This window comes from Amphiura filiformis, unplaced genomic scaffold (genome assembly GCF_039555335.1).
Source record: "Amphiura filiformis unplaced genomic scaffold, Afil_fr2py scaffold_134, whole genome shotgun sequence".
Lineage (NCBI taxonomy): Eukaryota > Metazoa > Echinodermata > Ophiuroidea > Amphilepidida > Amphiuridae > Amphiura > Amphiura filiformis.
The window spans coordinates 55089-108376 of record NW_027305598.1 but is presented as its reverse complement, the minus strand read 5'-3'; the positions used below and the strand labels follow the sequence as shown (position 1 = coordinate 108376).

Sequence of the window (53288 nt, the reverse complement as noted above, 5' to 3'; positions counted from 1 at the left end):
TAGTTCAAGCAGTAAGGAAATCTTAGAAGGCCTTGAACAAGGATGTGTTCCACTGAAATCGTTCGTAACTTGGTAAAATTCAATGTTTCGTTCAGATGATATGAACAAAAACGTAGTGAATTGGGCTTTTCCAGTTGAAAATCACACTACCCATGTGAAATATTTTGGAAATTAATATCTTCCACAGGGACAGGGGGAGTATGTTTTCCAAATTCAATTGGTTAGATTTTATAATTTTGAAACACACATTCCCCATGTATTATGGCTTTACCTATATCTCCCACAGCAAGTGTGTATTTCAAATGGAAGTTACCCATCTGTCTCTTCTATTCAAAACTTATATTCCCTCTGTGGAAGACTTTAGCTAAATCTTCCACAGGGAAGTGTGGATTTAAATGGAATAGCCCATTATAACCACATCTGAAATGTATGTACTATCCTATGGTGCATTATTATACATGTTATACATGTATAGGCTACGTTTTGCACTGCGTTTTGACATACATATAATTGCTCACATATACCGTATTCGTGCTGTCTATATACTCAGGAAACTACACTAGTGTACATTTGAATTTGTAATTATTACTTCATTTTGATATTAAAACAGTGCTATAAAGTCGTCTTAACAAGGAATGAGTTTGTATTGAAAGAAATAATTGTTATACAACTTGGATGAACTAGAATTACTTGTATGCAAATCCGAAAAATTGCAACAGATCTATTCATTTCTTTAAGATTTAGCGGTATTGCCAGATTTTACGTACAGTTGGGCTACATTAATAGCCCGCCTTATTATAGTTTTATTTATACTGGCAAAGTGGCAAAATACTTGCTTGTATGTGCTTGCTGTTTTATCTGGAGCGTATATAATAGAGACCTTGCGGAATGAAGTTACTTTAACTTTAACTTTAACGTCTAGAGGATTATAGAGGATTATGTATTCAAAACCACTCTGCCATTAAAGCCGCTTGAAGTTAAAGTTAACGCGAGAATCTATAGTGTGCCGTAAATTATGATGAAATACGTCATACTTTAGAACAATAGTTTGCCTATTTCCTCATAGACTACATAATTACCACTTATGTATTATCTAGTTAATAGACCAATTATTGGAAATCTAATTTGGTTTGGGTAAAAAACATGCTACATGTTGCTGAAAATTACTGATTGAATTAAATCAAAATAAATTTTGTTCCAAACGTCACACTTGATATATAATTTTGTGTGTGCTCATGACGTACACCAAATCAGCTTGCGGAACCAAGTTTTTGGCTTGACTTCAACGCCAAGGGGATTAAGTTCCCGTAAAATGGTCTGGTTTTACTTGAGCCAGCAGTGTACGATACTTCTGGAAGAGTAAAGCAGGTGCATAACATTTTTATATATAACATGTCATAGGTTGTGCCTGGTAAGAGAGAGAGAGAGAGAGAGAGGGTAGGGAGGAGGAGAGGGAGGGCATTGGAAGTGGACAGGGAGGTGCTTTGCTGGTAGCCAAGGGGGGGGGCTCCCCCGTGGGACATCTTCTCTTCCTTCTTGACCCTTCCCTTTTGGATGCTGGCCGCCGTGATATTTTACGCTTTTAGGCCTTTTTCTGCCATTTTAAGCCCATTTTTGTAAAAACGTTTCCCTTTGAGAATCGGCCCACGCCCTCCTAACAGAAAAACCCTGACAAAATCACTGGGGAGGGGGAAACAGGAGTGCGAGTGGGGAATTATAGGAGGGTCAAGTTTGAGAGAGCGAGTACAGATAGAGGGGAGAAGGAGGGGAAAATAATGAGAATGTAGGGAAGGGGAAACAGGAGGGGAAGGGGGAGAGAGATTCAGAAGGAGGGGAAAGAAATAAAGAATATGTATTAGGCTTTGCGAAGTAAATTGGAATATGGAATTGACAAAGCTGACGAGCCTTTATTAAATAATATTATATATATATAGGCCTATAACTATCGTAAGAATATTAATTGAAACGTATAGGGCCTAGCTAGTTTCAAAATAATATGATAAGGAGATTAACGCTGGGTCCCGACATAATCCATGTTGAGTGGTATCGCGAGTTCATTCATGTTTACTCAAACGAAGCTCTTAAGGTAGAGTCTTTTGTTCTTGAAGTGGGACTAATAACCATTTGACTAAACAAAAGAGAGACATTTGGATGTAGTTGGTAACAAGCTCTTACACATGCCCTTCTTTTGAACGCACATTGATACACATGTCCCGAGTTTAAGCAACACGACGCTGTTGGTACAGAAACCAATCTGACGTTCGCGTTGAAGTGAATTTGAGCAAGAAATCCAATCAATATTTTTGAAGTTGCCGTTAAAGTTCCAGTAACTTCATTCCGCAAACTCTCTATTATGTTAATGATACGATACGCCATAGCCTCGTAATGGTTTTATGAATACTGGCAAATTACTTGCCTCAATATGTTTATTTGCTTTGTTTAGCGTATATAATTTGGTAACGATACGAGACGCCCTCCATGGACGAAAAAGAAAAAAATATTAGTCTGTGACGCCCTCACTCAGGTTTGCTGGTTTAACGAGAATCCATTAATTGGTGTAATGAATAACTGGCTACCATTCGGAAGTAAATTGTGACATGATCAAGGGGAATGAGTCGGATGTCGCTAATATTGTTTTTGAGATACTGGCAAAAACAGTGTTCAAATTCTTTTGTTTTATATTGTTTTCAGCCATTGGCAAATTGCTCATAACTCGGTAATCAGATATCCGATTTTGATGGGGTTTGCATCAAAATGTAGCATTTGAAACCTGCCAGAAAATGATATAAAAAACGTCTAATTGAAAAGTGCCGACATGTGATTCATCCCCCTTGATAATGTCACAATTGATGTACCGTGCCAATTCGACTTTCTGATGGGGTGTAATGAGCTGTGAGTCTGTGTATATACTAGATTGAGGGATCCGATACTGATAAGGAAATATTCCTAGTAGGCCTATAATATATGGGTAAACGTGGAAGTTAACTTATAAAGAAGTTAATAACGTCATTTGTAATATGAAACACTTAAGGCTAAAAATAAAAATTACATCATGTGAAAATGTTATTCGGGTCAAATTTATTATGTCAGAACACGGAGATAAAATAGCATTGAAATAGAAATACGGTCGATGTATCAAGGACGTTATGAACATTAAGAAATAGATGTAAAGAGGATGTTACGTTTATGAGCATTAAGAAATAGATGTAAAGAGGATGTTACGTTTATGAGCATTAAGAAATAGATGTAAAGAGGATGTTACGTTTATGAGCATTAAGAAATAGATGTAAAGAGGATGTTACGTTTATGAGCATTAAGAAATAGATGTAAAGAGGATGTTACGTTTATGAGCATTAAGAAATAGATGTAAAGAGGATGTTACGTTTATGAACATTAAGAAATAGATGTAAAGAGGATGTTACATTTATGAGCATTAAGAAATAGATGTAAAGAGGATGTTACATTTATGAGCATTAAGAAATAGATGTAAAGAGGATGTTACGTTTATGATCATTAAGAAATAGATGTAAAGAGGATGTTACGTTTATGAGCATTAAGAAATAGATGTAAAGAGGATGTTACGTTTATGAACATTAAGAAATAGATGTAAAGAGGATGTTACGTTTATGAGCATTAAGAAATAGATGTAAAGAGGATGTTACGTTTATGAGCATTAAGAAATAGATGTAAAGAGGATGTTACGTTTATGAGCATTAAGAAATAGATATAAAGAGGATGTTACGTTTATGAGCATTAAGAAATAGATGTAAAGAGGATGTTACGTTTATGAACATTAAGAAATAGATGTAAAGAGGATGTTACATTTATGAGCATTAAGAAATAGATGTAAAGAGGATGTTACATTTATGAGCATTACGAAATAGATGTAAAGAGGATGTTACGTTTATGAGCATTAAGAAATAGATGTAAAGAGGATGTTACGTTTATGAGCATTAAGAAATAGATGCAAAGAGGATGTTACGTTTATGAGCATTAAGAAATAGATGTAAAGAGGATGTTACGTTTATGAGCATTAAGAAATAGATATAAAGAGGATGTTACGTTTATGAGCATTAAGAAATAGATGTAAAGAGGATGTTACGTTTATGAGCATTAAGAAATAGATGTAAAGAGGATGTTACATTTATGAGCATTAAGAAATAGATATAAAGAGGATGTTACGTTTATGAGCATTAAGAAATAGATGTAAAGAGGATGTTACGTTTATGAGCATTAAGAGATAGATATAAAGAGGATGTTACGTTTATGAGCATTAAGAAATAGATGTAAAGAGGATGTTACGTTTATGAGCATTAAGAAATAGATGTAAAGAGGATGTTACATTTATGAGCATTAAGAAATAGATGTAAAGAGGATGTTACGTTTATGAGCATTAAGAAATAGATGTAAAGAGGATGTTACGTTTATGAGCATTAAGAAATAGATGTAAAGAGGATGTTACGTTTATGAGCATTAAGAAATAGATGTAAAGAGGATGTTACGTTTATGAGCATTAAGAAATAGATATAAAGAGGATGTTACGTTTATGAGCATTAAGAAATAGATGTAAAGAGGATGTTACGTTTATGAGCATTAAGAAATAGATGTAAAGAGGATGTTACATTTATGAGCATTAAGAAATAGATATAAAGAGGATGTTACGTTTATGAGCATTAAGAAATAGATGTAAAGAGGATGTTACGTTTATGAGCATTAAGAGATAGATATAAAGAGGATGTTACGTTTATGAGCATTAAGAAATAGATGTAAAGAGGATGTTACGTTTATGAGCATTAAGAAATAGATGTAAAGAGGATGTTACATTTATGAGCATTAAGAAATAGATGTAAAGAGGATGTTACGTTTATGAGCATTAAGAAATAGATGTAAAGAGGATGTTACGTTTAAGAGCATTAAGAAATAGATGTAAAGAGGATGTTACGTTTATGAGCATTAAGAAATAGATGTAAAGAGGATGTTACGTTTATGAGCATTAAGAAATAGATGTAAAGAGGATGTTACGTTTATGAGCATTAAGAAATAGATGTAAAGAGGATGTTACGTTTATGAGCATTAAGAAATAGATGTAAAGAGGATGTTACGTTTATGAGCATTAAGAAATAGATGTAAAGAGGATGTTACGTTTATGAGCATTAAGAAATAGATGTAAAGAGGATGTTACGTTTATGAGCATTAAGAAATAGATGTAAAGAGGATGTTACGTTTATGAGCATTAAGAAATAGATGTAAAGAGGATGTTACGTTTATGAGCATTAAGAAATAGATGTAAAGAGGATGTTACGTTTATGAGCATTAAGAAATAGATATAAAGAGGATGTTACGTTTATGAGCATTTATAAAGAGGATGTTACGTTTATGAACATTAAGAAATAGATGTAAAGAGGATGTTACGTTTATGAGCATTAAGAAATAGATGTAAAGAGGATGTTACGTTTATGAGCATTAAGAAATAGATATAAAGAGGATGTTACGTTTATGAGCATTAAGAAATAGATGTAAAGAGGATGTTACGTTTATGAACATTAAGAAATAAAGAGGATGTTACGTTTATGAACATTAAGAAATAGATGTAAAGAGGATGTTACGTTTATGAACATTAAGAAATAGATGTAAAGAGGATGTTACGTTTATGAGCATTAAGAAATAGATATAAAGAGGATGTTACGTTTATGAGCATTAAGAAATAGATGTAAAGAGGATGTTACGTTTATGAGCATTAAGAAATAGATGTAAAGAGGATGTTACGTTTATGAGCATTAAGAAATAGATGTAAAGAGGATGTTACGTTTATGAGCATTAAGAAATAGATGTAAAGAGGATGTTACGTTTATGAGCATTAAGAAATAGATGTAAAGAGGATGTTACGTTTATGAGCATTAAGAAATAGATGTAAAGAGGATGTTACGTTTATGAGCATTAAGAAATAGATGTAAAGAGGATGTTACGTTTATGAACATTAAGAAATAGATGTAAAGAGGATGTTACATTTATGAGCATTAAGAAATAGATGTAAAGAGGATGTTACATTTATGAGCATTAAGAAATAGATGTAAAGAGGATGTTACGTTTATGATCATTAAGAAATAGATGTAAAGAGGATGTTACGTTTATGAGCATTAAGAAATAGATGTAAAGAGGATGTTACGTTTATGAACATTAAGAAATAGATGTAAAGAGGATGTTACGTTTATGAGCATTAAGAAATAGATGTAAAGAGGATGTTACGTTTATGAGCATTAAGAAATAGATGTAAAGAGGATGTTACGTTTATGAGCATTAAGAAATAGATATAAAGAGGATGTTACGTTTATGAGCATTAAGAAATAGATGTAAAGAGGATGTTACGTTTATGAACATTAAGAAATAGATGTAAAGAGGATGTTACATTTATGAGCATTAAGAAATAGATGTAAAGAGGATGTTACATTTATGAGCATTACGAAATAGATGTAAAGAGGATGTTACGTTTATGAGCATTAAGAAATAGATGTAAAGAGGATGTTACGTTTATGAGCATTAAGAAATAGATGCAAAGAGGATGTTACGTTTATGAGCATTAAGAAATAGATGTAAAGAGGATGTTACGTTTATGAGCATTAAGAAATAGATATAAAGAGGATGTTACGTTTATGAGCATTAAGAAATAGATGTAAAGAGGATGTTACGTTTATGAGCATTAAGAAATAGATGTAAAGAGGATGTTACATTTATGAGCATTAAGAAATAGATATAAAGAGGATGTTACGTTTATGAGCATTAAGAAATAGATGTAAAGAGGATGTTACGTTTATGAGCATTAAGAGATAGATATAAAGAGGATGTTACGTTTATGAGCATTAAGAAATAGATGTAAAGAGGATGTTAAGTTTATGAGCATTAAGAAATAGATGTAAAGAGGATGTTACGTTTATGAGCATTAAGAAATAGATGTAAAGAGGATGTTACATTTATGAGCATTAAGAAATAGATGTAAAGAGGATGTTACGTTTATGAGCATTAAGAAATAGATGTAAAGAGGATGTTACGTTTATGAGCATTAAGAAATAGATGTAAAGAGGATGTTACGTTTATGAGCATTAAGAAATAGATGTAAAGAGGATGTTACGTTTATGAGCATTAAGAAATAGATGTAAAGAGGATGTTACGTTTATGAGCATTAAGAAATAGATGTAAAGAGGATGTTACGTTTATGAGCATTAAGAAATAGATGTAAAGAGGATGTTACGTTTATGAGCATTAAGAAATAGATGTAAAGAGGATGTTACGTTTATGAGCATTAAGAAATAGATGTAAAGAGGATGTTACGTTTATGAACATTAAGAAATAGATGTAAAGAGGATGTTACGTTTATGAGCATTAAGAAATAGATGTAAAGAGGATGTTACGTTTATGAGCATTAAGAAATAGATATAAAGAGGATGTTACGTTTATGAGCATTAAGAAATAGATGTAAAGAGGATGTTACGTTTATGAACATTAAGAAATAGATGTAAAGAGGATGTTACGTTTATGAACATTAAGAAATAGATGTAAAGAGGATGTTACGTTTATGAACATTAAGAAATAGATGTAAAGAGGATGTTACGTTTATGAGCATTAAGAAATAGATATAAAGAGGATGTTACGTTTATGAGCATTAAGAAATAGATGTAAAGAGGATGTTACGTTTATGAGCATTAAGAAATAGATGTAAAGAGGATGTTACGTTTATGAGCATTAAGAAATAGATGTAAAGAGGATGTTACGTTTATGAGCATTAAGAAATAGATGTAAAGAGGATGTTACGTTTATGAGCATTAAGAAATAGATGTAAAGAGGATGTTACGTTTATGAGCATTAAGAAATAGATGTAAAGAGGATGTTACGTTTATGAGCATTAAGAAATAGATGTAAAGAGGATGTTACGTTTATGAACATTAAGAAATAGATGTAAAGAGGATGTTACATTTATGAGCATTAAGAAATAGATGTAAAGAGGATGTTACATTTATGAGCATTAAGAAATAGATGTAAAGAGGATGTTACGTTTATGATCATTAAGAAATAGATGTAAAGAGGATGTTACGTTTATGAGCATTAAGAAATAGATGTAAAGAGGATGTTACGTTTATGAACATTAAGAAATAGATGTAAAGAGGATGTTACGTTTATGAGCATTAAGAAATAGATGTAAAGAGGATGTTACGTTTATGAGCATTAAGAAATAGATGTAAAGAGGATGTTACGTTTATGAGCATTAAGAAATAGATATAAAGAGGATGTTACGTTTATGAGCATTAAGAAATAGATGTAAAGAGGATGTTACGTTTATGAACATTAAGAAATAGATGTAAAGAGGATGTTACATTTATGAGCATTAAGAAATAGATGTAAAGAGGATGTTACATTTATGAGCATTACGAAATAGATGTAAAGAGGATGTTACGTTTATGAGCATTAAGAAATAGATGTAAAGAGGATGTTACGTTTATGAGCATTAAGAAATAGATGCAAAGAGGATGTTACGTTTATGAGCATTAAGAAATAGATGTAAAGAGGATGTTACGTTTATGAGCATTAAGAAATAGATATAAAGAGGATGTTACGTTTATGAGCATTAAGAAATAGATGTAAAGAGGATGTTACGTTTATGAGCATTAAGAAATAGATGTAAAGAGGATGTTACATTTATGAGCATTAAGAAATAGATATAAAGAGGATGTTACGTTTATGAGCATTAAGAAATAGATGTAAAGAGGATGTTACGTTTATGAGCATTAAGAGATAGATATAAAGAGGATGTTACGTTTATGAGCATTAAGAAATAGATGTAAAGAGGATGTTAAGTTTATGAGCATTAAGAAATAGATGTAAAGAGGATGTTACGTTTATGAGCATTAAGAAATAGATGTAAAGAGGATGTTACATTTATGAGCATTAAGAAATAGATGTAAAGAGGATGTTACGTTTATGAGCATTAAGAAATAGATGTAAAGAGGATGTTACGTTTATGAGCATTAAGAAATAGATGTAAAGAGGATGTTACGTTTATGAGCATTAAGAAATAGATGTAAAGAGGATGTTACGTTTATGAGCATTAAGAAATAGATGTAAAGAGGATGTTACATTTATGAGCATTAAGAAATAGATGTAAAGAGGATGTTACGTTTATGAGCATTAAGAAATAGATGTAAAGAGGATGTTACGTTTATGAGCATTAAGAAATAGATGTAAAGAGGATGTTACGTTTATGAGCATTAAGAAATAGATGTAAAGAGGATGTTACGTTTATGAGCATTAAGAAATAGATGTAAAGAGGATGTTACGTTTATGAGCATTAAGAAATAGATGTAAAGAGGATGTTACGTTTATGAGCATTAAGAAATAGATGTAAAGAGGATGTTACGTTTATGAGCATTAAGAAATAGATGTAAAGAGGATGTTACGTTTATGAGCATTAAGAAATAGATATAAAGAGGATGTTACGTTTATGAGCATTAAGAAATAGATGTAAAGAGGATGTTACGTTTATGAACATTAAGAAATAGATGTAAAGAGGATGTTACGTTTATGAGCATTAAGAAATAGATGTAAAGAGGATGTTACGTTTATGAGCATTAAGAAATAGATATAAAGAGGATGTTACGTTTATGAGCATTAAGAAATAGATGTAAAGAGGATGTTACGTTTATGAACATTAAGAAATAGATGTAAAGAGGATGTTACGTTTATGAACATTAAGAAATAGATGTAAAGAGGATGTTACGTTTATGAACATTAAGAAATAGATGTAAAGAGGATGTTACGTTTATGAGCATTAAGAAATAGATATAAAGAGGATGTTACGTTTATGAGCATTAAGAAATAGATGTAAAGAGGATGTTACGTTTATGAGCATTAAGAAATAGATGTAAAGAGGATGTTACGTTTATGAGCATTAAGAAATAGATGTAAAGAGGATGTTACGTTTATGAGCATTAAGAAATAGATGTAAAGAGGATGTTACGTTTATGAGCATTAAGAAATAGATGTAAAGAGGATGTTACGTTTATGAGCATTAAGAAATAGATGTAAAGAGGATGTTACGTTTATGAGCATTAAGAAATAGATATAAAGAGGATGTTACATTTATGAGCATTAAGAAATAGATGTAAAGAGGATGTTACGTTTATGAACATTAAGAAATAGATGTAAAGAGGATGTTACGTTTATGAGCATTAAGAAATAGATGTAAAGAGGATGTTACGTTTATGAGCATTAAGAAATAGATATAAAGAGGATGTTACGTTTATGAGCATTAAGAAATAGATGTAAAGAGGATGTTACGTTTATGAACATTAAGAAATAGATGTAAAGAGGATGTTACGTTTATGAACATTAAGAAATAGATGTAAGAAAAGATGTAAAGGATGTTACGTTTATGAACATTAAGAAATAGATGTAAAGAGGATGTTACGTTTATGAGCATTAAGAAATAGATATAAAGAGGATGTTACGTTTATGAGCATTAAGAAATAGATGTAAAGAGGATGTTACGTTTATGAGCATTAAGAAATAGATGTAAAGAGGATGTTACGTTTATGAGCATTAAGAAATAGATGTAAAGAGGATGTTACGTTTATGAGCATTAAGAAATAGATGTAAAGAGGATGTTACGTTTATGAGCATTAAGAAATAGATGTAAAGAGGATGTTACGTTTATGAGCATTAAGAAATAGATGTAAAGAGGATGTTACGTTTATGAGCATTAAGAAATAGATGTAAAGAGGATGTTACGTTTATGAACATTAAGAAATAGATGTAAAGAGGATGTTACATTTATGAGCATTAAGAAATAGATGTAAAGAGGATGTTACATTTATGAGCATTAAGAAATAGATGTAAAGAGGATGTTACGTTTATGATCATTAAGAAATAGATGTAAAGAGGATGTTACGTTTATGAGCATTAAGAAATAGATGTAAAGAGGATGTTACGTTTAAGAAATAGATGTAAAGAGGATGTTACGTTTATGAGCATTAAGAAATAGATGTAAAGAGGATGTTACGTTTATTAGCTCTTTTAAGAAATAAATGGGTATAAAGAGGATGTTACGTTTATGAGCATTAAGAAATAGATGTAAAGAGGATGTTACGTTTATGAGCATTAAGAAATAGATGTAAAGAGGATGTTACATTTATGAGCATTAAGAAATAGATGTAAAGAGGATGTTACATTTATGAGCATTAAGAAATAGATGTAAAGAGGATGTTACGTTTATGAGCATTAAGAAATAGATGTAAAGAGGATGTTACGTTTATGAGCATTAAGAAATAGATGAAATAGATGCAAAGAGGATGTTACGTTTATGAGCATTAAGAAATAGATGTAAAGAGGATGTTACGTTTATGAGCATTAAGAAATAGATATAAAGAGGATGTTACGTTTATGAGCATTAAGAAATAGATGTAAAGAGGATGTTACGTTTATGAGCATTAAGAAATAGATGTAAAGAGGATGTTACATTTATGAGCATTAAGAAATAGATATAAAGAGGATGTTACGTTTATGAGCATTAAGAAATAGATGTAAAGAGGATGTTACGTTTATGAGCATTAAGAGATAGATATAAAGAGGATGTTACGTTTATGAGCATTAAGAAATAGATGTAAAGAGGATGTTAAGTTTATGAGCATTAAGAAATAGATGTAAAGAGGATGTTACGTTTATGAGCATTAAGAAATAGATGTAAAGAGGATGTTACATTTATGAGCATTAAGAAATAGATGTTAAGAGGATGTTACGTTTATGAGCATTAAGAAATAGATGTAAAGAGGATGTTACGTTTATGAGCATTAAGAAAAAAAAGATGTAAAGAGGATCCGACGTTTATGAGCATTAAGAAATAGATGTAAAGAGGATGTTACATTTATGAGCATTAAGAAATAGATGTAAAGAGGATGTTACGTTTATGAGCATTAAGAAATAGATGTAAAGAGAATGTTACGTTTATGAGCATTAAGAAATAGATGTAAAGAGGATGTAACGTTTATGAGCATTAAGAAATAGATGTAAAGAGGATGTTACGTTTATGAGCATTAAGAAATAGATGTAAAGAGGATGTTACGTTTATGAGCATTAAGAAATAGATGTAAAGAGGATGTTACGTTTATGAGCATTAAGAAATAGATGTAAAGAGGATGTTACGTTTATGAGCATTAAGAAATAGATGTAAAGAGGATGTTACGTTTATGAGCATTAAGAAATAGATGTAAAGAGGATGTTACGTTTATGAGCATTAAGAAATAGATATAAAGAGGATGTTACGTTTATGAGCATTAAGAAATAGATGTAAAGAGGATGTTACGTTTATGAACATTAAGAAATAGATGTAAAGAGGATGTTACGTTTATGAGCATTAAGAAATAGATGTAAAGAGGATGTTACGTTTATGAGCATTAAGAAATAGATATAAAGAGGATGTTACGTTTATGAGCATTAAGAAATAGATGTAAAGAGGATGTTACGTTTATGAACATTAAGAAATAGATGTAAAGAGGATGTTACGTTTATGAACATTAAGAAATAGATGTAAAGAGGATGTTACGTTTATGAACATTAAGAAATAGATGTAAAGAGGATGTTACGTTTATGAGCATTAAGAAATAGATGTAAAGAGGATGTTACGTTTATGAGCATTAAGAAATAGATGTAGATGTAAAGAGGATGTTACGTTTATGAGCATTAAGAAATAGATGTAAAGAGGATGTTATTGTTATACGTTTATGAACATTAAGAAATGGGTGCTTATGAACATGGTTTTCAACATTGTTAACAATTGCTAGAATGTCAATAAATGAAAGTTCTGTAATTTGTTTAAATTCTTAATACTAAATTCTTTTGGACATGTTGGATGTCATCAAATTGTAAATCTCTAGTCAAATTTTCGATGTATTAACAACTTACTAGCTATGTATCAAAGACGTTAACTTCATGTACAAAACATTAACGCTCTTATCTTGTAAACATTGTATACCCATAGCTACTTTAATGAACAATAAATGTTCTGTAATTATTGTTCTTTATCCTTCATTTCTATTAGACTCTCAGTGTATTAGCAAGTAGATGTATATGTATAACAGATGTTATTTGTTTGTAAACACTTTTTTTCATAAACATAGGATACCCAAAGCTACTTATTATGCTAACAATGAACGTTCATTGACTGTTAGGCTAAGTAAACGTTACGGGATAATATGTATTCAATTTCTCAATGAAGGTTCCTGCTTAAATCGTGTTCAAGAATCAACTAAGATTTATTTGGCCCACCTTTTGCCAGTAATTTGGCTGTCATGAATTATCCAGTGTATTTTTACTACGTGCCCGGCCTTATCACTTGGTACACAATAGCTCACCAATCTGAAAGCCTGTTTTAATCACATGGTCAGAATTAAATAGTCAAAATGATTAGACAAATAGGCTACACTGTCTATACACTGTACAGTCTCATTGCAAGATCATGGGCTAAATAGTCCTTGTCATTTGAGGCACGTAAAAACATACTCATTATGACCAATGCGAATTATAGAAACAGTTCAAACAATAAAATAACTACACCTTTATCTTGACACTTCCTCATTTGCTCGTCCTATTCCTTTTTAAAGGAATTTTTATTGCTTCTCATATCGAAACCGCTGGAGCAACACAACTCAAAATTTGGTGTAAACATTGTATAGTCCCGGTAAACATAGGTCGATAGTGCAAACAAGTGGGTGTCCCTTCGGAGCAAGATGAGTAGCCATGATTGTTTATTATAATTAAATTAAAAGATATGCAATTGATCAATGTTCAGAATATCACAAAATGATGCATCTTGATCTGGTCAAAAAGTTTAGCTCCCGAAACTAATCCGCGTGCGGACCGTGGTAAGGAGGCATTCGTGCAAGCTGAAAATAAGGGTGGCGCTGTTCAGGTCCCCGTAGCTTAAAGGTAAAGCCAAGAATTTTCTGCTTTACAAATGCTAAATTCCGCTTTTCTCCGCTTTGTAATTTTAGCACATTTCGGACATAATAAACTTTCACAAGAATCTTGTGACGATCATTGCGATTTGCAAAGTTGGGATGGGTGATTGGGTATCATGGCTGCAATGGGAGGTAGGACAGGCGTTGTACGGTAAATCTGTGACGGATTTTACTTTATTTTGATGAATTTTGAAGACCCATTTCATTTTTTTTTTTCTTTTTTCTAGGTCATTTTTGCTTATATTTTTTATTTTTTTCTCAGAAATGCGTTTTCCGCTTTACCTCCGAATTCCGCGATTTTCGCGGAATTTCCGCAACGCGGAAAATTCTTGGCTTTACTTAAAGGTTGCTGTTCAAATTGAAAAAATAAGGGTCATTTTTGATCAAATGGAAAAATAAGGGGTCTTCGGGGGACAGAGCATTGAGCAAGTTCGTAAACAGGTAACAGCGACGCTGAAAAAGGGTCTTGACAGCCCTACATACGGGTCATCTTCAAAGTGGGAGTCCCCCGGTCTTTAGGTTCTTTGCAGTTTTAATTGAGACAAACGGTAAGCGGAGAACAGTAAACCTATGGGATTGTTGATCAAGTTTCTCAAAAATAATTCAACAACCGCGGCAAAAGCGGCCCAAATCATTTAGTCAAGAACCATAGGCGTAGATCCGGGGAGATGGGGGGATTTCAGTCCCCCCAATATTTGCCAGGGGATGGTCCATACCATACAATCACCCCCCAATGTTGACGCCTGATAATGGGTTTCTGACCGAATTAACCTCGTATTTGCCAATTTTATACTATACTTCAAGAATTTTTTCCAACTCCATCCCCCCCACCAATGTCAAAAAGAAATCTACGCCACTGTCAAGAACAGAAATCCCATAGAAAAAAAAATGGTTTGTGTGGAGTGTGGCCCGGACTGTGAAGGGAGTGGAACCGTATGGCTGCTGTGGCCGGCCCAGGGGGACCACTGGTCATTGACCAGGGGGTATAATCATGCGTGAGCGTGGCTAAAGATTCAAGTAAAAAGGGTCTTTTTTCATGATCAGGCACTTGATTAAAAACAAGGAAATTTAAGAAAAGGGCCTTGTACAATAAATCACAGTGTTTTGGGGCTTTTGAGACTAATGTAGCATGGAATAAAGGATAAAAGTTACGAACTTTTGAATTTGTGTTTTCCCAGTTGTTATGAAGGGTTTTAGAGTCAAAATATGACTGATTTACTTGCTTCTAATGGGGGCAAAAAATAATGTCAATACTTATTTGGTATAAAATTGTGCTTGTCATACTTGTTTAGGGATGCATTTTCAGAACTCGTAAATACTTGTTTATGGTGCTATAAGTATTGGAGACATCGTGGTCACGCATGATACCCCTTGTCAATGACCGGTGGCCCCGGGGTGGCCGGAGACTAGTCCAGGACCATGTGGTCCTGGACCATGGTCCTGGAGCACATTATCGGGCCAAAATCGCACAAAAGGGAGCACACCACTAAATCAATGCGCCATTTGTGCAACCCTACTAAGTGAGTAAGTTCCGGTAAAATACGGAAAGTTTTTGCGGTATAATATGGGCTGCTGTTTGGACTAATTATCAGACAGAGTAGCGAATTATAGCTTAAATAAAAATAAGTATAAAGCCTATGCTCGAATTTGAGTCATCAAAAAAGTCGCATTTTTATAATTATCGAAAAAAATAGGTCCGCGAATGAAAAAATGGCAGAAACAGGTTTGCACTCTTGAGAACATGTCAAAAACAGTGAGGGCGCTGTTCAGTGGCTCCTACCGGGAAAACGAGACGGAGACTACCCATACATTGAAACATATGTTAAACTTTCATCGATTTGCAATCGACTGGTTATCATTAAATTTCTCTGAAAGCGCCGAAAAGGCCTAAAAACGAGAAAAGAAGACCGATGTTTTCACACGTATTTCAATGGGGCGATTATTTAGTGGTGTGCGCCCAAAAGCTGCCGCGCCCGTCCACAAGCTTTCTATAGCAGTAGCAGGGCATACGAGCTGCTAGCTTTATTTTCATCTGGATATTTGATTGAAATTGACTTTGAAAATGGGCAAACTTCAGGTTTTTGAAGTGATTTTTGATGGCGGCGTGGATCTGTTTCGAGCAGGGGAGTGGGTGCAAGGTCATGTAAGAATCGTGTTATCTCAACCCAAGTCTGACATTCGAGGTAAGTGAGCCATCATAGTCCATACACGCTGCCAGCAATGGCCAGTCCTATAATATAGGCATATGATATACTATAGTACCGGCGTAGGTATCCCAGGCAAACTAGACTCGCTTGCCAGTCCTATATACGCCGTACCTATGTATATTGAGGACTGGCTTACGCCATTTTGGGTGTCAATGGGAAATACACACTTAACGATTTGCGCCGGTTAGAAACTTGAAAAAAAATCTTTAAAATTTCATCAATGTATATAATTAAAAGTGGTACCAACCGTATTGTGCTTGCTAATTTAAGACTCGGTTGAAACAAAATTAAGGATCGGAAGCATTTTAGTGTCCAAACATTTGCCAAAAAGGCAAAATTATCGTCAAAGTTCTGCGAAATCGGCACCCTTGCGAAGGGTTCAGAATTGAATCGGGAGCGAAAATATCCGATCTTTGCGATCAAAAACACAAAATTACAACTTTAAACATACTATTGGCAAAAGACATTATTCCCAAACAATACAGAATAGAAAATTTGACATCATTTTCTCAAAATATAGAAAAAATTTGCTCACTAGACATCGAAAAAGTACGCAATCCAATTCCCGTTCAAACGCGTGGGAAACTGAAAGTGCGATAATCGTGACTAAGGCAAACCTTAGTTAACACATTTGCTAGTCAGCGAAATTCGCGAGACGGGGCCCAAACACAATGCATATTTACATAGAAATTTGAATTTTTTTTTCGAGAATAGGCGGTGAAGGAAACCTACATAAATATGTTTTCTATACTTCACTTGACCCAATATATGATTTTTATGGTGATAATCAAGTCGCACATGGAATTTTAGAGGATTTTGATAGCAGTTCCATTAAAAAAGCTGCTATCGCCATGAGACTAAGATCTAGAAACACCCCTAAATGCCGTTTTGGGGAATTTTGCTAGCAGAATCTTTTTGATGAAAGTCAATCTTTGATAGGCATGTTCACAAAATTTTCAAGTAGGATATTTCACATGGAAATTATTTTGTTTAAAAAGGTGATTATTTAACTTAAAAAATGAGGGGTCAACCATGTCTGTAGGTCAAAAATTAGCGAAGTTATGGGCAAATGTCTGTTTTTAAAAAAGGCGATTTTATTTTATGAAATCTAACTTTCACTGCATGCTGACTTCTGTGTCAAGGTTAAAGTACCGTACCAGCACTTTTTAGACTACGTCTCCAAGTTTCTGGTGTCCAAATTTCAAATTTTTGTATTTACCTATGGAGATTACACAGTTAAGCCATTGACTGTGAGCTACTGTGGACACAACTTTTTGGATTGAATGTCGCCCTCTATAATAAGCAATGTGGACATGTCTATCTTTGACAAGAGGTAACTTTGTTACGGAAAGTGCTATGACAAAAATGTTTTCAGTTTTGGCTTTCTTTACTCAATGGCTTTAATTTGATATGTAAAATGATGCAGTTTGATGGCAAATTTGAATTCACCTAGCATACCTATATCATATAGGCTATATGCCTATCCGTAGTGAGAGACTAAAGTTGGTTTCTTTAAACTTCCGTGGTCGTGCCTGTGCGTATCGCGTACACGAGCGTAAACACAAAAGCAATAAACAATCGACCTTGTCACTTCTACGCGATCGCAATTCACCAGCGCGTACCGGACCACGGAAGTTTAAAAAAAACAACTTTAGTGCCGTACTATTACGCTGACTTTCGTATTCGGCGAGGAGGACAATTTCGACCTCCTGGTTTGTTTACAAACAGAGAGGTAGACAAAAGACCGTTCCGCTTCAGAGTATCAGAAAGATGGTCCACAATAGCGTGATTCACGTAACATGAATAGGGATTAAAAAGCTGTCACGTAGAACCATGTGCTTCTATTGTCCAATTTGCCATCAAGATTTCATATGGAAACAGTTCAGACCCAGAACAGGATCATGTCAGAAATTAATATTTTGTTCTGGGTCTGAATTATTCGGACTAGTGAGAGACCTGCGCTCAGTCATTATCATATATTGGGTATTATGGTTTATTGCTCATTTATATGAATGCCTAACCCTTTACAATGGATTAGCGTATAGACCAAAACAGGACATCCCCAAAAAAAATTTCACGAAGGCCTAAACCATGAAACATGTATGAGTTGTCAATAAATACTTGTTCTTATAATATAACGACTCGGTCTCGGTCGGGGCCACGTCACATCAATTCATGCATTGGCGTTATAACAACTTATCGCATATTTTTATTTGCAGTAGCCCGAGGTACTCGCACCTCGGTCACTACGATTTCCACTGGCCTTCTCCGTATGAAGGTCTGAGGCTCCTGAGCCTATCTGGCCAGGGTACACAGTATCGAATTTTATTAACAAAATAGGTATGCCAGGCAAGTTAACACATTTGCTAGTCAGCAAAATTCGTCTAGACAGGGGAGTCGGGGACCAAACACAATACATATTTACATAGAAATTTCAATTTTTTTCAAGAACAGGTCGGTCAAGGAAACCTACATAAATATGGTTTCTATACTTCACTTGACCCAAATACATGTATATGATTTTTTATGGTGATGAGACACTCACACATAATTTTAGAGGGATTTTGATAGCAGTTCCATTAAAAAAAGCTGCTATCATCATGAGACTAAGATCTAGAAACACCCCCGTAATGCTGTTTTGGGGAATTTTGCTAGCAGAATCTTTTTGATGAAAGTCGATCTTTGAAAAGATGTAACTTTGCTACGGAAAGTGCTATGACAAAAAGGTTTTCAGTTTTGGCTTTCTTTACTCAAGGTATTTGGAGGGCACGGTGGCTCAGTGGTTACGGCCTTGGACTCATAATCCGAGAGCTTGCTCGACGTGCGTGGGTTCGATTCCCCATCCCACCATGTTGCGCCCTTGGGTAAGGCGCTTTGCCTCGCTTGCCTCACCCCACCCAGGTGCAATGGGAAGCTGTTATGGGTAGTCACAGTCGTTGTACTGATGGACCCTGCGCCACTTGTAGGCTGCAAACGTGGTTCCGACATATTCTAATGACGGCGGAATAAATGTAAAGCGCCCTGAGGCTGTTTACGGCATAAAGCGCTACCGTATATAAATATCTACATTTTTTTTAATTTTTAAAATGATGCAGTTTGATGGCAAATTTAAATTTTACCTGGCATATCTACAAAATATCACTTCTTACCATTCCTCACATGAAGATAAGACTTAAACAAACCATTTGGTGCATGGGTGAAAATTTTGGGTACATTTGAAGACCGTAGCGATCGTCACCATAACAAAAATTAATGTCTCATAGAGATATCCAATGGCCATGGTGGCGACAAAATTTATTTTTTTTGCTGTGAAATGCAGTGAAGAAAAGAGATGCAGGAAGTATTCATTCATAGTGTTATTTTTAAGGATTATATCAATATCACAAAACTGAACACGTGAGTATTTATATCATGAATGCAGGGTGAAGCTTTTGAAACTGCGACATGAAGCCTCTGTGTGCCCCGCTTTTTGCAATACTACGGAAGTCATGGCCCTATGGCGAGGAAGGAACCAATAGGGCCACGATGTGTCGGGCTGTTTGCAGAGAGTCGAACCTGGCACAATAGTGTGATAGCTTGTGATACACTCCAGAGTTCAGTGAATGCGAATGTTGTTTTCACTCCAGTGCTATTGTCAAGCCGGTTCGGCCCGCGGATGTCCGACCGACAGAATTTGACGAAACGTGACAATAAAAAATGGTTTTTAACCCGCTCCCAGCTATAGGACCCGGTCCAAATCCCAACCAGCCAGCTCGGTTTGACAGCCTGTACCTCTGTCAGCTCAGGTGCAAAACCACTTACGGCCTCAGAAAGAAATTTGCGTGCGCCAGATTTGAGGAATTTGCATACACAGGGAACTAAAAAAAATGCAAGTTGCGCTTTAACCTAAAAAATGTGAGACTGTGTAAACGCATCATTCACAACGGACACGGTAACCGTCCCCGGTTGTCACCTTCAATGTGTTAAGCATGCATGAATGAAAACCTCAAAACACAAACAAATTTTGAAATACACAATGCAGAGGAAGATTTTACTGATCAATGGAAAACAAATAACATAGAATTTAATTAGACTTGACACGCCCAGATTTTACCAGGCAAATAAATTTTGCATGCTTTAGACCTGCTATATCCAGTTAATTTTGCCAGGCAAAATTTTTTTCCAAGTCTAAACTCCCCCAACAAATTTGCCAACTCGACACCTCGAGTAATTTCAGTCACTGAAGAAATGAATGAAAACGATTTTTTAAAACTGAGAATATAATTTTCTCATTCTCTGCAAAGGCCAGGCATTGTTCCAAACAGCTATAACGTCATCAGCAATCTCGGAACAACAGCTCAACAAAACAAAATTTAAAACTGAGAATACAATTTTCTCATTCTCGTCTACAAAGGGAATATTTCATTGACAATCCTGATGAACTTATTTGTGGATCTACAAAGGGCAGCCTTTTAAACTGCTGCCAGTTTGGCAGAACAACAATCTCAGAACAAAAACAGCTCAAGAAAAAAATCACAAGTTCATCAACAAAACCATTCATTGTCTGGCCAAAATCCTGTCCAAACAAAATCCAGGCCACAAATCTTGCTAACATCATCAAACACTAGAAGCTTTAATATCAAATAAAAAATATAAAAAAAAACTACGTCAGTCCATCTCAAATCACCTAGTTTTCACAAAAGGTTGGCTGGTCACCCTCTCAGATTTTTTTTGGCCTATTGAAAATTGGATCAGACTCCCCCCTTTTTGCTCACACACGTCGCGACATTAATTTTCTTCCAAGTTTAGACATCCATATCTTCCCCTAGGGGTAAGCTACAGGGCTACAAATTGGAATCTAGGGTTTCTTTGACCCAAATAACCAGATTCTGGACTAAAAAAATGTATCTCACCCACATTTGCTGATATAGACATCTACAAATGCATGTTCGTGCTGACGCACATGACAAATTCCCATTTTTGACCCCCTCCTCTTCATACTACAATGTAGATGTCAGACATCTATTTTGCCTTAAGTACGCAATACAGGTTCAGGTGTGTCCCCTATAGCAGGGTAGACCATTCATTGGCTTAATAAAAATTTCACAGGGGCTCAAAGATGACTCCTCAGCCTGTTCGTGACCCCATTTGACCTTGTGGGAAATAATCCACCATAACCAAACTCACACATATTTACAATCACTTGCATGATGTTCCTCTGTACCAGAAATCTTAGTGGTGTCAAGCCATCTTCATGGTTAAATGACTGTTTGGAGATCGCATTGAAATACACAGTAATTGACATTAATGTTCTAATACCCAGAATGCAAAGTTCATCAATTTACTGTGTATTTCAATGAGTGATTTCAAACACTATTTTAACCATGAAGATGGCTTGACACCACTAAGATTTCAGCTGAACCACTCGCAGGCTATGTTAGCACATCTATGATAATCACAAAGGTACCAAAATCTGAATTTTGATGATTTTTACGATCGTCCAGATGAGCAAATCACTGAATGGGCCAATAGTGTATCAAAATGAAAGTTCTGGGCATTTTCAATATCCTGAGAAACATGCATATGGGGCAAAAATTTCACCACTTTAGAAGCTGTGGGATCTCCTTACCATACCATTCCTCTTGTGTGTCAGCTTGTCTCAACACCGCTAGGTCATGGACACTGCCTTAAGAATGACTCTCCGTCACTGGGCTGCATGTAGTACCAGTACATGTATGTATACCAGCCAGAATATTAACTTTAGAATTTAATTTGTTAAAATATAATGTCAGTATTTTCATTTGTTTTAGGTATTCAAATCAAATACAAAGGCAAAGGCAAGACCCATTGGACAGAGACAGAGACTCATGGATCAGGGGATGATCGGCGTACAGAGACCGTTCATTACTATATGAAGGAAAAATACTTTGAAGAAAAAATGCTTATCCTGGGAAGAGGTAAATAAATAATACTGGATTCCAGCAAACACAAAACTGTTATAAATGTGTTTTGGTTTTGGTCAAAACGTATTAATAACATATAAATGTGGGGTTATATATAGATTATGAAAACACTATTCAAATGTTTTGTATGACAAAATAAAATACATATTGTAAAATATTTGTTGGCAAACATTTGTGCAAAATATTTTGTCAACACCTAATAACATTATGTTAGAACGTTTTGCGCATAGTTTCCAAAAATGTTTTCTGAATGTTATTAAAATGTTTTTCAATGTATACCCTTTAACCAGACATTTAAACATTTTCTGTAAAATGTTTTGCGTTTGCTGGGTTATGATCAATATGAATGATTACCGTATCATTTATATCAGCCTTCCGAGAGGTACAAATAAATGTGTACATTTTGCTGATCGACTTTACACTTGCACTGAGTCACACAAATCAATCCAATTTATTTTGTTACCAAGTCAGTCTCATCAAAATAATAATAATAATATTGAATGGTTTACTTAATATTATGTGATAAATGAATATATTGCACTTGATACAACAATATGCATTTTTGCAATATTTTTCTATCTCCTGCAATATTCTTTTATCATTCAGTAGACATGAATAACAATGTAATAACCAAATAATATAATTTTGTATTGTTGAGCTTTCCTATGAACCCATGAGTTAAGTTAGCACATGAAGTGTACATACCAGAGAACAAATTGTTAATTAAGTGTTAAAAGTCATGGATTCTATTCAAAGAGATTATCCGTATTCAAATGACAATAATCACTCAGCCAGGACCACAAATTGCATAATTTAAAAACAAAAAAATAATAAATCATTTCATCAAATTTGTTCCTTTTCAACCATCTTGTCATTGCATATATGAGTATATGAAATTTCTATGTAAAAATGCATTTTTTCTGCATCAAATTTCCTAAATGGCTGTATTTATGGTGAAGGAAATGTTGGACACAAAAGTATCACACATTTTATGTGTAACTTATCAGTCTACGTTTCACACTTTAAATCAACTTAAGGGGCTTGACAGTTTTTTAGTTATACCCAAATTTATGAAGGGGGACGTACATTTTTGGAACCGTGTATGTATGAATAATATAGATAATGACATGATGATTTTGTTTTGTACATATGTAGATAAGAGTGAAAAAGGTGAATAATATAGATAATGACATGATGATTTTGTTTTGTACATATGTAGATAAGAGCGAAAAAGGTGAAAAGGTTCATTTGGATGCAGGAGAGCACAACTTTCCATTTAGGTTCCAGATTCCCGCAACTCCTTTGCCTCATGCATTTGAAGGCAGGTACGGCCGTATTCGTTACAAGGTGCGCGCTAAGATTGATCGACCGTGGAAATTTGATCACACAGTAGAGAAGTTGTTCAATATAGTTGGAGTGCCTGTTGATCTAAACACAAGACCTGAAGCACCAGTAAGTACTTCTGTTATATGTTACATGTACATGTATGCACCTTGGCGAGTCAGTGTGCATGTCATGTATGCTGCATAGATGTGGGCACAAAACAGCTGCTTTAATGCATTGACATCACTGACTCACCAAGATGAAAGTAGTATAGGATAAAGATAGGGCTCAACTGATGTCTTTTTTCAACTGGTAGCTAGCCGATATCCGATCCAATGCGATCTGATATTTTGTTGAGAGTTTGTACAATAATATTGAAATCACCAATCAATAAGGGCTCATATTGAAATACCCTACCACTTTTTCACACAGAAAGAAGGCAGGATTCCCCTCGCTAAGCGGGCGCCTCAGGAAAGCTCGGTCATAAAACAGATGGATTATATGCATCAGTGATACACCCTGCCCAGGATTTTAACAAAAGAAGGCTAGCACAGGAAAGCTGCAAGATGGCACACACCTTGAGCCCTAACATTACTTGATTTGATTTGATTTGATTTGAGTTTATTTATGCATATCATTTACAGAGTCACATTATAAAAACATAGAATATAAAAAAGACAATAAAATTACATTTAAAATTACAATATACAATACAATTGCAGATATGCATAGGATAGCAGCTTTGGAAATAAGCCTAAAAGGGCTTATTTCCAAAGGGAATCCTTAACGCTTTTAAACATTGCACTCATTAACATCAAAAATATCAAAAAAATAAATATGATAACATCAAAAATCTAAAATTATTATTGCACCAATTTTAAATCATAAAGCCAAATATGTGTACATCCATATCAAAACGATGCACCCACCGGCCCCCACATGTGTTCCACTTCACAAAACAGCCAGGAATGAACACCAGACCCACCCCAAAGCGGAGGCCACACCAAACCATCCCCAGTCACACAATTTAGGAATACAAAGGACATTCCCCAACTATGCGACTCCGGGACAGCCCAAAGCGACCCCAACCCGGAGACGAGTCCTGCACCCATTGCCATAATGTGAAATGAGACACATGCAGCAGCCGACAAGCGCACCGCCCCGATATGGATGCACACATATTGCAGATGTGTATGAAAAGGCAAGTCCACCATGATTAACTGGGGTTCAATGCCAGACCCCCACCAACCCGCACAACAAGAACACCCAAAGAGCACACCAACACCCCCCCCTCCCCAGGTACATAGGGGAATTGCCTTTCCAGAATTTCACATCTACAAAGTAATATTTTGCAAAAGATACTCTTTAACAGCCTTCTTAAAGTTGACCCTATCAGTTATCTCCTTGATTGACTTAGGGAGATCAGCCCAATCATGAATGCTAGCTTGATAAAAGGAACCTGAGTTTGAGCTGTTGTTTTTGTGTGTATAAAAATTATGCTGACTGGACCTAGTATTGTGGTTATGAACCTGGGATATTATGATGTCAGAAGCCATCTGCTCTCCAGACAAAACATTGTCAATTTGAAGGCCTAAATATTGCACTGATTTGGTGGCGGTTATGTTTTCAGAATCTTGCATCCTATACCTGTCCGATTAATTCACCACTTGGACAGTACATGTATAATTTGCATATTCATGAAGGCTATTTATAAATATAATAATGACAAAGTTGGATGGATTTTTTCATGATACATGAATTATCAATCTTTGAAAACTCTAGCTCGACAGCTTAGAAATTAAATTGAAAACTTGTTTATATCTTGAACATGTATATTGAATCTGACTATTAATTTTCTTACACTTATAGATGCCATCAGCATCTCAAGATGAGAAGACTATTTGTTGTTTATGCTGTGCAAGTGGACCAATTAAAGCTTCTGCTCAGACGGACAAGAGTGGTTACGTACCAGGGGAGACTATCTGGGTGTCAGGATTTATAGAAAATAACAGCAGTCGTGAAATATGTGACATCACAGCAAAATTTTACCAGGTGAGTGAAAGATTATTTAGTAAAAGGAATTGCCCCATTTTTGTTCTTACCTTGGTTGAATAACCATGACACACATTCCCTCATTTTGAGTTTTGTGCTGGTATTTCAATCCATCTTAATATATGCGAGCCAAAATGTGCATTTGAAGGTTGCATATAACCTGTGTGTTGATCATAGGCCATACACACAGTCTATGGAATAATAAATGGGTTAGCCCATCTTTAAACTCTTATATCGTCAGCCTGCTACGCTAATTGCCTAAGTCATTTTTTGTAATTTTGAGAAGAAAGAACAAAATGTGGTTCAAGCATGCATCAGTTACGTAATCAACCTAATTATTTCGGATTATTCTTTTTCATTTGTATCATTATCATTTGTTCTAGTACAAAGATTGGTGAATAAATGTTTAAATGCATGCTTAAACCATATTTTGTACTTTGTTCTCAAAAATACAAAAATACAAAAAATGATTTAGACAATTAGCGTAGCAGGCTGACAATATTTAATTAGCAGGGCCAAAGAAGATGTACATGTCTTTGTCATAATGATAATAATAATATTTACGGTATTTTATATATATGAACTCAATGAGTTTTTTCTATAAATTCTCCATTTGTCTACGGGCAGTGGGAATGATGTAATATTTACATGTATGTTATTTATTGATCTGACCACCCAGCTTTGACATTGGCCATTTTGTCTTGAAAGTTTTTAAAAAACCTTCTACTTGGAATAATAACAAGTTTGTCTCTCTTCAATGTTCATGATTTACCATTTAACACAGAGGTTCCGAATGTGCATCCTATTTCATGAAACAGATAGATTTGAGCCAGGTATACCAACTTGATGGGAAAAAGACAAAGAAAGACATGAACTAATGTAGTATGCAAACCATGGAGGTGTATGCTAACACTGCACTAGCAAAAATCCAAAATCACAGGGATAAGTAGACAAAAGTCATGAAAATGAGACTATTACTCACAACCCAGCACTGTGTCACATATCCCAGCTTATGTCTGGGTAGGCTTGGAGCCCCAAGTTTTTAAAGCTTGCACCCGTCACCAGGCAATAGAGTACCGAAGTGATGACGTCACAGAAAACTTTTTTTGCATTTCAGCGTTTTGAATACCATATATCGGTGGAGCATGGTGAAAAACATCCACAGGCCAAATTTGGTGGGAATCGGATCATGAGGGCCCGAGAAATGGCAGCATGAATACCTAATTAGCCCCATTGAAATCAGTGTAAATTGGCCTGGTTCCAAACAGTTATTTGGATGGATTTAATTTAAGGCTATTGTTTTTGGCCCACTCAGTAAAATCATTCAAATCATCTTGAAGACAGCCTTTAACATTACGATGACGGTTCTCACCAACATATTTCCAGTATTGTGATTTGGCATCTGTGGCAGCATCATTAATAACAATTTGGAATCAATAGGACCCAGTTTTGTGCCTTGAGGACCCCCCTTTGACCACAACATAGTCAGATAAAGAATCATTGAATTTCACACACTGCTACCTGCTGTGCAAAAAATCACAAATCCATGGCACAATAGTTCTTCTCACACCAATTTCCATCATATTCTCAATTAAGGTTAGCGAGAGTTTTTCATGCGCTTGATTTCAGAGGGCGTAAGTTCATAACAGAAACAGCCATGCAGAAAATGAACAAGCGTGTACCCCGGGAGGGATAGGCCTATACTTACGATAGAATATCGATCGACGGTCAAGACATGAAACTTGGCTTAGCTCGTGCCCGGAGCTCGTGAGTCGAGTAGGCGGGGGGTTATGAGGCGACATGCGGGTCGGATGCGGGGGGAGGTACAAGCCATTTTCGGCAATTTTCATAAGGATTTTATAAATTTTAAAATTGATTGGGGCACCGTCAAGCTACGCCCTGGAAAATGTGTTGATTTTGAATTTATAGCCTTGATGAAATAAATCAATGCTGCTATTCCCCTGATTACAATGTAATAGGGTACAACAATAACATCAACAACAATATCAAAAAGCAATTATTTGCAAATCGAATTTGGGAAGAATATTCAAAAAGACAGACTTAGCAGGCCTACAAATTTCTGAATTATATAAAGTGAAAAACAATCAATCACGATTCACTGCAGTCAGCGAATCAATCAAATAATACAAAAAAGAAAGGAGCAAGAAAGAATAAAGAAATAGTGAAAAGAGAAAGAAAAGAGAGAGAGAAAGAAAAGAACGAAAAAGAAAGTAAGAAAGAAAAAGAAAAAGAAAGAAAGAAAAGAAAGAAAGAAAAGAAAAAAAAATGAAAAAAAAAAAAGAGAAAGAAAAGAGGAAAGAAAGGAAGTAAAAATGAGAAAAGAGAGAAAAAAGGAAAGAAAATTCAGCCACATGGGGACTCGAACCCACAAAAATTGTTCATAACAGATTCCCAGTCCAGCGCTCTATCCACTGGACCATACATCAGCTTACGCAACTTCTTATTCTCGAGGCGGGTATGTAACTATAATTTGATCTAATTGCTTGATTACAATCGCGTCCGCACAATGGCTCTTAGAATAAACACGCATGTCGGCGCTGAAATTTTGAACGAACTGATGGAGGAAAAACCTCGTTTTTTGCAATACTAGCTTCAATTTGGAGTGAAAATCAAATGGGATAGCAATTGGCAGAATGTTGAGAAATAATGTAGGTATTCAGATGTCTAAATTAACGCCCGTTATCAAGATATCGATAATTTCACAAAACAGTTTTTCTCAGACAAGATTCTCGAAAATGTTCCCCAAAAGCGGGCTTTTTAAATTTGATCGATACTGTATTTGGTTCTTCCCCATGGCAACATTATTTCTTTAATCGATTTGTAGTACAATACAAAAAAGAAGAAAACAATCACTCGGCGTGGTTTTATACGAAGCGAACATTTGAAAAAAACTGCATGGAACGTGTTTTTGATCTTGTGAACATGGTGCGTTAAAATGATTTAAGCGAAGGATTTTCAAAGCGGATTCTAAAATTTTTATAAACACACAAAAATAATGTAAAGATACATCCATGCACCAACATTTGACTCACTGCGATATTTGATTGCTGAGAAAACGCGGTTTTAGAGAACAACTTTATACGTCTTTTATACGTTTTTTATACGTTTCTTCGTGTAACCTTAACAAGGTGTGATTGATAAGATCAAATGCTTTTGAGAAATCTGTCAGAACCACTGTGCCAACGTTGTGATTTTGTCCGCATCCTGGTGGAGAAAATGCATGAGATTAACTAAATAATGGCTGGTAGAAACTCCAGAAACATTGCCAAACTGTTTGATGTCAATAAAATCTAAATGTCTTCCAAAATCCATTTGCAGCAATTTTGGAGAAAATTGAAGTGAGGACACAGGCCTGAGTTTTTCAACATTTGGAAGGCTGATCTTTGGAACTGGCACAATTATTGCTTTTTTTCCATTGGGTGGGCACAATTCCCTCCTTGTAGGAGGAATTTAAGATATCTGTAAGTGTAATTCACGCACTAATTGAGGATTAAACCCATCAGGCCACCAGCTTTAGCCTGGATTCACTTTTTCTAATAAAGTTCAGAGTAAACATGATAACATCCCATGGGTAGGGATGCGGGACTCGATTTTTTGCAGGTAAATAAGCAGGAAGCTTAGACAGGAAAAGAGGCTCAATTGGGCTGACACACTAGCGAAGATGTTGTTAATAGTGTTAGCCTTACCTGTAGAGTCATCATCTACTCCTGGGACACTCACTCTGAGCTCAGATTTGTTGTTATATGTGACAATTTTTATCTGCTGGTGCCACTTACGTGGCTCAGTTTTTTGGAGAGATCTAATTCTCTGTTCGTCTCCATTGGTGATGTAATATTGGTGACCGACTGACACACTGACTGACTTTACTTTTACATACATGTATTTTGAAAATCAGATTTGTGCAAAAGTTTTAGATGAGCATGATTATTTATGTTTACTGTCTGACTTTTTTGGCCCACACACATATGTGGGGCTTATTTTATCATCCAAATGGCTGGCTGGCTGTATGGTTGTCTGTCCAGACGGAAGCAAATTCGTTAATCCACTGTGGAATTCAAGTGCAATAACCGATCAACTTCATTATTATGTTTTCAGGGTTATTAGGAGTTAAGAAAACCTAATAATGATAATATTGGATGGCTTATTTCGCATGATACCATAACATATCGGATTAAGTCATACAAATATCAAACTCGCCGTTGGCTCGTCCAATATTTTTATGACTCATCCAATATGTTATGGTATCATGCTCAGCTATCCAATATTATATCAAACTTAGTGTGGTGTAGGATATGGTGGCCTGATGTGCTGTATAGTTTTGTATTATGTTATTTGCATGTTTATGAATAATGAGTTCATTTGCATATTTTGCCTACTTTTTCATTAATCCACTCTACAGCTTAAACACAATAACCAATCTACTTCAAACTTGGTATTGTGATAGTATATGGTAGCCTGATGTGCTGTTTAGTTTTGTGTTATATTATTTGCATATTTATGAATATTAATGAGCTTATTTGCATATTGTATATTATTTGTATTTACACACCTTTGTGAGGCCACCTTAATTACTGAAGTTTATAATTTAGTTTTACTTTCTTGCTTTACTTACTTACTTACTTACTTACTTACTTACTTACTTACTTACTTACTTAATTACTTAATTACTTATACCTACTTTCTTTTATTTACATTTATTTATTTACAGAAAGTTCATTTCCGAGCCAAACGGCATGGTCATGGATGGGAACATCATCGAGAGCAGAAAACCAATCTAGGAGAACAAAGAGGAGAGGGATGTGGTGAACACCGTACTGCATCATTTGACCGCAAACCTTTCCTTGTGCCCTCATGTCCTCCATCTGGTTTGGACGGCTGTGACATCATGAGTATTGAATATTACATAGAGGTAAATACAGACATTCCAACCTCACATTTCCGAGGACATTTTTTGTATATCTTCTGCCCACTGTCTCATCACTTTCTGCAGCTGTGATATATGTAACCATTCTTGGAACTTGCATGAAGTTCATAAGTGCTAAGAAGTGCTGCGGGATCCATGCCACAAAAATAGTCTTGTATACATGACTGCGTAGAATAACAGCTATATTAAAATGTTATAGTGACTGGTTGCTTCAAATCTTCATTTCTTTGAAGACTGATATCTAAGTGGTCATAAATAAATTATATGGTTAAGCAGCAATATTTTATAATTTAATTTGACATTATTATTGTATACAGTTTGAAGCTGATGTGAGTGGGACACCATTTGACTTAGAGCTCAAGTTACCCATCACTATTGGGACGGTTCCTCTCTACAGTGCATACTACTCTGCTGCCTTTCCTCCAGGAGAAGTCGTTACTCAACAACCAACAGGTATGTGTTCAGTAGCAACAGAAATGAATAAAAAAGAAGGGAAAGGGGGCAAGCTGGGTAGAATTTTGTTGCAGTTTGTTTTGAGAACCGGGTTATCAGTGCTGGAGGACTCGAGTCCAAGTCCGGACTCAAGGACTTGGACTCGGACTCGGAAGCTAAAGACTCTGACTCGGATCCCAAGGACTCGGGACTCAGCTCTGAGTCCTCCTCGAGTCCGGCAAAATTGGGTCTTTTTAGATCTTTTATTTTCGTTAATTTTAATCATTTACCACCTGAATTTGGTTTTGCTGTGGAACTGAATTCAGCAGTCCGACGCTTGAAAAAAATAGCCAGTTTTCAATTGATTATTGCCATCAGAACCAAAATGGGAGATAGTTAAATCGATTCATTACTTATTTTAGTCATTTTTGTATTCAAACCTTTTCATATGGACCCCCTTTTTTCGACAAAAAAACCCCACCCAAGAAGCCCTAAAGTTTGTTCGGTTTATTTAAGGTGAAAAAAAGACTCATACCGTAAACATTCGCCTAATGGCGCACCTGGGCTCCTTTGCCTTGGGGTAATTTTCATGTACAAATAGAGAGCTCCTTCCTCTGAAATCCCAACAAGAATTAAGGTTCTGTGCCCTTATTTCTGGTGGGAATTTTACAGGAGGACACTTTTAGGTGTGCCTAAAATTCCACTTACATGTATGTCATTCCATAGGAAAAACTAGCATTGCCCACTCAGCTGAATTGATACTTGGGCTGTAGTGATGTCAAGAAATGATGGAATATGGCCACCCTTTGCTATCGGGAAATTTAAAGATATTTGAATTTTGTTTCTTTATAAAGGAGAGGTTTTTTTTTTTTTTTTTGATCCAGGTATGTTTATTAATTCATGAGCAATTATAATATGCAACTTTACTATATTGGGGAAAAGCTTAGGGCTTGAATTTGATACATAAGGACTCGGACATTGAGGACTCTGACTCGGACATCGAGGACTCAACTACACCACTGCGGGTTATTTAAGAAAACGTTCGTGCAAATAATTTATCTCTATTAGATGTTGTGTATACTTATTATATACAGCGTAAAAACATGATAAGCATAAAAATATGCTAAAAATTGTGCAATATGTCTCACTTCTAGTACATTTACGAAGTGCGACTTATTTCTGGTTTAATTTCTGGGTTGAAGTGGCAGCACCCATGCATATTGTCATGATTTATTGGTTGCATATACAATGGACTCAAAAATGAAAAACCACTGTTTTGTATTATGACCATTATGTTGTTGACATGCATTATGTACACATATGTGACACGATCTGGTCCATGGGGGCCAAAGGAGGCATTTTTGAAAATTGAGTTACTATAATTATTACATTATACATAAAATAGGCTATCATTTACTGAAAACACCAAAGGTCTAGCATACTTGGTTCTAAAGTTATGAAGTTTTTTGATGCCTATTTTCTTATATATTTTATTGTTTTTTACTCCATATTTTTACCTTTATCTCAGTTTCAAATTTGCCGCCTTTGGCCCCCATGGACCAGATCATGTCACATATGTTGAAACTTCTCTGGTTGAAATAACAAATATCCTGAATTAGGAGATGTTGACAAAAGTAGTTAATTGGTATTTTAGAATGATTATTGATATAAATAATGCATGATGATGACATTGATGATGATCTTTATAATCATGATGATGATGTTGTGATGATGAATAATAAGATGATGAGCATGACAAAGATGGTAGTGATGATGATGCTAATTATGATGATGTTGACTACAGTAACAATAAATTAGAAACCATGTAGTAAAAGTAGATGATGATGTTTTCTTTTACAGCCCCACCCAGTGAACCACCACCTCCATCATATGAAGTAGCCATGGGTGGACCTCAAGAAATTCCAAGCAAGAGTGGCCATGATTACACCTTTGGAAAGATGATGTATGCGCCAAAATACCCATACTACAGCTTTCCTAATGCGGGTGATCCTGCTTATCCACCACCAGCACAGAGTATGTATCCTCCTGTTCAAGGAGACCCAGCACATCCATCGTAATAGTCTTTCTCTGTGTTTAGATGCAATGGGCTATTCCATTTAAAACCAACAGCCCCTCTGTGAAAGATGCCAGTACTGTGTTAATTAATTGCCTTTTCCACTGTTTTTGAGTGAAACCATAGAGGATCTGGAATCTTACAATTCTACAATCTTACTGAAGGCCACAAATGGGGGTATGGTGTTCAAATGGAATATCCCAATGTCACAAGGTGATGAGTCAATTGGTGCTGTCATATAGACCCATAACAAGTGTTTATTTTCCCCTGCTTGAATTAGAACATATTCATATTTCAGGATTGAACTTTTAAGAACCAAGTTTGATGGTATGTTCACTATTATTGTATATTACGCATATATTAATTGCCTGCACATAATTATATTTAATCGAAAACTTGGTTTAGGCACCATATCCAAATTAGTTAGATATACCAATATAATGTGACTGCAGCATTATATCTCTTCAATTTGTAATAGACCTCGATGCATGATTGTTGGCATGTTGAGAGAAAAAGAAAAATGAAAAAAAAAAGCAATACTTTTACTGACCAACCAACCCATCTATATAGAAACAATCTTTTTTGGCCCAAACAACTCGTGTTGCTTGATTGTGTCATTGTTATGGAGTAGCTTATTTCAATATATTATTCACTATGTATTACTTTATATTTATATAAGAGTAGATCATTTCTATATTTATTTTTTTAGATTTTTGAGTAAAAATGGTTAATGTGCAAGTTTGAAAGACTTTCCATAAAATTTAATGCTTTTGGACAAAACTGCAAGAACTAATTGAAGTTACAGGTGTTTTTCCTGTTTCCAACAAATACCAGCATTTGGACACATAGAGCAGCTTTTGTATATCTTCTTTAACTGTATTCAACCTAATTAGCTTAAAGCCATAATGTGTGATTAGCCTGACAGCAACACCTTCAATTTGTTTTTTAAAGTTCTACTTTTTGTGTGATTGTAATGCCCAAATGGTGTCCTACAATACCATGTGAAAGACTAAGCTGGAAGTGCTTTGATTACAGTAAAATTTAGAGTTTATTTCACCAATTCCCCCATAGAGCCCCACAGTTAAGTACCTAAGTGAGTCAATTCCCCCATAGAGCCCCACAGTTAAGTGGTTTTCTTTCATTTTACCTCATTATTTCAATAAACCTCTTGACAGTTGTTGCTTATATTATATAATAGTTTTTGGCAAAGAATAACACAATTTAAATTTGACAGAGATCATGCATTATGGCATAAGTAAGCCATATCTGAAGGGGGGTGCTCAATAATTTAATTACCGGTACTATATTTATAATGTTGTAGTTCAATAATGTTGTAGAAATACTGTTAATAGTGACATAGCTATTGCAACTCTATGCCTGAGATGATATTGCTGTGTTTCAACTTACATTTTTACCCTTTTTCATGCTAAAATGCATTGAAAGGGAGTGTTTAAACAGGTACAAGTTTGAAAAGTTGGCAAGAGTTGTGAATAGGGGAGGGTGATAACAATTCAATCAAATTTAAAATGTAGTAACATTTGGACTCATTTTACTAGTAGTACAATTGAAGGGATTCTTTGAAAGTGGGAGAGTTGATTAATTTAAACCAAAGTGGTTTACTATAACTTACATGTTATTTATTATCTTCCATAACTTAGCTAGCAGGGTACTTTATAGTTTTGTATACTTTGACACACTGTTGGTAGTGTAACATACATCATATATGTCTTTGTCATAATGATAATAATATTTATGGTATTCTTTCATATATATACATAAATACAAAACAAAATGATTGTTTATATGAACTCAAAACATGGTGAACAAAAACTAGTTACTTCATAGAATTGAATGCATGAGTGCTTGTATATGTGCCCATCCACCACAAACTGGTCGTAAAGTCGGCATTTTCCATTTTGAGATACAATCAAAAACAGTATATGGATTTCTATGTAAAGTATATCAGGAATTTGACCTCTGATGAACCATAACTTCACTTCCAGATGTCCGATGAAGCTGGTTGAGGTGTCATTTCAAAGCTGAAAGCGCATTCTTTCAAAATCTGCAATAAACAGAAAATTACTTAGAGCCGACTTTACTACCACTTCGTGGTGGATGGTCACATATGGTATTTGACAGATCTGCTCGATCATATGAAGTAACCTCTTTACATATTCTTTGATATTGTTGTTAATATGGCACAGTAATTGGTTTAAAAGTAGTTAAATACTGAAGTATTTAATGACCCGAACCTAATATCTATGCATTGGAGTAGAAGTGCATGTGATATGGTTTTTGCCATAATCCTATGACATTTGATCACTGCATATTGCTATATCACCAAATCATAAACAGAGGGTGATATCACCAATTGTTTTTAACAGTGCATAGCTGTATTTGCCATGGTCATGCACAGTGAATCACATAAAGCTTATCAAGCTTGGGATGGGGAAGGTTTATGGTGCAAAAATCATGATGATGGCTATTCATCATCTCATCATAGGCAGAGTTTATCCTATCTTATCTGAGCACATCATATCATATAATTCGTCGGCTGTATTCCATAGTGGCGTATAGTGATTTTTGGTCATTTTTTTGAAAATTGGCACATATGTCTTTAATGATGTTCTCTTTCATTTTTCTAAGTCTCATCAGTCATAATTAGCTAATTAATTAGTAATTAATTAATTAAATGTGGCGTATAGTTACAAAGTGAAATTTTTCGTATTCCATAGTGGCGTATCGACCATACGCCAATTTGTATACACATTTTATAATTATGAAATATCGGCAAAAATGAAAAACATCGTATGTCATAGTGGCGTGACGCGTATCGGGACCTATACGCCACTATGGAATCTGAACGACGAAAAGTAACGCCATAGGGATTACACGGCGACCGAGGTGGCGTCACGGTTAACTAAGGTTAGGGTATTGCGTTTTGTTCGTTTTCCATAGTGACGTATAGTTTTATTGTCAGTTTGCCAGCAATAGTATGTATTTATTTCTTTTGAAAAATATATAACAATAAAATCTATTTAGTTTACTACAGAAATTTCACATCATTTACAAAATATAATGAATGTCTGATTTACACAACTCGATTTTAAATTGGCATTTCTTTAAACCCGATTTTCTCGAAAAGTTGTTTATCCGCGGCGCCCCACTATACGCCACTATGGAATACGGACGACGAATTATGGTAATAATTTAAATCATATATCCTAACATATATCGTACATAATATCATTATATCATGTATAGTACATAATAGTATATCATATCTCATATCGTATCATATCATATCATATCATTACATATATCATATCTTATCAGTTTTGTGGCATCATTTGACCCATGAAATTAAAGATTGTAGGTGATATCTTCATAGGTGATATCTTCATAGGTGATATCTTCATAGGTGATATCTTCATCTTCGTTTTAATTTTTGATGTTTGTGTGTTCTGCTTGGTGACCTACTTCATCTGTTTTCATGGCCTGTGTTGGTTGGGTGGGTAGGTGTGGGGTGTTGCAGGGTGGGTTGGGTTGCGTGTGCCTGGGAGGGGCGGTAAATTCACTTGTCTGTCTAGTAGAGGTCACTCCAGTTTTCCATCTTATATGTGTACATCCATATCGGGAGAGTGTGCTTGTCAGCTGCTGCATGTGTCTCTTTTTATGTGTTGGCTGTACTGGGAGTAGATGCTGGACTCGTCCCTGGTGCAAGTCATTTCGGGTTTGGGCTTGGGGATGGGTTTGGAGTGGCCTCCGTGTGGCATGGGTCTTGTAGTGTTTGTTCCTGACTGGTATGTGTGAGAGGCGCATGTGGCGGGTGCATCCTTGTGATGTGGATGTACACATATTGTGTTTAAATAGTGCAATAGTATATTATACAAATATTTACTGCTCATGAGGGATCTGGTGGAATCTATTGGTCCCCTCGGTGAACTGGAGACCGTGAGCCTACTATTTCCCGAGACCGCCAGGTCGAGGGAAATAGTAAGCTCACGGTCTCCAGTTCACCGAGGGGACCAATAGATTCCACCAGATCCTGAATTTAGAGCAGTAAATATTTGTTTTATATCCTTCATTAATATATTCTTTGTTCATTAATTGGTTAAATAATAGAAAGGCCTTTATCATAGACATAGGCCTAGGCATAAATGTAGGCTAAGCCCTAGCATAATCAAGGCTAGGCTAGGCTTGCCGTGCTTTGTTTTGATTGAATACACGTAGGCCTACATGCACAAAGCACGCACACAATTGAGTGGCTATAAAGCTTACCGTTGTAATGTTTTAACCTCTACAATACCGCCGTGAAACGAGTAACCATGTTCTCTGTTATTTCGCCGTCAATATTAAGATATTGTTCCTGATGTAACTCAGATTATGTCATTAAACTGCCGTATTTTAGCTGCACTTCTGTGCTGCTGCTTGTGTACTTCGCAAGACAACACGACTTGCTACACATTAATACCCCAGAACCGGTAGCGATATCCCGCGTATGTGGCGAGTTGCACCGACCGCTAGGAACTGCGACGCGGCTATGAGGTCATACGCGCTCAGAGGAGTATAGCAAAAAATATATCCCGGGAAATAGCACTTTGAGTCGGCTTTTTAACTGCTTTGCAAAATAGCAAAACTATTTTTGGTCACATGATACTCGTTTAACCAATTAATGAACGAGAATATATTAATGAAGGATATAAATCTTTATATGTAATTACTCCAATGGTTTGGAGGTCATACTTCTTGGTGACAGTGTCTTGATGCTGCTGACTCGTCCAGGCTAGCCCGTTGGGTCTATTTTATTTTTGCTTCCTGTTGTATGTATTGTGTAATTTTACTTTGCTTTTTGATGTATTTTAGCAGAGTTCGTAAAATAAAAGTAAAATAAAATAGAATCATGCATAAAATTGTACTTCTTGAGGGTTTCAGTTGTAGGTTGTATATTAAAAATGAGCAAGTACTTTGTTTCTAATATTCCTCGCATCCTACCAGTTTGAAAGGTGATGAAGGTTATTGTACATAGTGTTTTTTAATTTTAGGCCAAAATTGCCATGCTAAATGTTCTCAATGTTACGGTGTATACATAATACAATGTTATGAGGCCTTTTTAATTGTATAGGGGTAAAAGGAGTAGCTCAAAACCATCAGTGCAATAATGATAAACTACTTGATTGACATTTTAAGTGCAATATCATATATTTATTTAGTAGGGTTGGCCACGGTCAAAAAAATTTTTCTTGCTGAGGTGAAAGGACTTTGGTTGGAGGTTACAAAAATGCATTTCGAAAATTCAGCTGAAGTCCGTTGCCATGGCAACGGCCCGATTTGTGTTTTTTACAATTTTCGCCTATTTTGGAGCTAAAAAAGTGAAAATTGCCCTTAAAAGGACGCCTTGTTGCCTTAATATACAAGTTGGTATTTAAAAATAAATTATATCATAAAAAGGCCCCATCCTTGTTCTATCTACAAACGAAGTTTCGTTTCGAGATTCGTTTTTTAAATATCGATTTCGGACCTGGCAACACTGCAAGTTTTTCAAATTTGAAAAATGCATTTTTTACCGATTTTGGCGATACGAAAAAATAACTTTTGCGCTCACCTAGGATTTTGTCGTTATGGTTATTGGTAGAACATACCTTGCCCCCAACATATATAATAAGAACAGCTTGGGAAATTTATTTCTCTAAGGAAGGTGTTGCCAGAAAAACATACATTTTGTAAAAATTCAAAATTCTCATAAAAAGAAAATTTGCTGCATTTTGCCCTAGATTTAGCACATGCGATGTAATGAGTTGTATGTAGAGTCAGTTTATCATCATGGTCAACTATTCTGAATGTTTCGAAACAATAAATGAAGTTTAATTTTAATGCGGTGTTGCCAGATGCCCAAAATTATGAAAGCTACATTACGCAAAATAGCCCAAATAGGTCTAGGTTTTCATGTATGAATCTAGTCAATCCAGTCAAATCACAGTCTATTATTATAAATCATTTTATCATAATTTTCACCTGTTTTGAATGTTTGGAAACAAAAAAGTTCATCATACAGTGTTGCCAGATGCCAAAAAAGTAGAAAAGGTTTTTGGTTTTGCGCACTCTATTTTCATAAACAGATAGAAGAACATTTTTTCCAATTTGCCCAAAATTTAGTACATGTGATGTAATGAATTGTATGTAGAGTCACGTTATCACCATGGACAACTATTCTCTATGTTTCGAAACTTTAACTTGCAGTGTTGCCAGATGCCTAAACTATGAAAAATAGGACCAATTTTTATGTATGATAAACAATTTCTTTGATGATGCATCTAAAATACAATTAAATTATAATAAATTATGATATGACCCTTAAACTATTTGTTTAAACTGAAACCCTGGGGACCGTTCACAAACACTTGTTAGGGGGCCTGATGCAAAAAAGGGGGGCTGAAAATGTTTGACCCTCCTAAGGGGGGCTGAAAATTTTTTGCATCATGCCCCCCCTTACAATGTTTGTGAACGGTCCCCTGTTTTCAGACGAAAATTTGTATATTGTTACAAGGAATTCAAAATAATCTGCATTCGGTTGTCTGTAAAAGCCGAAGATCAGAATGAAATTCTGAAACGACCATGACCAGATATTTTTCTTAATTTCTTGGTAAACTTAAAACGTATTAAAAACGCCAAATTGCAGTCACAAAATTGATAATATTAGTAAATCACCAAAGCGAATGGTAACAAAGGTATGCGGAAACGAACTGCATTATCAATAACAAAGTATGTGCCCAACGATTTGTCTTTGGCATGTCGCTTTTTTGAAATATCACCACAAATGTTAAATTTTGGGAAAAACACACCAAAATTGAGAACAAACACGAACCTTCCAAAATAAATACATAATTATTCACACTCGGCGGCCCAGCCACTACCAGCTGCTGTGATTTGGGGGTAATTTGTTGCTTCCCCTCTTCAGATACCTGTACTTCAAGTATACCCCACGCCTGTACATCAAGAATGTCTTGTTAAAACTCAAACTTATGTTCTGGAAACACTTTTTGATCAAATACCTGATCATATAATCATGAAATTGGAACACTGGTAAAGAGTGTATGTGTATTGAAAAGATTTGATTGGCCAATTTCTTTTCCAACTTTTCAGCAATATCTGAAAAGAAAATGAAAATTGGCGTTACTGAGGACTTATATTGAAGTAATGAAATTACAATTTTGTTTGTAAACATGTTTATTGGAAGTTTATGTCAATGTTAAAGTGGTTAAGGGAACTGGAATGAGCGTTTTGAGCGTTTCGACAGCATTTTTGTGGGACATGAGAGCACATCAGACATATTGAATTGCATTCTGAATACGAAGAATGTCTTTCTGATGTCAAATAATTTTCATTTAATGAAATTCACGATATAATACAAGATATAACAGCCCTCGAAGTAAATTTTATAAATTTAATGATATAGTCTTAAAGTGTATGTAGCTGGGAGGAAAAGCCGACGATCAATTGAAAATTTTGACCTTTCATATTGAAGATATGGATTTTTTTTCCCAAAAGACCTAATTTTTTTTGGTGTTTTGGGAAAAATCCATATCTTCAATACGAAAGGTCAAAATTTTCAATTGATCGTCGGCTTTTCATCCCACCTACATACTTTAGGTAGAAATCATCAGATTTATAAAGTTTACTTCGAGTACTGTTAAATATCAAAAATATACATTTTAATGATTTGCCATAAAATGTGTATTAAATTGCGAATTTCAAAAATCCAAATTATTTGATATCAGAATGACATTCTTCGTATTCAGAATGCAATTCGATATGTCTGATGTGCTCTAATGTCCCACAATAGATACTGTCCAAACGTTCATACCCCTTCCCTTAAGTAAAGTACAAGGTTTAAAAAGCTCTGAGATTGTATGGCATGTATGGTGTATTTTTTACAAAATCCTCCTATGTCTGCTAGTATTTGGCATCTGGCAACACTATGTTAAACATTCACAACTGACAAACAGATAGGTTAACATGGTTAAAGGGGTCATATCGTAATTTATTATAAATTAATTGTATTTTAGATGCATCATCAAATTGTTTATCATACATAAAAACTTGACATATTTTTTATAGTTTAGGCATCTGGCAACACTGCATTTAAATTAACGTTTCGAAACATATAGAATAGTTGTCCATGATGATAATGTGACTTTACATACAATTCATTACATCACATGTACTAAATTCGGGGCAAATTAAAAAAAAATCCTTTTATGAAAATATGGTGCCCAGGGTTAACCAGAATTGTATATATTGAAAACACATATCTTTTCTACGTTTTGGCATCTGGCAACACTGTATGATGAACTTTTTTGTTTCCAAACATTCAGAACAGGTGAAATTATGATAAAATGATTTATAATAATAGACCGTGATTTAAACTTAGACCTATTTGGGCTATTTGGCGTAATGTAGCTTTCATAATTTTCGGCATCTGGCAACACCGCATTAAGATTAAACTTCATTTATTGTTTCAAAACATTCAGAATAGTTGACCATGATGATAAACTGACTCTACATACAACTCATTACATCGCATGTGCTAAATCTAGGGCAAAATGCAGCAAATTTTCTTTATATGAGAATTTTGAATTTTTACAAAATGTATGTTTTTCTGGCAACACCTTCCTTAGAGAAATAAATTTCCCCAAGCTGTTCTTATTATATATGTTGGGGGCAAGGTATGTTCTACCAATAACCATAATGACAAAATCCTAGGTGAGCGCAAAAGTTATTTTTCGTATCGCCAAAATCGGTAAAAATGGCATTTTCAAATTTGAAAAACTTGCAGTGTTGCCAGGTCCGAAATCGATATTTAAAAAACGAATCTCGAAACGAAACTTCGTTTGTAGATAGCACAAGGATGGGGCCTTTTTATGATATAATTTATTTTTAAATACCAACTTGTATATTAAGGCAACGAGGCGCCCTTTTAAGGGCAATTTTCACTTTTTTAGCTCCAAAATAGGTGAAAATTGTAAAAAACACAAATCGGGCCGTTGCCATGGCAACGGACTTCAGCTGAATTTTCGAAATGCATTTTTGTAACCTCCAACCAAAGTCCTTTCACCTCAGCAAGAAAAAAAATTTTGACCGTGGCCAACCCTACTAAATAAATATCTGGTAAAAGTTATCTGCAGGGAGGAATGCAAAGAAAAGGCACATGCTTGCATCACTGCTTCTTCAAAGTAACTGATAATTGAGAATTTGATTAGGATATAGAAAAACAATTCTCATTCTGCTTTCAATTTTTCTAATGTTTTAATTTTTAAATGTAAATTTACCTTAAGAGGCAACATGACCTATCTTTTTAATTAAAATCAAGTACACTGTATATCAGTATAATGTTGAATTTCATGTGCCGAATTGCATCTTTACGTTATAGCATATATAGCTATTGTTCCCCAGTAGTTTAAGTAGGGAAAGAATTATGCCTATAATAATAATAATAATAATAATAATAATAATAATAATAATAATAACAAGTTTGATTTTAAACACCTTCTGCTGGTTCTGAGATTAGCTTCGAATTACAATTGCAGGGTGAATTACAAAGATACATGAATAAGATACATGAAAAATAATAATATCAATGTTGAAGCAATATCTTGAAATATCATGAAAAGCATTTAACTGTTTTGCCATTCTCATGTGTATGGGCTTGTATATTGCCATATATATACCGTAGGCATTTTTTATTCCTTGTGCATTTGTTTTTCTTTGGTTCATTATTGTCAAGCTACTGTGAGTTGTAGTGAACCATTTGCTTGGCCTATCTTCCTGAGAGTTACAGGGGGTTATCAGTTTGATTCGTAATATCATTCTATTCATTAGCCTCCCAGGATTAGCCTTGTCAATGTGATTATGGCCGATGGGCTATTGTAGTGAACCATTTGCTTGGCCTATCTTCCTGAGAGTTATAGGGGGTTATCAGTTTGATTCGTAATATCATTCTATTCATTAGCCTCCCAGGATTAGCCATGTCAATGTGATTATGGCCGATGGGCTATTGTAGTGAACCATTTGCTTGGCCTATCTTCCTGAGAGTTACAGGGGTTATCAGTTTGATTCGTAATATCATTCTATTCATTAGCCTCCCAGGATTAGCCATGTCAATGTGATTATGCCCGATGGGCTATTGTAGTGAACCATTTGCTTGGCCTATCTTCCTGAGAGTTACAGGGGGTTATCAGTTTGATTCGTAATATCATTCTATTCATTAGCCTCCCAGGATTAGCCTTGTCAATGTGATTATGGCCGATGGGCTATTGTAGTGAACCATTTGCTTGGCCTATCTTCCTGAGAGTTACAGGGGGTTATCAGTTTGATTCGTAATATCATTCTATTCATTAGCCTCCCAGGATTAGCCATGTCAATGTGATTATGCCCGATGGGCTATTGTAGTGAACCATTTGCTTGGCCTATCTTCCTGAGAGTTATAGGGAGTTATCAGTTTGATTCATAATATCATTCTATTCATTAGCCTCCCAGGATTAGCCATGTCAATGTGATTATGGCCGATGGGCTATTGTAGTGAACCATTTGCTTGGCCTATCTTCCTGAGAGTTACAGGGGGTTATCAGTTTGATTCATAATATCATTCTATTCATTAGCCTCCCAGGATTAGCCTTGTCAATGTGATTATGGCCGATGGGCTATTGTAGTGAACCATTTGCTTGGCCTATCTTCCTGAGAGTTATAGGGGGTTATCAGTTTGATTCATAATATCATTCTATTCATTAGCCTCCCAGGATTAGCCTTGTCAATGTGATTATGGCTGATGGGCTATTGTAGTGAACCATTTGCTTGGCCTATCTTCCTGAGAGTTATAGGGGGTTATCAGTTTGATTCGTAATATCATTCTATTCATTAGCCTCCCAGGATTAGCCATGTCAATGTGATTATGGCTGATGGGCTATTGTAGTGAACCATTTGCTTGGCCTATCTTCCTGAGAGTTATAGGGGGTTATCAGTTTGATTCGTAATATCATTCTATTCATTAGCCTCCCAGGATTAGCCATGTCAATGTGATTATGGCCGATGGGCTATTGTAGTGAACCATTTGCTTGGCCTATCTTCCTGAGAGTTTTAGGGGGTTATCAGTTTGATTCGTAATATCATTCTATTCATTAGCCTCCCAGGATTAGCCATGTCAATGTGATTATGGCTGATGGGCTATTGTAGTGAACCATTTGCTTGGCCTATCTTCCTGAGAGTTACAGGGGGTTATCAGTTTGATTCGTAATATCATTCTATTCATTAGCCTCCCAGGATTAGCCATGTCAATGTGATTATGGCCGATGGGCTATTGTAGTGAACCATTTGCTTGGCCTATCTTCCTGAGAGTTACAGGGGTTATCAGTTTGATTCGTAATATCATTCTATTCATTAGCCTCCCAGGATTAGCCATGTCAATGTGATTATGGCCGATGGGCTATTGTAGTGAACCATTTGCTTGGCCTATCTTCCTGAGAGTTTTAGGGGGTTATCAGTTTGATTCGTAATATCATTCTATTCATTAGCCTCCCAGGATTAGCCATGTCAATGTGATTATGGCCGATGGGCTATTGTAGTGAACCATTTGCTTGGCCTATCTTCCTGAGAGTTACAGGGGTTATAAGTTTGATTCGTAATATCATTCTATTCATTAGCCTCCCAGGATTAGCCATGTCAATGTGATTATGGCCGATGGGCTATTGTAGTGAACCATTTGCTTGGCCTATCTTCCTGAGAGTTACAGGGGGTTATCAGTTTGATTCATAATATCATTCTATTCATTAGCCTCCCAGGATTAGCCAAGTCAATGTGATTATGGCTGATGGGCTATTGTAGTGAACCATTTGCTTGGCCTATCTTCCTGAGAGTTATAGGGGGTTATCAGTTTGATTCGTAATATCATTCTATTCATTAGCCTCCCAGGATTAGCCATGTCAATGTGATTATGGCCGATGGGCTATTGTAGTGAACCATTTGCTTGGCCTATCTTCCTGAGAGTTATAGGGGGTTATCAGTTTGATTCGTAATATCATTCTATTCATTAGCCTCCCAGGATTAGCCATGTCAATGTGATTATGGCCGATGGGCTATTGTAGTGAACCATTTGCTTGGCCTATCTTCCTGAGAGTTACAGTTGGTTATCAGTTTGATTCGTAATATCATTCTATTCATTAGCCTCCCAGGATTAGCCATGTCAATGTGATTATGGCCGATGGGCTATTGTAGTGAACCATTTGCTTGGCCTATCTTCCTGAGAGTTACAGGGGGTTATCAGTTTGATTCGTAATATCATTCTATTCATTAGCCTCCCAGGATTAGCCATGTCAATGTGATTATGGCCGATGGGCTATTGTAGTGAACCATTTGCTTGGCCTATCTTCCTGAGAGTTATAGGGGGTTATCAGTTTGATTCGTAATATCATTCTATTCATTAGCCTCCCAGGATTAGCCTTGTCAATGTGATTATGGCCGATGGGCTATTGTAGTGAACCATTTGCTTGGCCTATCTTCCTGAGAGTTATAGGGGTTATCAGTTTGATTCATAATATCATTCTATTCATTAGCCTCCCAGGATTAGCCTTGTCAATGTGATTATGGCCGATGGGCTATTGTAGTGAACCATTTGCTTGGCCTATCTTCCTGAGAGTTATAGGGGGTTATCAGTTTGATTCATAATATCATTCTATTCATTAGCCTCCCAGGATTAGCCTTGTCAATGTGATTATGGCCGATGGGCTATTGTAGTGAACCATTTGCTTGGCCTATCTTCCTGAGAGTTATAGGGGGTTATCAGTTTGATTCATAATATCATTCTATTCATTAGCCTCCCAGGATTAGCCTTGTCAATGTGATTATGGCTGATGGGCTATTGTAGTGAACCATTTGCTTGGCCTATCTTCCTGAGAGTTATAGGGGGTTATCAGTTTGATTCGTAATATCATTCTATTCATTAGCCTCCCAGGATTAGCCATGTCAATGTGATTATGGCTGATGGGCTATTGTAGTGAACCATTTGCTTGGCCTATCTTCCTGAGAGTTATAGGGGGTTATCAGTTTGATTCGTAATATCATTCTATTCATTAGCCTCCCAGGATTAGCCATGTCAATGTGATTATGGCCGATGGGCTATTGTAGTGAACCATTTGCTTGGCCTATCTTCCTGAGAGTTTTAGGGGGTTATCAGTTTGATTCGTAATATCATTCTATTCATTAGCCTCCCAGGATTAGCCATGTCAATGTGATTATGGCTGATGGGCTATTGTAGTGAACCATTTGCTTGGCCTATCTTCCTGAGAGTTACAGGGGGTTATCAGTTTGATTCGTAATATCATTCTATTCATTAGCCTCCCAGGATTAGCCATGTCAATGTGATTATGGCCGATGGGCTATTGTAGTGAACCATTTGCTTGGCCTATCTTCCTGAGAGTTACAGGGGATTATCAGTTTGATTCGTAATATCATTCTATTCATTAGCCTCCCAGGATTAGCCATGTCAATGTGATTATGGCCGATGGGCTATTGTAGTGAACCATTTGCTTGGCCTATCTTCCTGAGAGTTACAGGGGTTATCAGTTTGATTCGTAATATCATTCTATTCATTAGCCTCCCAGGATTAGCCATGTCAATGTGATTATGGCCGATGGGCTATTGTAGTGAACCATTTGCTTGGCCTATCTTCCTGAGAGTTACAGGGGGTTATCAGTTTGATTCGTAATATCATTCTATTCATTAGCCTCCCAGGATTAGCCATGTCAATGTGATTATGGCTGATGGGCTATTGTAGTGAACCATTTGCTTGGCCTATCTTCCTGAGAGTTACAGGGGGTTATCAGTTTGATTCGTAATATCATTCTATTCATTAGCCTCCCAGGATTAGCCATGTCAATGTGATTATGGCTGATGGGCTATTGTAGTGAACCATTTGCTTGGCCTATCTTCCTGAGAGTTACAGGGGGTTATCAGTTTGATTCGTAATATCATTCTATTCATTAGCCTCCCAGGATTAGCCATGTCAATGTGATTATGGCCGATGGGCTATTGTAGTGAACCATTTGCTTGGCCTATCTTCCTGAGAGTTACAGGGAGTTATCAGTTTGATTCGTAATATCATTCTATTCATTAGCCTCCCAGGATTAGCCATGTCAATGTGATTATGGCCGATGGGCTATTGTAGTGAACCATTTGCTTGGCCTATCTTCCTGAGAGTTACAGGGGGTTATAAGTTTGATTCGTAATATCATTCTATTCATTAGCCTCCCAGGATTAGCCATGTCAATGTGATTATGGCCGATGGGCTATTGTAGTGAACCATTTGCTTGGCCTATCTTCCTGAGAGTTACAGGGGGTTATCAGTTTGATTCATAATATCATTCTATTCATTAGCCTCCCAGGATTAGCCAAGTCAATGTGATTATGGCTGATGGGCTATTGTAGTGAACCATTTGCTTGGCCTATCTTCCTGAGAGTTATAGGGGGTTATCAGTTTGATTCGTAATATCATTCTATTCATTAGCCTCCCAGGATTAGCCATGTCAATGTGATTATGGCCGATGGGCTATTGTAGTGAACCATTTGCTTGGCCTATCTTCCTGAGAGTTATAGGGGTTATCAGTTTGATTCGTAATATCATTCTATTCATTAGCCTCCCAGGATTAGCCATGTCAATGTGATTATGGCCGATGGGCTATTGTAGTGAACCATTTGCTTGGCCTATCTTCCTGAGAGTGACAGGGGGTTATCAGTTTGATTCGTAATATCATTCTATTCATTAGCCTCCCAGGATTAGCCATGTCAATGTGATTATGGCCGATGGGCTATTGTAGTGAACCATTTGCTTGGCCTATCTTCCTGAGAGTTACAGGGGTTATCAGTTTGATTCGTAATATCATTCTATTCATTAGCCTCCCAGGATTAGCCATGTCAATGTGATTATGGCCGATGGGCTATTGTAGTGAACCATTTGCTTGGCCTATCTTCCTGAGAGTTATAGGGGTTATCAGTTTGATTCGTAATATCATTCTATTCATTAGCCTCCCAGGATTAGCCTTGTCAATGTGATTATGGCCGATGGGCTATTGTAGTGAACCATTTGCTTGGCCTATCTTCCTGAGAGTTATAGGGGGTTATCAGTTTGATTCATAATATCATTCTATTCATTAGCCTCCCAGGATTAGCCTTGTCAATGTGATTATGGCCGATGGGCTATTGTAGTGAACCATTTGCTTGGCCTATCTTCCTGAGAGTTACAGGGGGTTATCAGTTTGATTCGTAATATCATTCTATTCATTAGCCTCCCAGGATTAGCCATGTCAATGTGATTATGGCCGATGGGCTATTGTAGTGAACCATTTGCTTGGCCTATCTTCCTGAGAGTTACAGGGGTTATCAGTTTGATTCGTAATATCATTCTATTCATTAGCCTCCCAGGATTAGCCATGTCAATGTGATTATGGCCGATGGGCTATTGTAGTGAACCATTTGCTTGGCCTATCTTCCTGAGAGTTACAGGGGTTATCAGTTTGATTCGTAATATCATTCTATTCATTAGCCTCCCAGGATTAGCCATGTCAATGTGATTATGGCCGATGGGCTATTGTAGTGAACCATTTGCTTGGCCTATCTTCCTGAGAGTTACAGGGGTTATCAGTTTGATTCGTAATATCATTCTATTCATTAGCCTCCCAGGATTAGCCATGTCAATGTGATTATGGCTGATGGGCTATTGTAGTGAACCATTTGCTTGGCCTATCTTCCTGAGAGTTATAGGGAGTTATCAGTTTGATTCGTAATATCATTCTATTCATTAGCCTCCCAGGATTAGCCATGTCAATGTGATTATGGCCGATGGGCTATTGTAGTGAACCATTTGCTTGGCCTATCTTCCTGAGAGTTACAGGGGGTTATCAGTTTGATTCGTAATATCATTCTATTCATTAGCCTCTCAGGTGTAGCCATGTCAATGTGATTATGGCTGATGGGCTATTGTAGTGAACCATTTGCTTGGCCTATCTTCCTGAGAGTTATAGGGGGTTATCAGTTTGATTCATAATATCATTCTATTCATTAGCCTCCCAGGATTAGCCTTGTCAATGTGATTATGTTCACATTTGAATACCTGAGTGGAAGAAGGGCCCAACTCCAATTTTTTACAAAAATGAGTTAGAGCCAGCATTTTATTGTCAGCAGATTGTTCTTCCTTGTGTGTGAAAGATGAGTTAAAATCCACTCTCTAAATAGTCTTCCACGTACACTTAATCATGGTTTTCATGGAAGAAAGGCCCAACTCCATGGAGTTGGGCCCTTCTTCCACAAATATTGGGTTAAAGAGGAATTTTGTTCATCCATGAAATCTGCTTTGCACTACAATAAATTTTCTTGCTAACATATTACATGCTTCTACTTGTGCAATTAATGGATAATTACCAAATCTGCTTATCTGCTTACGGAACTGGCACTTGCAGTATATTAGTGGAAGAAGGGCTCATCTCCAGCTCGTATTGAGACCTGTACCGTTGCCACGGAAACATCATGTATTATTTCGAATGTATGAAATATTGTATGTTCATGTATTAAAGGTCCCCTGAAGATGAAAACATTCTGCCTATAAAACTTTTCCAAATATGTGATGCGATCAAGCAAATTCAGTCGGAACTCGGAAATATCGATTTTGAGATATAGCCAAACAAAGTTAATGTTTCCTTTTGTTTCCTTTTGTTTTGCAAAGTCTTTAATGGCTCATATCTTTGGAACTGATAGTTCAATTTCAATGGGATTTCTGCAAAATGCAGCTTTGTAAATGTATTTTACTATCCTCTAAGAAACTGAAAATTTAATATTTCCGCGTTCCGACTGATTTTGCTTGATCACGTCACATATTAAGTTTTTTCTGAATATCTCAAAACAGTTTTGATGGAGTTGGGCCCTTCTTCCACTCAGGTATTCATTTGCATTTTATAATTATAAACAAAAACAGACTGCCTTGTTATAATTATAACATATTCATAGTTCATAATTAGATATTTTGAATATGAATTGAGGATATTCTAACCGTTGTCAGTACTACTGTGTATTGCCCTTTTATGTTGAACACAGCATTAAGGCAAGGATCAGCATAGGAGATACAATAATCTGTAATTATGTTTAGCACAATTGTGGTATACAACATATAAAAGACTTGTGTGATAATAATGGTGATGTTTTTTGATATTAAAAGAAAGTTCATCACCATACCCAACTAAAATCTGGTTTTCTACTTTTCATTGATTCATACAATACCTTGGAGAAGAAACTGTATTGTAGAATATGATGTTGATATAAATCCATCAATGATGACTTAAATAGAATAGAACTTGTAACAAAGTGTGTAAAATGATACATACACTAACATATATTTGTGTTAAAAAGGTATTCAATATTCGTGTCAATTTTGGAGCGATGTCGAAAGATCGATCTTGAATTTCGATATATCATTTTCAGAACAGGAAATTTTTATTATTTTAGATATGAAGAAAGGCAAAAGTCAATGAATGGCAACCCAATAGGATTACTTTCGAAAGTAATCCATGATTATATCTAGACATTGAGAACTGTTTTCTTAACTTTGATATAGCTAAATGGAACAATGGGGGGGGTATGTCCACTTTGGCATCATACTAACAAAATTATCTCCACATTCACACCAATTTAATGCATTTAATTATTGTGTTGCAAAGTTACTACTGAAACAAGTGTGGACTTCCTTTTGAGGTGCAATGTTTAGGCTAGTTTGTTGTTTGTATACCTAAATGAATTCTGCCAAAAACTGAAATTGCAAACTTGTCCTCTACAAAAAAGTAATACAATTACTGGATTGCCATGGTATTTTTGTAACCAAAGAAAGGCTAATGAAAACAGTACAATAATAGAACATAGAAATATTATTATTTTGTCACCATAAGCATAGACACATTCAACTCTGATGAGCACACCTGGATGGGAGTGGGGGGGTGAGTGCTGTGAGTATGCCATGATACAGGGTTTATGGCAATATGATGCCAGTGCATGCCATGATACAGGGTTTATGGCAATATGATGCCAGTGCATGCCACGATACAAGGTTTATGGCAATATGATGCCTGTGCATGCCATGATACAAGGTTTATGGCAATATGATGCCTGTGCATGCCACGATACAAGGTTGATGGCAATATGATGCCAGTGCATGCCATGATACAGGGTTTATGGCAATATGATGCCAGTGCATGCCACGATACAAGGTTTATGGCAATATGATGCCTGTGCATGCCATGATACAAGGTTTATGGCAATATGATGCCTGTGCATGCCACGATACAAGGTTTATGGCAATATGATGCCTGTGCATGCTATGATACAAGGTTTATGGCAATATGATGCCAGGGCATGCCATGATACAGGGTTTATGGCAATATGCTGCCTGGGCATGACATGATTCATGGTGGTATGGCAATATGATGCCAGGGCATGCTATGATACAGGGTGGTATGGCAATATGCTGCCAGGGCATGCCATGATACAGGGTTTATGGCAATATGCTGCCAGGACATGCCATGATACAAGGTTTATGGCAATATGATGCCAGGGCATGCCAAGATACAGGGTGGTATGGCAATATGATGCCTGTGCATGCCAAGATACAGGGTGGTATGGCAATATGATGCCAGGGCATGCCATGATACAGGGTGGTATGACAATATGATGCCAGGGCATGCCATGATACAGGGTGGTGTGGCAATATGCTGCCAGGACATGCCATGATACAGTTGTGGCAATATGATTCCAGGGCATGCCAGTGATACAGGGTTTATGACAATAACCTGTAATATAGTCAAATTTTGAAAGCCATTTTGTGCGCTTTAGGTGACCAATCTGGACATTGGTGGTGGGTGTATAACGCTGTCTCGTACTAATTGTTTGGTGCTTATTGGTGGTGGGTGTATTCAGCAAAAACATCTGCATCCAGCGACTTTGAACTTTTGCCATGTTCAAGGATTATGTCCGACACTTTACTAGCATGTTTATTGGTGGTGGGTGCATAATGCCTAATACCAATGGTTCTATGCGTATTGGAGGTGGGTGCATAATAGCTACGCCTATGGCTTTACTAGCATGTTTATTGGTGGTGGGTGCATAATGCCTAATACCAATGGTTCTATGCGTATTGGAGGTGGGTGCATAATAGCTATGCATATGGCTTTACTAGCATGTTTATTGGTGGTGGGTGCATAATGCCTAATACCAATGGTTCTATGCGTATTGGAGGTGGGTGCATAATAGCTACGCCTATGGCTTTACTAGCATGTTTATTGGTGGTGGATGTATAATGCCTAATACCAATAAGTTGGTGCTTATTTGTGGTGGGTGCACAATGCCTAAATAGAAAATAAAAGTTATACGCACCGGGTGTATAATGCATTATACTAGTGGTTGCCAAATGATATAGAGTGAGTGAAAATCATTTTCTGATGTCAAAATCGATAATTAAATATAGATACATTGTATGTACTCAAAACGTGTGTAATTGTAATAATAAAGGATGTTTATATAATTATGAAAGAGTGAATGCCTTTTATATATCAACTTACTTCATCTGTTAGTGTGAGCAAGTATATTTTACGTTTTAAGTTTTTTTTACAAAATTAGTACCAGTATGTTCATAATTGTGAACAATGGACTTGACATATTCCTGTTGGTAATTATTATTGATGGAATACAATACCAGTAAATATCTTAAATAAATATGTCTTAGAGAAAAAGTCTTGTGTAGGCTACATGTGTCAGAAAGTGCAACAAATAACTATGTATAATTTTAATAATAAAAGTTAGTTTAGAGGCTTCTGTTAGATACATTATATGTGCTCAAAACATTGTAATATTGAAGGATATTTATATAGACTCGTTATGAAAGAGTGAATGTCTTTTATCTATCAACTTGAACTTACTTCATCCGTTAGTGTGAGAAAGTACGTTTTCCTGTGATTTATTGTTTAATCTAAGTTAATCACATGGAAAACTCATTTTATCAGAAAAGCTTTTAAGTTTATCAAGAAAAGAAGCTTATCAGAAAAAAAAACTAAGTTTATATTAATGCCTTATACCAGTGGTTGCCAAATGATATGCAAAACAAAATTATTGTTTATTATAATATTATACAGGAACATTCACATGCTTGGTATTAAATTAAAGGAATATTCACATATTTTTAAATATGTGAAAAAGTTGCAATAAGGTGGTATTGGATGCATTTTCTAGAAA

At 35.7% G+C, this 53288-nt stretch overlaps 1 protein-coding gene across 1 annotated transcript; it reads left to right on the top strand.

The window, feature by feature from the left end:
• Nucleotides 1-16027: 16027 nt before the first annotated feature.
• LOC140145098 (arrestin domain-containing protein 3-like) lies at nucleotides 16028-35541 on the top strand. The gene is made up of 7 exons (XM_072166879.1): nucleotides 16028-16183; nucleotides 21997-22143; nucleotides 23369-23601; nucleotides 25342-25524; nucleotides 30254-30454; nucleotides 30787-30922; nucleotides 32762-35541. Exons 1-7 carry the CDS (start codon nucleotides 16063-16065, stop codon nucleotides 32977-32979), a joined length of 1239 nt encoding a protein of 412 aa, XP_072022980.1. The 5' UTR covers nucleotides 16028-16062; the 3' UTR covers nucleotides 32980-35541.
• Nucleotides 35542-53288: the final 17747 nt, after the last annotated feature.

Bases quoted from the DNA above. Each gene is read 5' to 3' on its own strand.
- LOC140145098 (XM_072166879.1), top strand. From the start codon at position 16,063: ATGGGCAAACTTCAGGTTTTTGAAGTGATTTTTGATGGCGGCGTGGAT. The intron at 16,184-21,996 runs GTAAGTGAGCCA...CATTTGTTTTAG, and splicing joins ACCCAAGTCTGACATTCGAG to GTATTCAAATCAAATACAAA. The intron at 30,455-30,786 runs GTAAATACAGAC...TATTGTATACAG, and splicing joins GTATTGAATATTACATAGAG to TTTGAAGCTGATGTGAGTGG.